Source organism: Procambarus clarkii, chromosome 5, assembly GCF_040958095.1.
Source record: "Procambarus clarkii isolate CNS0578487 chromosome 5, FALCON_Pclarkii_2.0, whole genome shotgun sequence".
Lineage (NCBI taxonomy): Eukaryota > Metazoa > Arthropoda > Malacostraca > Decapoda > Cambaridae > Procambarus > Procambarus clarkii.
In genome coordinates, this window is record NC_091154.1 from 47,660,279 (window position 1) to 47,728,861 (window position 68,583).

Consider the following 68,583-nt stretch of genomic DNA (forward strand, 5'->3'; position numbering starts at 1 on the left):
TTGAAACAAGCTTAACACAGATGCTAAAGAAATATAAGAAAATTCACTTTCGCAAATAGCGTGGTAGACGGTTGGAACAAGTTAGGTGAGAAGGTGGTGGAGGCCAAGACTGTCAGTAGTTTCAAAGCGTTATATGACAAAGAGTGCTGGGAAGACGGTCTCATCCTGTAACTACACTTAGGTATTTACACACTATATATATATATATATATATATATATATATATATATATATATATATATATATATATATATATATATATATATATATATATATAAATATATATATATATATATATATATTATATATATATATGCATATATATATATTGCATATATATATGCATATTGTCCTGTTGCATATTGTCCTGGGGACCATTCAGGCTTGTTCGCATATATATATATATAATATATATATATTATATATATATATATAAATATATATATATATATATATATATATATATATATATATATATATATATATATATATATATATATGTCGTACCTAGTAGCCAGAATGCACTTTTCAGCCTACTATGCAAGGCCCGATTTGCCTAATAAGCCAAGTTTTCATTAATTAATATATTTTCTCTATTTTTTTTCTTATGAAATGATAAAGCTATCCATTTCATTATGTATGAGGTCAATTCTTTTTTTATTGGAGTTAAAATTAATATAGATATATGACCAAACCTAACCAACCCTACCTAAACTATCTTTATAGGTTAGGTTAGGTAGCTGAAAATGTTAGGTTAGGTAGTCGAAAAAACATTAATTCATGAAAACTTGGCTTATTCGGCAAATCGGGCCTTGTATAGTAGGCTGAGATGTGCGTTCTGGCTACTAGGTACGACACACACACACACACATATATATATATATATATATATATATATATATATATATATATATATATATATATATATATATATATATATATATATATATATATATATATATATATATATATGTCGTACCTAGTAGCCAGAACTCACTTCTCAGCCTACTATGCAAGGCCCGATTTGCCTAATAAGCCAAGTTTTCATGAATTAATTGTTTTTCGACTACCTAACCTACCTAACCTAACCTAACCTAACTTTCTCTACTACCTAACCTAACCTAACCTATAAAGATAGGTTAGGTTAGGTTAGGTAGGGTTGGTTAGGTTCGGTCATATATCTACGTTAATTTTAACTCCAATAAAAAAACATTGACCTCATACATAATGAAATGGGTAGCTTTATCATTTCATAAGACAAAAATTATAGAAAATATATTAATTCAGGAAAACTTGGCTTATTAGGCAAATTTGGCCTTGCATAGTAGGCTGAGAAGTGCGTTCTGGCTACTAGGTACGACATATATATATATATATATATATGTCATGTAGCCAGAACTCACTTCTCAGCCTACTATTCAAGGCCCGATTTGCCTAATAAGCCAAGTTTTCCTGAATTAATTTATTTACTATAATTTTTTTCTTATGAAATGATAAAGCTACCCTTTTCACTATGTATGAGGTCAATTTTTTTTTATTGGAGTTAAAATTAACGTAGATATATGACCGAACCTAACCAACCCTACCTAACCTAACCTAACCTATATATATATTTAAGGTTAGGTTAGGTAGCCAAAAAAAGCTAGGTTAGGTTAGGTTAGGTAGGTTAGGTAGACGAAAAAACATTAATTCATGAAAACTTGGCTTATTAGGCAAATCGGGCCTTGCATAGTAGGCTGAGAAGTGAGTTCTGGCTACTAGGTACGACATATATATATATATATATATATATATATATATATATATATATATATATATATATATATATATATGTCGTACCTAATAGCCAGAACGCACTTCTCAGCCTACTATGCAAGGCCCGATTTGCCTAATAAGCCAAGTTTTCATGAATTAATATATTTTCTCTAATTTTTTTCTTATGAAATGATAAAGCTACCCATTTCATTATGTATGAGGTCAAGTTTTTTTATTGGAGTTAAAATTAACGTAGATATATGACCGAACCTAACCAACCCTACCTAACCTAACCTAACCTATCTTTATAGGTTAGGTTCGGTTAGGTAGCCGAAAAAGTTAGGTTAGGTTAGGTTAGGTTGGTTAGGTAGTCGAAAAACCATTAATTCATGAAAACTTGGCTTATTAGGCAAATCGGGCCTTGGATATTAGGCTGAGAATTGCATTCTGGCTACTAGGTACGACATATATATATATATATATATATATATATATATATATATATATATATATATATATATATATATATATATATATATATATATATATATATATATATATATATATATATCGGACAATTAGGAAAAAAAAAAAAATTTTAATTATTTTACCTTGTACCTAGATCCACCAGGCCTGTTTGGTCTATATTTCAGTACTTGAGAAATCTGGAAGGTCACATCCTCTTCCTCAACTTGTGGATGTGCGTTGATAGATGATTCTGTAAAATTAAAAGTAATTTATACATCAATCAGATAAAACTCTCCAGAGATGGTGATACACAACATATAAAGGACAAGCTTCAGAACAAAATATGCATTTAGGAATAAGGTTTTGTACATGTAGGTAGCACATGAGAAAATAAGTGGAAGGTGATCAAGTTTATATTAACATGTTAATGGCTTTGTTAAGGCTTTGCAAGAATGAAAAAATATTAATAATATAATATCACCTACCAATTAATTGTACATCATTTATAAGTCAATTATTTGCATTATTATTATTCAATACTCATGATATAAAAATGCATTTTGTAATCTACTATTTATGCAAGTATTAAGCACAGGATCATGAAATAAACTGCACAATACTGTAATGGATAAACCAATTAAGTTTACATTTTCCTATAGCTAAGTCAGTCAGTTCTATTAGCAGCAGAGAACAATTATGCCCAACCTCTATTAAATGAAACAATCTTAAGAGCAAGTGATAGAAATATAATCATTTATGCTTGGGAAAATATTATGGAATGGTTCCAAATATGAAAAATATTAAGTTTTTTGGTTAAAATTTTTTAATTTAAAATTTAAATTTTTAAGTGAATTTTAAACTTTAAAAAAATTATTTAATTTTTTGGTTACTTACTTAAAATAACATTATATAGTTCTTGTTTTTGTAGAAATGCCAATTTCTTCTTTTGCCCTTCCAGACTGTATAGTGACCACAGGCCGTTTGTTCATATCTTCATTATTCGTCGAACCATGGTTGCACAATCAGACCCACGTACACTGGTTAAAAGCATCACCTAAAAGCAACAACAAAAATGTAGTACACTGACGAATTTTGAATATATATATATATATATATATATATATATATATATATATATATATATATATATATATATATATATATATATATATATATATATATATGTCGTACCTAGTAGCCAGAACTCACTTTTTGGCCTACTATTCAAGGCCCGATTTGCCTAATAAGCCAAGTTTTCCTGAATTAATATATTTTTTCTATTTTTTTTCTTATGAAATGATAAAGCTACCCATTTTATTATGTATGAGGTCAATTTTTGTTTATTGAAGTTAAAATTAACGTAGATATATGACCGAACCTAACCAACCCTACCTAACCTAACCTAACCTATCTTTATAGGTTACGTTTGGTTAGGTAGCCGAAAAAGTTAGGTTAGGTTAGGTTAGGTAGGTTAGGTAGTCGAAAAACAATTAATTCATGAAAACTTGGCTTATTAGGCAAATCGGGCCTTGCATAGTAGGCTGAGAAGTGCGTTCTGGCTACTAGGTACGACATATATATATATATATATATATATATATATATATATATATATATATATATATATATATATATATATATATATATATATATATATATATATATATATATATATATATGTGTATGCCATATACATATATATGCTATGTTGTATGCTACAACTTGGCTGATAATAAAGCCATTCATAACTGCAGGCCTAATAAAAAAAGGAGGTGGCATAGCAATATCTTACAAAGATACCTTCATCTGCAATAGTGTCATTAGTAATAGAGACGACTATTGTGAATATACCTTTGCCAAGTTCTCCAGTAAATCCCTTAAATCCTCCTTGAACAAGAGGGTTTTTACTTGATCGAACCATATTCTTAACCTGCTGCAGGTAATTTTCAAATGGAAATGCTGAACATCTGTCCAAACTACCAAACTCTTTGGCATCAGAGGATATGTGTGTTAGGCAGTGTACATTGTACACTAAAAAATCCTTACCATACAGCTCATGAGCCTTTAACACAAAGTACAGCAAAAGATCATGTGCATATTGGCTGTAATTTAACTGAATCAATTTAGGTGATACAAGAATAGAAATGGCTACACTCAGAGTCAGGAAATGGTCATACAATTCTTTGGGTAAGATTCCCTTCAGTACAATCTTACCGGTGTAGAGAAGGAGTTGCCTGTATTCAGTCGCTTTCCATCTATCAACCTCTGAAAGACTTCGAGGTTTACCTGTTCTTTTAGGCGTCGCTTTTTGGCCCGTGACATACGCTGCCATCTTGTGTGGTATTCTCTTCTTCTTTCTATAATGTGTGCATACATTCTGAAGGAGAAAGGCCAAGTGCTACATTACCAATTACTATTACAAGATTATTAGTAAAGTATTGTACTGCAAAAAGCAAATAAAATGGGGTAAACTAAACTTTGAAAACAAATAATAATTAAAACAGGTAAATTAGTAAAGTAACAAAGGCTTAAGCAGACATGACTCTGCTTAAGCCATGTAAAGCAGACAGATAAGATGGCAATATATAAGGGGAAAAAATTAAAAAGCTAGGATATAAAACTAATTGAGATCAAAAGCATAAATTACTAAAGTAGGGGAAAAAATAACAAATGACTTCATAAAAAAATTATCCAATTGCCAACAGCAACTTGGTAGTACGAGTCTAAGTCTAAGAAACAAAAAAAATTTAAATGCTGTTATCTGCAATGAAACAATACATACTATTGCACGTACCGAAACATTGATGAATGTAAAAAATAGAGAACTATTTGCTGAATGTCCCATAAATGGATTTAAACTATTTTGCACTACTTGTGTAGTGTAGAGAGGAAGTACACTACTTGTGTAGTGTAGAGAAGTAGAGAGAGGAACCCTAACCCGTGTTACAATCGATCTCGAACCCATTTATGATGTGACGACTTATAGTGAATTTTGTAACTCGCTCATCAAGATTGTAACTTGCTTAGCTAAATGAATTGTGGGGTTCGGTCCATTTATTTTCTTTCTTTATTATGCACCCCATAATACCCATCCCGTGGGCGGTGGTGTAAAGGGTTACAGAGGCACATGGTTCAGGAACTGAACCCTCTAGTTCGTTTAGCTAAGCAAATAACAATCTTTTGACGCAAGTTACAAAATTATTAATGTACACATACTTATGCATACATGTACATATACATACGTATATATACACATACATATTTAATCACCTACACAAATACACACATCAGTAATCTTTGTGTCACAAGTGATCAGCATGAGGCTCACAACAGTCACTATACAAGGCACTTTACATTTATGAGGAGTCGCACAGTTACAAGTCTTGCTCCACACCCACCCAACTGGGCGGCAGTTTTACAGTCATGTGCTGCATACTTACCCAACTGGGCGGCAGCTTTACAGTCATGTGCTCCACACCCACCCAACTCCATGGGCGGCAGCTTTACAGTCATGTGCTCCACACCCACCCAACTGGGCGGCAGCTTTACAGTCATGTGCTCCCACACCCACCCAACTGGGCGGCAGCTTTACAGTCATGTGTATGCATTACCTACAGTAAGCCAATTTTGGATACTTCGCTAAGATTTCGGGCAACACATCATTATGAATGACGTACTTACACATTTCATGGACACTATTGATGTTGTTATCTTTAAATTCCGCGATTTTTTCACATTCCATTATATAATGACACAAAGTATGCGAATAGTTCTGCTGACAGAGTTTACATTTAGTCAAATCTACATCATCAGATGTTACAAATTTCCAGAGGTACTTGTAGCTGAGCCTAAACCTAGCAGTGGTAACATCTAGAAGTCTGCTAACATTATTGGATGACCCATAGACGAGCGATTCATCAAAGTTTATACAATATTGTGAAATTGAGAGTCAGTGTAGTAACATAAATTGGTAAATCATAAATATTGTAAGTTAAGAATCTAATGCATGTGTGTGTGTTGGGGGGGGGGGGTTATACCCTTGGTAAGCGAGAGTGGAAAGTAACCTTAGACATTCTGCGGTCAATGTGGGGGGGGGGGGGGAGGGAGGGTGGGAGGGTCAAATCCACCCTTCAACATCTGGGCATAGTACCAGCAGCCTCCACAACACTCCATCAGCCTCCAGCTGGTGCTTGTAGATGCCTCATCTAACCTCACTTATGTCACACATTAACCTACAGTTCCTGTGATATTTAAACTTCTCATCACAGTGGCGTCTCACCAATATAAACTGTATTGGATTTTGTCCCGAAATAGCTATATGCTGACTGGACGTGTATGTATGTATGTATGTATGTATGTATGTATGTATGTATGTATGTATGTATGTATGTATGTATGTATGTATGTATGTATGTATGTATGTATGTATGTATGTATGTATGTATGCATGTATGTATGTATGTATGTATGTATGTATGTATGTATGTATGTATGTATGTATGTATGTATGCATGTATGTATGTATGTATGTATGTATGTATGTATGTATGTATGTATGTATGTATGTATGTATGTATGTATGTATGTATGTGTGTATGTATGTATGTATGCATGTATGTATGTATGCATGTATGCATGTATGCATGTATGTATGTATGTATGTATGTATGTATGTATGTATGTATGTATGTATGTATGTATGTATGTATGTATGTATGTATGTATGTGTGTATGTACGCATGCATGTATGTATGTATGTATGTATGTATGTATGTATGTATGTATGTATGTATGTATGTATGTATGTATGTATGTATGTACGCATGCATGTATGTATGTATGTATGTATGTATGTATGTATGTATGTATGTATGTATGTATGTATGTATGTATGTATGTATGTATGTATGTATGTGTGTATGTATGTATGTATGTGTGTATGTATGTATGTATGTATGTATGTATGTATGTATGTATGTATGTATGTATGTATGTATGTATGTATGTATGTATGTATGTATGTATGTATGTATGTATGTATATGTATGTATGTATGTATGTATGTATGTATGTATGTATGTATGTATGTATGTATGTATGTATGTATGTATGTATGTATGTATGTATGTATGTATGTATGTATGTATGTACGCATGCATGTATGTATGTATGTGTGTATGTATGTATTCCCAATCACGTTAAAAACTCCCCCTCTATCATCCAATTAAAGAGAAAAACAACTATGTACTAAATAATCAACTCCTTGTAACTTTAATTATGCTGACCTTCCTGTCTGTATTCAGACTGAGCCTACCATCATTATAGGTGATTATAACACTAGGCATAGGAATATTGGTAATTCGCAGTTCAGTAATCGTAACGGCAACCAACTGTTGTCACTATTAGGTAGCCACGATGATGCACAGATTGTGGGCGACCTTGAACCGACGCATATCTACGGAGGTATTCTTGATCTATGTCTCGGTGTCAACGTCTCCCACACCGTGTGCGCCTCGTCAATAGTGCCAGATATGGCGTCTGATCATCTGGCCATATTAGCCACTGGAAACATTGGCAGCTCTATCCTCCCCGGCGGAGTGTTCAAGCGGAAGAGGCTGGCTGTGCCCATCCATCAACGAGACAATCTTGTTGCTCATGTGTCAGAATGGTGCAGTTCATCTGAGCCTTCATCAGTTGAAGATTTTAACAATGAGCTCACAGGTACTATCGAGCAGTTTATAGAATCACTTGATCCATCGTCCAGGCCACGTAACCCAAATTACACTGGTCATAGCAATTATGCTTATTATAATGATTCTAAATTGCATGCACTAAAACGCACTGCCAGAATAATTGGACTAGCTTATAGAAGGACCCGCACCGCTGAAATGCTTCGGCTCTTTAAAGCGGCTCTGGCTAAGGCCAGGGAACGTATGGTGGAGCTGAGGCAGACAGACTGGGAAACTTTTGTCAGTGGTCTCAATTCTCACACGCCACTAAGTCGGGCATGGAAGGATATCAACAAGATCAAAGGGAAAAATGCTGCAGAGATCTCGTACCCTAATCCTCTGCACAGAGCAAATGAGCTTGTTGATGCTTGGGCCATTTCACCTCTTACTTAAACTCCAGCATTATGGAATCCGAGGCCTTGCCCTTGACTACATCCGATCCTATCTTAGTGACAGACACCAATATGTAACCATCAATGATACAACTTCTTCCACTCTACCAATTACCGTTGGAATGCCACAGGGCAGCATCTTAGGACCTCTTCTATTTCTTATATATATAAACGATCTGCCTAATGTCTCTAATATTCTCAAACCTATATTGTTTGCTGACGATACTACCCTTATCTATTCAAACCTCAACCCACATACACTAAATAATGTTGTGAATAATGAATTAAAAAAAGTCCACTTATGGATGTCAACGAACAAACTAACATTAAACATCGAAAAGACTTACTACATCTTATTTGGAAGCAAATCATCAAATGCAATTCAGCTACAGGTCAGTTCAGTTCAGCTCTGGAGAGAGTCACACGTGGTGTCCGTAGTGTCCGCGAATAACATCAATTATCTCGAGACATTGAAGGGTCACCGAGACAAGAAACATAGTTTTTTGTCACAGAAGTGTACGCAAACGCAGTGATCAAGTGTATAGTGAGCTCCTACAGCGGTAGAGCAATTAAGAAACAAAAATAAGGCCGAGTGGCAAGATCAGTGTGTACCGTTGGGTCAGCCTAGCCACCCAGCCTAGCAGGACCTACGTTTTGTTTGCCGAGTAATGTGTTGTGAAGCGGTTTGTAGCATACTTAGTGATTGATCCCCCGAAGTGTGTGCACCGTTTAGGATCGTATGCTAAGTGCACATAGTGGTGACGACCAGTGAGGAAGATAGGAACGAATGTTACCAGGAGCACGTGGAGACAACAGTAGCACGTGGAGACAACATTGATACCAGAGAGAGGAGAGGGCAAGCGACCAACCCCGTCATAAGGACATCTCTTCAAACTCACCTAGGCGTGCTTGCTCGGGGTGAGCTGACGGTAGGTACCCCTCTCTAGGTCATCAATAAGGTGTACAGAGTGACTTAAAATACCTAATTTAAAGTAGGTCTCAATATCTCAAATATACAACTCCGTGGCTCACTTGGGTGGGGCTTGACACATGATACCCTGGTGACCGCTCACCATCTCACCCCACACCTTCCCACGCCTTACACTGCCCCAAGACACCCCCCTACCCCTTCCCCTATACACAAACACCCCCGCACCCAACACACACACACACACACGCACACGCACACACACACGCACACACGCACACGCACACACGCACACGCGCACACACGCACACGCACACACACACACACACACACACACACACACACACACACACACACACACACACACACACACACACACACACGCATGCACACAAAGACACACACGGACACACACACACGCACACACACACGCACATACAGACACACACACAGACACACACACACACACACACACACACACACACACACACACACACACACACACACACACACACACACACACACACACAGGTCAAGCGGGATGGTAAGACAACAGAATGAAGCTGGAGGAGAGGGACTGGACGAGTCATTCATGGAGATGATTGCTAAGGCATGGAAGGAAGTCAGTGGGGAATTGAAGGACCTGAGGGAAACTATATGTAAGCTGCAGATAGAACTAAGTGCAGCACAAGAGGAGATAAAAAGCCTAAAAACAGGCCCTCCTCAGACTCTGGCCCAGGGAACCAACCCCCAGGTGCCAGGAGATGTAGTTATGGCAGGGACCCCTACAATTGGCCCAACCTTTGCTGAAATGCTCAAGAGCCCAGGAGCAATGTCCACAGTCAAGGATGTTGTAATGAAAGCAGTAACCTCACAGGAGGCAGCTAGATGCACAAGCCAGCTAATGGAAAGGAAAAGAGCTGTAGTAGTGGTAGGTGTCGAGGAACAAGAGGGCTCCACAAGGGAGGAAACGAGGACTAAAGACAAAGCTGCAGTGGCAGGGATATTAAAGGAGATAGGAATGGAAGGGGCTGAACGAGACATAGAACAGTTTTTCCGGATTGGCCAGTACAACAGAGACAAAAAAAGATTGATCAAGGTAGTATTCAAGAGCGAGGACATCAAAAAGGACATTCTAGTAAGGAAGAACAAACTGAGGCATGCAAGGAACTACAAAGAGGTATATGTTCAGAGGAACATGACCAGAGACGAGATAGTAAGGGCAGCAGATGCAAGGAAAAGGCGCAAGGAGAGGGAAGAGAGCCAGGGAACCTCAGCCTCCAACCCAGCAATCCCAGAGGGGAGTGGGGAACCCCAATCCAGCAACCCAGGAACCCCAGGGGGGAATGCAACACCCCAGTCCACCACCCAATAGGGCCCTCTCTACCCCCCAGCACAAACCCTTCCTTGCCCCTGCATAATGCCCATCATGAAACCCAAATCCTCCCCCTCCCCTTACCCCAAGTAGCCCCTGCTTTCCCAACCCCTGGTCTTCTCCCTGCCCCAAGCAGGCCTGAGCAAGACCAAAGCCCTCTATCCCCCACTCCACCTCCCTCCAAACCCCTGTCAACTACACCGCAGGAGGGCGTGCCCTCTCCCCAAGCAATCCCTGCTCCCTCACCCCCAGGACTTCTTCCTGACCCAAGCAGGCCTGAGGAAGACCTAAGCCCTCCACCCCCCACCCCACCTCCCCCTGAACCCCTGGCAACTACCTCACAGGAGGAGGAGCCTACCCAAGTAGCAAGGACCATAGAACAACCTCCTACACTTGTAGGGAGTGTGGGTGAAATTGGATATAAGAAAGTGAGCTTCAAGGTAATGTACTCAAACATTGATGGGATTACCAATAAAGCAAGTGAACTGGCAGAAAGGGTGCAAGAAGAAAACCCTGATGTAATAGGACTAACGGAAACAAAATTGTCAGGAGTCATAACAGATGCTGTGTTTCCAAAGGACTACTATATAGTAAGGAAAGAGAGGGAAGGGAGAGGAGGTGGAGGAGTGGCCCTGCTGATAAGGAAGGACTGGAGTTTTGATGAGATGGAAATTCCGGGCTGTGACGGATTCAGAGATTACATAACAGGAACTATAACAATGGGTGGACCTAAGATAATAGTGAGTCATTTACAACCCTCCCCTAAATGACAGAAGACCTAGACAGGAGTTTGATAGGAACAACATGGCAACCATTAATATAATAGAGAGAGCAGTTTCAGTTGCCTGCAGGAATGGCTCAAGACTCTTAATCATGGGTGATTTCAACCATGGAAAGATAGACTGGGAGAATGGGGACCCACATGGTGGTGCAGATACGTGGCGAGCTAAACTCTTGGAAGTGGCAACAAGGAATTTTCTGAGCCAGCATGTCAAGGAACCCACAAGAATGAGAGGCAATGATGAACCAGCTAGACTCGACTTAATATTCACCCTAAATGAGTCAGAAATAAGGGAAGTCAAAGTTGAAGCCCCCATAGGAATGAGTGACCACAGTGTACTGACCTTTGAGTACTTGGTGCAGGTAGGGATAACCTATCCAAGGATGGGAGTGGAGGGGAAAAGACTGAATTACCGAAGAGGAAAATATGACGAGATGAGGAACTTCCTAATGGGAATACCATGGGAAACAGAACTTAGAGACAAGAATGTGCAGGCCAGGAAGCTGCAGACAGGTTTATCCCCATCCAAAAGGAGAAAAACGAAAAACAACAGAAAAACCCATGGTTCAACCAGGAATGTAAGGTAGCGAAACAACTGAGTAAAAGAACATGGAGAAACTACAGAAATAACAGAACACCAGAGAGCAGGGAGAGGTACCAGAGGGCCAGAAATGAGTACATCAGAGTGAGGAGGGAAGCAGAGAGACAGTTTGAAAATGATATCGCGAGTAAAGCCAAGACCCAACCAAAGCTGCTCCACAGCCATATCAGGAGGAAAACAGCAGTGAAGGAACAAGTGATGAAGCTGCGGAAAGGGGAGAACAGATACACAGAGAATGACAAGGAGGTGTGTGAAGAACTCAACAAGAGATTCCAGGAGGTCTTCACAATAGAACAAGGAGAAGCCCCTGCACTAAATGAGGAGGCGGCAACCTTGGAAACCTTGGAGGAATTTGACCTCACCAGTGATGAGGTCAAAAGGTGTCTGCTGGAGCTAGATGTGACAAAGGCTGTTGGGCCTGATAGAATCTCACCATGGATACTAAAGGAAGGTGCAGAAGCACTAAGTGTGCCACTCTCTATGGTGTATAACAGGTCACTGGAAACAGGAGACTTACCAGAAAGTTGGAAGACAGCTAACGTGGTCCCAATATACAAAAAGGGTGACAGGCAAGAGGCACTGAATTACAGGCCAGTTTCCTTAACTTGTATACCATGCAAGGTGCTGGAGAAGATCGTGAGGAAAAGGCTCGTAGAGCATCTGGAGGGAAATAACTTTGTAACGCACCACCAACATGGGTTCAGAGATGGTAAATCGTGCCTCACAGGGTTAATAGAATTTTATGACCAGGCAACGAAAATTAGGCAGGAAAGAGAAGGGTGGGCCGACTGCATTTTCCTGGATTGCCAAAAAGCCTTCGACACAGTACCCCATAAAAGGCTGTTAAAAAAGTTGGAGCAACAGGCAGGAGTAAAAGGGAAGGTGCTCCAGTGGATAAGGGAGTACTTAAGCAACAGGAAACAGCGAGTAACGGTGAGGGGGAAGACATCAGAGTGGCGAGATGTCACCACCGGAGTCCCACAGGGCTCAGTACTTGGACCCATCCTGTTTCTAATATATGTGAACGATCTTCCAGAGGGTATAGACTCATTCCTCTCGATGTTTGCTGATGATGCAAAAATTATGAGAAGAATCAAGACGGATGAAGATAGACAGAGACTACAGGATGACCTGGATAAACTGGAGGAATGGTCTAGAAAATGGCTGCTGAAGTTCAACTCTGGAAAGTGTAAGGTGATGAAATTAGGCGAAGGGAGCAGGAGGCTGAACACAAGGTATCATCTGGGAGGGGAAATCCTGCAAGAATCAAATAGAGAGAAGGATCTGGGGGTTGATATCACACCGAACCTGTCCCCAGAGGCCCACATCAAAAGAATATCATCAGCGGCATATGCTAGACTGGCCAACATAAGAACTGCCTTCAGAAACTTGTGTAAGGAATCTTTCAGAACCCTGTATACCACTTATGTAAGACCAATCCTGGAGTATGCAGCTCCAGCCTGGAGTCCATACCTAGTTAAACACAAGACAAAGTTAGAGAAGATTCAGCGGTATGCTACCAGGCTCGTCCCGGAACTGAGAGGATTGAGCTACGAGGAAAGGCTAAAGGAGCTGAACCTCACATCCCTGGAAAACAGAAGAGTAAGGGGAGACATGATAACCACCTACAAAATTCTCAGGGGAATTGACAGGGTGGACAAAGACAAACTCTTCAGCACGGGTGGGACACGAACAAGGGGACACAGGTGGAAACTTAGTACCCAGATGAGCCACAGAGACGTTAGAAAGAATTTTTTCAGTGTCAGAGTAGTTAATAAATGGAATGCACTAGGAAGTGATGTGGTGGAGGCTGACTCCATACACAGTTTCAAATGTAGGTATGATAGAGCCCAGTAGGCTCAGGAATCTGTACACCAGTTGATTGATAGTTGAGAGGCGGGACCAAAGAGCCAAAGCTCAACCCCCGCAAGCACAATTAGGTGAGTACAATTAGGTGAGTACAGATAGACAACATTAACATCAGTAATAAAAATGATGGCAAGTTTCTTGGCCTATTCCTAGACAAGAGACTCAACTTCAGCACCCACATTCAACACATAACTAAGAAAGTCTCTAAGACAGTTGGTATACTCTCCAAAATCAGATATTATGTTCCTAACTCTGCTCTCCTTTCACTATATTATGCACTAATCTACCCCTATCTTAATTATGGTATCTGTGCATGGGGGTCTACCACTGCAAACCACCTTAAGCCCATCATCACACAGCAAAAATCTGCTATCAGAATAATAACTAACTCTGCTTTCAGACAACACTCAGCTCCCTTGTTTAAATCCCTAAACCTGCTAAATATTAACTCCCTCCACACATTCTCTTGTGTCAACTACATTTACAAAACCCTGTTCTTAAATGCAAACCATGCTCTGAAACTCTCCCTGGACAGATGTAATAGAACCCATTATCACCACACCAGAAATAAATATCTCTTTGATATCCCCAGGGTCAAACTTAATCTGTGTAAACACTCTATGCAAATTAAGGGACCTAGTCTATGGAACTCACTCCCTAGTGAATTGAAAAACTAAAACTTTTGCCTTATTTAAAAGCAAAACCAAAAAGTACCTAATTTCATCTTCTTAGTTCCCTACACTGAGCTTGAAATTTGCTCTGTACCTAGTGTTACCCAATCTCCTAATTTTTATGTAATATCAAACAACCTTATCATTGTGTTCATTGCTGTCTTCTTTTATGTGCTAGCTATATGCAGTATTGTGACTACCAATTTTTGTCAACTACCATTCAAGCTGTCATTGCAATCAATCTTATATTGTTTCTGCTGTATTGTGCCTACCAATTTGTTGTCAACTACCATTCAAGCTGTCATTGCAATCAATCTTATATTGTTTCTGCTGTATTGTGCCTACCAATTTTTGTCAACTACCATTCAAGCTGTCATTGCAATCAATCTTAGCTACCTATGTGCTTTAATATACTGTACCTACAATTTTCTCTCATCTTTTTTTTCATTTCATGTAACTGTTATCATTTTTTTGTCTATAAATTTTGCAAGTATTTACCTCCTTAAAATTTTCTTAGATTAAGGACCTGCCCGAAACGCTGCGCGTGCTAGTGGCTTTACAAGACTGTAATTACCATATTTGTATCCTCACATTCCTTATGTACATTCTTGTATATGCATAAATAAATAAATAAAATAAAATAAATGACTTCCAGCTTTGACAGTTTTCCTCTACCCTCACAGAATGAGTTAAATAATATATATACTGATAGGGAAAGGCTCCTTGACTTCATGCTTCATCAAGAGGATGACTGTGACATGCTTTTTACTGAATACAAACTAGATTCTGCTCTACATAAAGGCAAAGCTACATCACCCGGGGAGGATGGAGTTACTTACGGCATACTGAATATGCTTCTGTTAGTTCCAGGGAATCCCTTGCTTCAATTGTATAATATGAGCTATGTAACTGGAGAGCTTCCTAAGTCATGGACCAACAGTGTTATTGGTGGAAGGGGTGGATGTGACCCCCATACCCATCCTGCGGGTGATATTGGACCCCTTACCCACCTAACAGGTGGTATTGGACCCTATACCCATCCAATATTTTACCAGTCTCCGTGGTGTAGTGGTAAGACACTCGCCTGGCGTTCCGCGAGCGCTATGTCATGGGTTCGTATCCTGGCCGGGGAGGATTTACTGGGCGCAATTCCTTAACTGTAGCCTCTGTTTAACGCAACAGTAAAATGTGTACTTAGATGAAAAAACGATTCTTCGCGGCAGGGGATCGTATTCCAGGAACCTGCCCGAAACGCTACGCGTACTAGTGGCTGTAAAAGAATGTAACAACGCTTGTATATATCTCAATATTTGGTATAGTAGACACCATACCATGCTGTTTGCAGTAGTTTACCCCATAAACATTCCAACATAACATTGTTTTCTGTTAGCGTTCCTACAAAACATTCTTTACAGATTTTTTAAGCACAAACTATGGTATAAAATATTGATTGGTGAAGCACTGTTATTCTATGTAATAATTTATAGTGCTTATTATAATTTACTAAGAACAACTAATATTTCTCAAAACAAAACTACGAGCCTTCAATAGAATATAGCTGATCTGTAATATTATAAGAGCATGGACAATAGTAGGTAAATTTCACAACCCATGTGGGACCTGAAAACTACAATTTTCATTATAATTGAACCAATCACGACTATTCTGCTATCTACGTTGATGGACGGGTACTGTGAGGCGTAAATTGGTACGTGAGGAAGAGTTTGGGCCTTGGTATAAAAGGTATCTGGGAATATATCACATATTTATATGTTTTATATTCTGTTTGGTAATAAATCCTCTAATCAGATAAATCTCAAAATAAACAATACCCAAATTTGTAACAAATTAGATGGCAAATTCCTTGGCGTTCTCATCGACCACAAGCTGAATTTCCAGGGTCACATTCTAAATATATGAAAAAAGTTTCAAAAACTGTTGGCATTCTTTCTAAGATCAGATATTATGTACCCCGCCCTGCCCTGGTTACTCTCTATTACTCCCTCATCTATCCATATCTCAACTATGGTATTTGTGCTTGGGGTTCTACTACCCAAAATTATTTACGTCCTCTAATTACTCAACACAAAGCTGCTATTAGGACAATATCCAACTCTGGCCCCAGACATCACTCGGTACCCTTACTCAAATCTCTGAATATGTTAGATATTAAGTCACTGCACATTCTCTCTTGTGTATTATACATATATATAAAACGCTGAACTGTAATGCTAATCCTGACCTCAAAAGCTTCATTGAAGGTTGTAACAGAATCCATGAGCACCACACCAGAAATAAATACAGTTTTGATATTCCTAGAGTACGACTTAATCAAACTAGAAATGCTCTACAAATCAAGGGACCCAGAATGTGGAATGACCTTCCCAACCATGTTAAAGACTGTACCTCTCTCAACCAGTTTAAGATAAAAACTAAACACTACCTAATAAATTCCCTGTAACCTACCTCACTCCTCTATATTCAACCCATATGTCTGTTATTTTTTGTTTTTTTGTTTTTTTTTTGTTTTTTAATCAACACTGTTTGTCAACCTATTGTATTTGTGCTGCTTTTTCAGTCATGTTCCCCCTTTTTTTTATCTTTATTTGTATTTGTTCTCAACACTTTTTATTCTTTATGCTCAATTAGTATTAAGTTCTAGATATTAATGTTTTTCTTGCCCGAAACGCATTGCGTAATAGTGGCTTTAGGCATTGTATATACTAGCTCTATCTATATATCAATCCATTAATGTAACATCACTTGCATGTATGTACCTTACCTGAATAAACATATTTATTTATTATATTTATATGTACTAAATCACATTCAACATATTGACTTTACGCATTAAGTCATATATGTGCTGTCTTGTGTGAGAACGGGTTGCGCCCTGCCCCCTTCAGGCATGTTGTCGCTTCTGCCTCCTTAAGGCATGTTGTCGCTTCTGCCTCCTTCAGGCATGTTGTCGCCCCTGCCCACTTCAGGCATGTTGTCATCCCAGCCCCCTTCAGGCATGTTGTCACTCCTGCCCCTCTTCAGGCATGTTGTCGCCCATGCCCTCTTCAGGCATGTTGTCGCTCCTGCCCCCTTCAGGCATGTAGTCGCTCCTGCCCCTCTTCAGGCATGTTGTCGCCCCTGCCCTCTTCAGGCATGTTGTCGCTCCTGCCCTCTTCAGGCATGTTGTCGCCCCTGCCCTCTTCAGGCATGTTGTCACTCCAGCCCCCTTCAGGCATATTGTCGCTCCTGCCCTCTTCAGGCATGTTGTCGCTCCTGCCCTCTTCAGGCATGTTGTCGCCCCTGCCCTCTTCAGGCATGTTGTCACTCCTGCCCCCTTCAGGCATGTTGTCGCCCCTGCCCTCTTCAGGCATGTTGTCACTCCTGCCCCCTTCAGGCATATTGTCGCTCCTGCCCCCTAGAAGTATGTTGAAGCTCCTGCCCCCTTCAGGCATGTTGTCGCTCCTGCCCCTTAGAAGCATGTTGAAGCTCCTGCCCCCTTCAGGCATGTTGTCGCTCCTGCCTCCTTCAGGCATGTTGTCGCTCCGTCTAGCTGCCCCCTTCAAGCATGTTGTCGTCCCAGCCCCCTTCAGGCATGTTGTCGCTCTTGCCCCCTTCAGGCATGTTGTCGCTCCTGCCCCCTTCAGGCATGTTGTCGACCCTGCCCCCTTCAGGCATGTTGTCGCCCGTGCCCTCTTCAAGCATGTTGTCGTCCCAGCCCCCCTTCAAGCATGTTGTCGGTCCTGCCCCCTTCAAGCATGTTGTCGGTCCTGCACCCCTTCAAGCATATTGTCGCCACTGCCCCCTTAAGGCATGTTGTCGCTCTTGCCCCCTTCAGGCATGTTGTCGCTCTTGCCCCCTTCAGGCATGTTGTCGCTCTTGCCCCCTTCAGGCATGTTGTCGCCCCTGCAACCTTGAAGCATGTTGTCGACCCTGCCCCCTTCAGGCATGTTGTCGCTCATGCCCCCTTCAGGCATGTTGTCGACCCTGCCCTCTTCAGGCATGTTGTCGCTCCTGCTCTCTTCAGGCATGTTGTCGCTTTTGCTCTCTTCAGGAATGTTGTCGCCTCTGCCCCCTTCAGGCATGTTGTCGCTCCTGCCCTCTTCAAGCATGTTGTCGTCCCAGCCCCCTTCAGGCATGTTGTCGGTCCTGCACCCCCTTCAGGCATGTTGTCGCCACTGCCCCCTTAAGGCATGTTGTCGCCCGTGCCCCCTTCAGGCATGTTGTCGACCCTGCCCTCTTCAGGCATGTTGTCGCTCCTGCTCTCTTCAGGCATGTTGCCGCTTTTGCTCTCTTCAGGCATGTTGTCGCCTCTGCCCCCTTCAGGCATGTTGTCGCCTCTGCCCCCTTCAGGCATGTTGTCATCCCAGCCCCCTTCAGCATGTTGTCGCCCATGCCCTCTTCAGGCATGTTGTCGCTCCTGCCCCCTTCAGGCATGTAGTCGCTCCTGCCCTCGTCACGCATGTTGTCACTCCTGCTCCCTTCAGGCATGTTGTCACTTCTGCCTCCTTCAGGCATCTTGTCGCTCTGGCTAGCTGCCCCCTTAAAGCATGTTGTCGTCCCAGCCCCCTTCAGGCATGTTGTCGCTCCTGCCCCCTTCAGGAATGTTGTCGCTACTGCCCCCTTAAGGCATGTTGTCGTCCCTGCCCCCTTCAGGCAAGTTGTCGCCCCTGCCCCCTTCAAGCATGTTGTCGACCCTGCCCCCTTCAAGCATGTTGTCGCCCCTGCTCCCATCAAGCATGTTGTCGCCCCTGCCCCCATCAAGCATGTTGTGGCCCTTGCCCCTTTCAAGCATGTTGTCTTTCTTGCCCCCTTTAGGTATGTTGTCGCCCCTGTCCCCTCTAGGCATGTTGTCGCTCCTACCCCCTTCAGGTATGTTGTTGCTCCTGCCCCCTTCAGGCATGTTGTCGCTTCTGCCTCCTTCAAGCATGTTGTCGCTTCTGCCTCCTTCAAGCATGTTGTCGCTCCTGCTCTCTTCAGACATGTGGTCGCCCCTGCCCCCTTCAGACATGTCGTCACAGCCCCCTTCAGGCATGTTGTCGCCCCTGCCCTCTTTAGGCATGTTGATGCTCCTGCTCTCTTCAGGCATGTTGTCGCTCCTGCTCTCTTTAGGCATGTTGTCGTCCCTGCCCTCTTCAGGCATGTTGTCGCCCCTGCCCTCATCAGGCATGTTGATGCTCATGCTCTCTTCAGGCATGTTGTCGCACCTGCTCTCTTCAGGCATGTTGTCGCCCCTGCCCTCTTCAGGCATGTTGTCGCTCCTGCCCCCTTTAAGCATGTTGTCGCCCCTGCCCCCTCCAAGCATGTTGTCGCTCCTGCCCCCTTCAGGTACGTTGTTGCTTCTGCCCCCTTCAGGCATGTTGTCGCCCTGCCCACTTCAGGCATGTTGTCGCTTCTGACTCCTTCAGGCATGTTGTCGCTCCTGCGCTCTTTATGCATGTTGTCGCCCATGCCCTCTTCAGGCATGTTGTCGCTCCTGCCCCCTTCAGGCATGTAGTCGCTCCTGCTCCTCTTCAGGCATGTTGTCGCCCCCGCCCTCTTCAGGCATGTTGTCACTCCTGCCCCCTTCAGGCATATTGTCGCTCCTGCCCCCTAGAAGCATGTTGAAGCTCCTGCCCCCTTCAGGCATGTTGTCGCTCCGGCTAGCTGCCCCCTTCAAGTATGTTGTCGTTCCAGCCCCCTTCAGGCATGTTGTCGCTCTTGCCCCCTTCAGGCATGTGGTCGCTCCTGCCCCCTTAAGGCATGTTGTCGCCCCTGCCACCTTGAAGCATGTTGTCGACCCTGCCCCCTTCAGGCATGTTGTCGCCCCTGCCCCCTTCAGGCATGTTGTCGCTCCTGCCCCCTAGAAGCATGTTGAAGCTCCTGCCCCCTTCAAGCATGTTGTCGACTTTGCCCCCTTCAGGCATGTTGTCGCCCCTGCCCCCTTCAGGCATGTTGTCGTCCCAGCCTCCTTCAGGCAAGTTGTTGCTCCTGCCCCCTTCAAGCATGTTGTCGACCCTGCCCCCTTCAAGCATGTTGTCGCCCCTGCCATCTTCAAGCATGTTGTCGCCCCTGTCGCCTTCAGGCATGTTGTCGCTCCTGCCCTCTTCAGGCATGTTGTTGCCCCTGCCCCCTTCAGGCATGTTGTCGCCACTGCCCCCTTCAGGCATGTTGTCGCCCCTGCCCTCTTCAGGAATGTTGTCGCTCCTGCGCTCTTCACGCATGTTGTCGCCCCTGCCCCCTTCAGGCATGTTGTCGTCCCAGCCCCCTTCAGGCATGTTGTCGCCCCTGCCCACTTCAGGCATGTTGATGCTCCTGCTCTCTTCAGGCATGTTGTCGCCCCTGCCCCCTTCATGCATGTTGTCGCCCTTGCCCTCTTCAGGCATGTTGTCGCCCCTGTCCTCTTCAGGCATGTTGTCGTCCTAGCCCCCTTCAGGCATGTTGTCGCCCCTGCCCTCTTCAGGCATGTTGATGCTCCTGCTCTCTTCAGGCATGTTATCGCCCCTGCCCCCTTCAGGCATGTTGTCGCCCCTGCCCTCTTCAGGCATGTTGTCGCCCCTGCCCTCTTGAGGCATGTTGTCGCTCCTGCCCACTTCAGGCATTTTGTCGCCCCTGCCCCCTTCAGGCATGTTGTCGGTCCTGCTCTCTTCAGGAATGTTGTCGCCCCTGCCCCCTTCAGGCATGTTGTCGCTCCTGCTCTCTTCAGGAATGTTGTCGCCCCTGCCCCCTTCAGGCATGTTGTCGTCCCTGCCCCCTTCAGGCATTTTGTCGCCCCTGCCCTCTTCAGGCATGTTGTCGCCCCTGCCCTCTTCAGGCATGTTGTCGCTCCTGCCCACTTCAGGCATGTTGTCACCCCTGCCCCCTTTCAGGCATGTTGTCGCTCCTGCTCTCTTCAGGCATGTTGTCGCACCTGCTCTCTTCAGGAATGTTGTCGCCCCTGCCCCCTTCAGGCATGTTGTCGCCCCTGCCCCCTTCAGGCATGTTGTCGCCCCTGCCCTCTTCGTGCATGTTGTCGCCCCTGCGCTCTTCAGGAATGTTGTCGCTCCTGCCCACTTAAGGCATGTTGTCGCCCCTGCCCACTTCAGGCATGTTGTCGCCCGTGCCCACTTCAGGCATGTTGTCGCCCGTGCCCACTTCAGGCATGTTGTCGCCCCTGCCCCCTTCAGGCATGTTGTCGCCCCTGCCCTCTTCAGCCATGTTGTCGCCCCTGCCCTCTTCAGGCATATTGTCGCTCCTGCCCACTTCAGGCATGTTGTCGCCCGTGCCCACTTCAGGCATGTTGTCGCCCATGCCCACCTAAGGCATGTTGTCGCCCCTGCCCCCTTCAGGCATGTTGGTGACCCTGACCTCTTCATGCATGTTGTCGTTCCTGCTTCCTTCAGGCATGTTTTCGCTCTTGCCCCCTTCAAGCATGTTGTCGCCCCTGCCCCCTTCAAGCATGTTGTCGCCCTTGCCCTCTTCAGGTATGTTGATGCTCCTGCTCTCTTCAGGCATGTTGTCGCCCCTGCCAATTTCAGGCATGTTGTCGACCCTAACCCTTTCAAGCATGTTGTCGCCCCTGCCCCCATCAAGCATGTTGAAGCTCCTGCCTTCTTCAGGCATGTTGTCGCCACTGCCCCTTCAGGCATGTTGTCGCCACTGCCCCTTCAGACATGTTGTCGCCACTGCCCCTTCAGGCATTTTGTCGCCCCTGCCTTCTTCAGGCATATTGTCGCTCCTGCGCTCTTCAACCATGTTGTTGCCCCTGCCCCCTTCAGACATGTTGTCGCTCCTGCCCCCTTCAGGCATGTTGTCGTCCCAGCCCCCTTCAGGCATGTTGTCGCCCCTGCCCTCTTCAGGCATGTTGATGCTCCTGCTCTCTTCAGGCATGTTGTCGCCCCTGCCCCCTTCAGGCATGTTGTCGCCCCTGCCCTCTTCAGGCATGTTGTCGCCCATGCCGTCTTCAGGCATGTTGTCGTCCCAGCCCCCTTCAGGCATGTTGTCGCCCCTGCCCTCTTCAGGCATGTTGATGCTCCTGCTCTATTCAGGCATGTTGTCGCCCCTGCCCCCTTTCAGGCATGTTGTCGCCCCTACCCTCTTCAGGCATGTTGTCGCCCCTGCCCTCTTCAGGCATGTTGTCGCTCCTGCCCACTTCAGGCATGTTGTCGCTCCTGCCCATTTCAGGCATGTTGTCGCTCCAGCTCTCTTCAGGCATGTTGTCGTTCCTGCCCCCTTCAGGCATGTTGTCGCCCCTGCCCTCTTCAGGCATGTTGTCGCTCCTGCCCACTTCAGGCATGTTGTCGCCCCTGCCCACTTCAGGCATGTTGTTGCCCCTGCCCCCTTCAGGCATGTTGTCGCTCCTGCTCTCTTCAGGCATGTTGTCGTTCCTGCCCCTTTCAGGCATGTTGTCGCCCCTGACCCCTTCAGGCATTTTGTCGCCCCTGCCCGCTTCAGGCATGTTGTTGCCCCTGCCCCCTTCAGGAATGTGTTCGCCCGTGCCCACTTCAGGCATGTTGTCGCCCGTGCCCACTTCAGGCATGTTGTCGCCCGTGCCCACTTAAAGCATGTTGTCGCCCCTGCCCCCTTCAGGCATGTTGTCGACCCTGCCCTCTTCATGCATGTTGTCATTCCTGCCCCCTTCAGGCATGTTTTCGCTCTTGCCCCCTTCAAGCATGTTGTCGCCCCTGCCCCCTTGAAGCATGTTGTCGCCCCTGCCCTCTTCAAGTATGTTGATGTTCCTGCTCTCTTCAGGCATGTTGTCGCCTTTGCCAACATCAAGCATGTTGAAGCTCCTGCCCCCTTCAGGCATGTTGTCGCCCCTGCCCCCTTCAGACATGTTGTTGCCCCTGCCCCCTTCAGACATGTTGTCGCCCCTGCCCCCTTCAGGCATGTTGTCGCCCCTGCCCTCTTCAGGCATGTTGTTGCCCCTGCCCCCTTCAGACATGTTGTCGCTCCTGCCCCCTTCAGGCATGTTGTCGCTCCTGCCCCCTTCAGGCATGTTGTCGCTCCTGCTCTCTTCAGACATGTTGTTGCCCCTGCCCCCTTCAGACATGTTGTCGCCCCTGCCCCCTTCAGGCATGTTGTCGCCCCTGCCCCCTTCAGACATGTTGTCGCCCCTGCCCCCTTCAGGCATGTTGTCGCTCCTGCTCTCTTCAGGCATGTTGTTGCCCCTGCCCCCTTCAGGCATGTTGTTGCCCCTGCCTTCTTCAGGCATATTGTCGCTCCTGCGCTCTTCAGGCATGTTGTCGCCCCTGCCCCCTTCAGACATGTTGTCGCCCCTGCCCCCTTCAATCATGTTGTCGCCCCTGCCCTCTTCAGGCATGTTGTCGCCCCTGCCCCCTTCAGACATGTTGTCGCTCCTGCCCGCTTCAGGTATGTTGTCGTTCCTGCCCCCTTCACGCATGTTGTCGCCGCTGCCCCCTTAAGGCATGTTGAAGCTGCTCCCCCTTTCAGGCATGTTGTCGCCCTTGCCCTCTTCAGGTATGTTGATGCTCCTGCTCTCTTCAGGCATGTTGTCGCCCCTGCCAATTTCAGGCATGTTGTCGACCCTAACCCTTTCAAGCATGTTGTCGCCCCTGCCCCCATCAAGCATGTTGAAGCTCCTGCCTTCTTCAGGCATGTTGTCGCCACTGCCCCTTCAGGCATGTTGTCGCCACTGCCCCTTCAGACATGTTGTCGCCACTGCCCCTTCAGGCATTTTGTCGCCCCTGCCTTCTTCAGGCATATTGTCGCTCCTGCGCTCTTCAACCATGTTGTTGCCCCTGCCCCCTTCAGACATGTTGTCGCTCCTGCCCCCTTCAGGCATGTTGTCGTCCCAGCCCCCTTCAGGCATGTTGTCGCCCCTGCCCTCTTCAGGCATGTTGATGCTCCTGCTCTCTTCAGGCATGTTGTCGCCCCTGCCCCCTTCAGGCATGTTGTCGCCCCTGCCCTCTTCAGGCATGTTGTCGCCCATGCCGTCTTCAGGCATGTTGTCGTCCCAGCCCCCTTCAGGCATGTTGTCGCCCCTGCCCTCTTCAGGCATGTTGATGCTCCTGCTCTATTCAGGCATGTTGTCGCCCCTGCCCCCTTTCAGGCATGTTGTCGCCCCTACCCTCTTCAGGCATGTTGTCGCCCCTGCCCTCTTCAGGCATGTTGTCGCTCCTGCCCACTTCAGGCATGTTGTCGCTCCTGCCCATTTCAGGCATGTTGTCGCTCCAGCTCTCTTCAGGCATGTTGTCGTTCCTGCCCCCTTCAGGCATGTTGTCGCCCCTGCCCTCTTCAGGCATGTTGTCGCTCCTGCCCACTTCAGGCATGTTGTCGCCCCTGCCCACTTCAGGCATGTTGTTGCCCCTGCCCCCTTCAGGCATGTTGTCGCTCCTGCTCTCTTCAGGCATGTTGTCGTTCCTGCCCCTTTCAGGCATGTTGTCGCCCCTGACCCCTTCAGGCATTTTGTCGCCCCTGCCCGCTTCAGGCATGTTGTTGCCCCTGCCCCCTTCAGGAATGTGTTCGCCCGTGCCCACTTCAGGCATGTTGTCGCCCGTGCCCACTTCAGGCATGTTGTCGCCCGTGCCCACTTAAAGCATGTTGTCGCCCCTGCCCCCTTCAGGCATGTTGTCGACCCTGCCCTCTTCATGCATGTTGTCATTCCTGCCCCCTTCAGGCATGTTTTCGCTCTTGCCCCCTTCAAGCATGTTGTCGCCCCTGCCCCCTTGAAGCATGTTGTCGCCCCTGCCCTCTTCAAGTATGTTGATGTTCCTGCTCTCTTCAGGCATGTTGTCGCCTTTGCCAACATCAAGCATGTTGAAGCTCCTGCCCCCTTCAGGCATGTTGTCGCCCCTGCCCCCTTCAGACATGTTGTTGCCCCTGCCCCCTTCAGACATGTTGTCGCCCCTGCCCCCTTCAGGCATGTTGTCGCTCCTGCTCTCTTCAGGCATGTTGTTGCCCCTGCCCCCTTCAGACATGTTGTCGCTCCTGCCCCCTTCAGGCATGTTGTCGCTCCTGCCCCCTTCAGGCATGTTGTCGCTCCTGCTCTCTTCAGACATGTTGTTGCCCCTGCCCCCTTCAGACATGTTGTCGCCCCTGCCCCCTTCAGGCATGTTGTCGCCCCTGCCCCCTTCAGACATGTTGTCGCCCCTGCCCCCTTCAGGCATGTTGTCGCTCCTGCTCTCTTCAGGCATGTTGTTGCCCCTGCCCCCTTCAGGCATGTTGTTGCCCCTGCCTTCTTCAGGCATATTGTCGCTCCTGCGCTCTTCAGGCATGTTGTCGCCCCTGCCCCCTTCAGACATGTTGTCGCCCCTGCCCCCTTCAATCATGTTGTCGCCCCTGCCCTCTTCAGGCATGTTGTCGCCCCTGCGCTCTTCAGGAATGTTGTCGCTCCTGCCCACTTAAGGCATGTTGTCGCCCCTGCCCACTTCAGGCATGTTGTCGCCCGTGCCCACTTCAGGCATGTTGTCGCCCGTGCCCACTTCAGGCATGTTGTCGCTCCTGCCCCCTTCAGACATGTTGTCGCCCCTGCCCTCTTCAGGCATGTTGTCACCCCTGCCCTCTTCAGGCATATTGTCGCTCCTGCCCACTTCAGGCATGTTGTCGCCCGTCCCCACTTCAGGCATGTTGTCGCCCGTGCCCACTTAAGGCATGTTGTCGCCCCTGCCCCCTTCAGGCATGTTGGTGACCCTGCCCTCTTCATGCATGTTGTCGTTCCTGCCCCCTTCAGGCATGTTCTCGCTCTTGCCCCCTTCAAGCATGTTGTCGCCCCTGCCCCCTTCAAGCATGTTGTCGCCCTTGCCCTCTTCAGGTATGTTGATGCTCCTGCTCTCTTCAGGCATGTTGTCGCCCCTGCCAATTTCAGGCATGTTGTCGACCCTAACCCTTTCAAGCATGTTGTCGCCCCTGCCCCCATCAAGCATGTTGAAGCTCCTGCCTTCTTCAGGCATGTTGTCGCCACTGCCCCTTCAGGCATGTTGTCGCCACTGCCCCTTCAGGCATGTTGTCGCCACTGCCCCTTCAGGCATTTTGTCGCCCCTGCCTTCTTCAGGCATATTGTCGCTCCTGCGCTCATCAGCCATGTTGTCGCCCCTGCCCCCTTCAGACATGTTGTCGCTCCTGCCCCCTTCAGGCATGTTGTCGTCCCAGCCCCCTTCAGGCATGTTGTCGCCCCTGCCCTCTTCAGGCATGTTGATGCTCCTGCTCTCTTCAGGCATGTTGTCGCCCCTGCCCCCTTCAGGCATGTTGTCGCCCCTGCCCTCTTCAGGCATGTTGTCGCCCATGCCGTCTTCAGGCATGTTGTCGTCCCAGCCCCCTTCAGGCATGTTGTCGCCCCTGCCCTCTTCAGGCATGTTGATGCTCCTGCTCTCTTCAGGCATGTTGTCGCCCCTGCCCCCTTTCAGGCATGTTGTCGCCCCTGCCCTCTTCAGGCATGTTGTCGCCCCTGCCCTCTTCAGGCATGTTGTCGCTCCTGCCCACTTCAGGCATGTTGTCGCTCCTGCCCACTTCAGGCATGTTGTCGCTCCTGCTCTCTTCAGGCATGTTGTCGTTCCTGCCCCCTTCAGGCATGTTGTCGCCCCTGCCCTCTTCAGGCATGTTGTCGCTCCTGCCCACTTCAGGCATGTTGTCGCCCCTGCCCACTTCAGGCATGTTGTTGCCCCTGCCCCCTTCAGGCATGTTATCGCTCCTGCTCTCTTCAGGCATGTTGTCGTTCCTGCCCCCTTCAGGCATGTTGTCGCCCCTGACCCCTTCAGGCATTTTGTCGCCCCTGCCCACTTCAGGCATGTTGTTGCCTCTGCCCCCTTCAGGAATGTTGTCGCCCGTGCCCACTTCAGGCATGTTGTCGCCCGTGCCCACTTCAGGCATGTTGTCGCCCGTGCCCACTTAAGGCATTTTGTCGCCCCTGCCCCCTTCAGGCATGTTGTCGACCCTGCCCTCTTCATGCATGTTGTCGTTCCTGCCCCCTTCAGGCATGTTTTCGCTCTTGCCCCCTTCAAGCATGTTGTCGCCCCTGCCCCCTTCAAGCATGTTGTCGCCCCTGCCCTCTTCAGGTATGTTGATGTTCCTGCTCTCTTCAGGCATGTTGTCGCCCCTGCCAATTTCAGGCATGTTGTCGACCCTAACCCTTTCAAGCATGTTGTCGCCCCTGCCCCCATCAAGCATGTTGAAGCTCCTGCCTTCTTCAGGCATGTTGTCGCCACTGCCCCTTCAGGCATGTTGTCGCCACTGCCCCTTCAGGCATGTTGTCGCCACTGCCCCTTCAGGCATTTTGTCGCCCCTGCCTTCTTCAGGCATATTGTCGCTCCTGCGCTCATCAGCCATGTTGTCGCCCCTGCCCCCTTCAGACATGTTGTCGCTCCTGCCCCCTTCAGGCATGTTGTCGTCCCAGCCCCCTTCAGGCATGTTGTCGCCCCTGCCCTCTTCAGGCATGTTGATGCTCCTGCTCTCTTCAGGCATGTTGTCGCCCCTGCCCCCTTCAGGCATGTTGTCGCCCCTGCCCTCTTCAGGCATGTTGTCGCCCATGCCGTCTTCAGGCATGTTGTCGTCCCAGCCCCCTTCAGGCATGTTGTCGCCCCTGCCCTCTTCAGGCATGTTGATGCTCCTGCTCTCTTCAGGCATGTTGTCGCCCCTGCCCCCTTTCAGGCATGTTGTCGCCCCTGCCCTCTTCAGGCATGTTGTCGCCCCTGCCCTCTTCAGGCATGTTGTCGCTCCTGCCCACTTCAGGCATGTTGTCGCTCCTGCCCACTTCAGGCATGTTGTCGCTCCTGCTCTCTTCAGGCATGTTGTCGTTCCTGCCCCCTTCAGGCATGTTGTCGCCCCTGCCCTCTTCAGGCATGTTGTCGCTCCTGCCCACTTCAGGCATGTTGTCGCCCCTGCCCACTTCAGGCATGTTGTTGCCCCTGCCCCCTTCAGGCATGTTATCGCTCCTGCTCTCTTCAGGCATGTTGTCGTTCCTGCCCCCTTCAGGCATGTTGTCGCCCCTGACCCCTTCAGGCATTTTGTCGCCCCTGCCCACTTCAGGCATGTTGTTGCCTCTGCCCCCTTCAGGAATGTTGTCGCCCGTGCCCACTTCAGGCATGTTGTCGCCCGTGCCCACTTCAGGCATGTTGTCGCCCGTGCCCACTTAAGGCATTTTGTCGCCCCTGCCCCCTTCAGGCATGTTGTCGACCCTGCCCTCTTCATGCATGTTGTCGTTCCTGCCCCCTTCAGGCATGTTTTCGCTCTTGCCCCCTTCAAGCATGTTGTCGCCCCTGCCCCCTTCAAGCATGTTGTCGCCCCTGCCCTCTTCAGGTATGTTGATGTTCCTGCTCTCTTCAGGCATGTTGTTGCCCCTGCCCCCTTCAGACATGTTGTCGCCCCTGCTCTCTTCAGGCATGTTGTTGCCCCTGCGCCCTTCAGACATGTTGTCGCCCCTGCCCCCTTCAGACATGTTGTCGCCCCTGCCCCCTTCAGGCATGTTGTCGCTCCTGCTCTCTTCAGGCATGTTGTTGCCCCTGCGCCCTTCAGGCATGTTGTTGCCCCTGCCTTCTTCAGGCATATTGTCGCTCCTGCGCTCTTCAGGCATGTTGTCGCCCCTGCCCCCTTCAGACATGTTGTCGCCCCTGCCCCCTTCAAGCATGTTGTCGCCCCTGCCCTCTTCAGGCATGTTGTCGCCCCTGCCCCCTTCAGACATGTTGTCGCTCCTGCCCGCTTCAGGTATGTTGTCGTTCCTGCCCCCTTCACGCATGTTGTCGCCGCTGCCCCCTTAAGGCATGTTGAAGCTCCTCCCCCTTTCAGGCATGTTGTCGCTCCTGCCCCTTCAGGCATGTTGTCGTTCCTGCTCCCTTCAGGCATGTTGTCGCTCCTGCCCTCTTTAGGCATGTTGTCGCCCCTGCCCTTGCCAAGCATGTTGTCGCTCCTGCCCCCTTCAGGTATGTTGTTGCTTCTGCCTCCTTCAGGAATGTTGTCGCCCCTGCCCCCTTCAGACATGTTGTCGCTGCTGCCCGCTTCAGGTATGTTGTCGTTCCTGCCCCCTTCACGCATGTTGTCGCCGCTGCCCCCTTAAGGCATGTTGAAGCTCCTCCCCCTTTCAGGCATGTTGTCGCTCCGGCCCCTTCAGGCATGTTGTCGCTCCTGCTCTCTTCAGGCATGTTGTCGCTCCTGCTCTCTTCAGGAATGTTGTCGCCCCTGCCCTCTTCAGGCATGTTGTCGCTCCTGCCCACTTCAGGCATGTTGTCGGCCCTGCCCACTTCAGGCATGTTGTTGCCCCTGCCCCCTTCAGGCATGTTGTCGCTCCTGCTCTCTTCAGGCATGTTGTCGTTCCTGCCCCCTTCAGGCATGTTGTCGCCCCTGACCCCTTCAGGCATTTTGTCGCCCCTGCCCACTTCAGGCATGTTGTTGCCCCTGCCCCCTTCAGGCATGTTGTCGCTCCTGCTCTCTTCAGGCATGTTGTTGTTCCTGCGCTCTTCAGGAATGTTGTCGCCCCTGCCCCCTTCAGACATGTTGTCGCTGCTGCCCGCTTCAGGTATGTTGTCGTTCCTGCCCCCTTCACGCATGTTGTCGCCGCTGCCCCCTTAAGGCATGTTGAAGCTCCTCCCCCTTTCAGGCATGTTGTCGCTCCTTCCCCTTCAGGCATGTTGTCGTTCCTGCCCCCTTCAGGCATGTTGTCGCCCTGCCCCCTTCAGGCATGTTGCCGCTTCTGCCTCCTTCAGGCATGTTGTCGCTTCTGCCTCCTTCAGGCATGTTGTCGCTCCTGCTCTCTTCAGGCATGTTGTCGCTCCTGCCCACTACAGGCATATTGTCATCTCAGCCCCCTTCAGGCATGTTGTCGCCCCTGCCCTCTTCAGGCATGTTGTCGCTCCTGCCCCCTTCAGGCATGTAGTCGCTTCTGCCTCCTTCAGGCATGTTGTCGCTTTTACTCTCTTCAGGCATGTTGTCGCCTCTGCCCACTTCAGGCATATTGTCATCCCAGCCCCCTTCAGGCTTGTTGTCGCCCCTGCCCTCTTCAGGCATGTTGTCGCTCCTGCCCCCTTCAGGCATGTAGTCGCTCCTGCCCCTCTTCAGGCATGTTGTCGCCCCTGCCCTCTTCAGGCATGTTGTCACTCCTGCCCCCTTCAGGCATATTGTCGCTCCTGCCCCCTAGAAGCATGTTGAAGCTCCTGCCCCCTTCAGGCATGTTGTCGCTCCTGCCCCCTAGAAGCATGTTGAAGCTCCTGCCCCCTTCAGGCATGTTGTCGCTTCTGCTCTCTTCAGGCATGTTGTCGCACCTGCTTTCTTCAGGAATGTTGTCGCCCCTGCCCCCTTCAGGCATGTTGTCGCCCCTGCCCCCTTCAGGCATGTTGTCGCCCCTGCCCTCTTCAGGCATGTTGTCGCCCCTGCGCTCTTCAGGAATGTTGTCGCTCCTGCCCACTTACGGCATGTTGTCGCCCCTGCCCACTTCAGGCATGTTGTCGCCCGTGCCCACTTCAGGCATGTTGTCGCCCGTGCCCACTTCAGGCATGTTGTCGCCCCTTCCCCCTTCAGGCATGTTGTCGCCCCTGCCCTCTTCAGGCATGTTGTCGCCCCTGCCCTCTTCAGGCATATTGTCGCTCCTGCCCACTTCAGGCATGTTGTCGCCCGTGCCCACTTCAGGCATGTTGTCGCCCGTGCCCACTTAAGGCATGTTGTCGCCCCTGCCCCCTTCAGGCATGTTGGTGACCCTGCCCTCTTCATGCATGTTGTCGTTCCTGCCCCCTTCAGGCATGTTTTCGCTCTTGCCCCCTTCAAGCATGTTGTCGCCCCTGCCCCCTTCAAGCATGTTGTCGCCCTTGCCCTCTTCAGGTATGTTGATGCTCCTGCTCTCTTCAGGCATGTTGTCGCCCCTGCCAATTTCAGGCATGTTGTCGACCCTAACCCTTTCAAGCATGTTGTCACCCCTGCCCCCATCAAGCATGTTAAAGCTCCTGCCTTCTTCAGGCATGTTGTCGCCACTGCCCCTTCAGGCATGTTGTCGCCACTGCCCCTTCAGGCATGTTGTCGCCACTGCCCCTTCAGGCATTTTGTCGCCCCTGCCTTCTTCAGGCATATTGTCGCTCCTGCGCTCTTCAGCAATGTTGTCGCCCCTGCCCCCTTCAGACATGTTGTCGCTCCTGCCCCCTTCAGGCATGTTGTTGTCCCAGCCCCCTTCAGGCATGTTGTCGCCCCTGCCCTTTTCAGGCATGTTGATGCTCCTGCTCTCTTCAGGCATGTTGTCGCCCCTGCCCCCTTCAGGCATGTTGTCGCCCCTGCCCTCTTCAGGCATGTTGTCGCCCATGCCGTCTTCAGGCATGTTGTCGTCCCAGCCCCCTTCAGGCATGTTGTCGCACCTGCCCTCTTCAGGCATGTTGATGCTCCTGCTCTCTTCAGGCATGTTGTCGCCCCTGCCCCCTTTCAGGCATGTTGTCGCCCCTGCCCTCTTCAGGCATGTTGTCGCCCCTGCCCTCTTCAGGCATGTTGTCGCTCCTGCCCACTTCAGGCATGTTGTCGCTCCTGCCCACTTCAGGCATGTTGTCGCTCCTGCTCTCTTCAGGCATGTTGTCGTTCCTGCCCCCTTCAGGCATGTTGTCGCCCCTGCCCTCTTCAGGCGTGTTGTCGCTCCTGCCCACTTCAGGCATGTTGTCGCCCCTGCCCACTTCAGGCATGTTGTTGCCCCTGCCCCCTTCAGACATGATGTCGCTCCTGCTCTCTTCAGGCATGTTGTCGTTCCTGCCCCCTTCAGGCATGTTGTCGCCCCTGACCCCTTCAGGCATTTTGTCGCCCCTGCCCACTTCAGGCATGTTGTTGCCCCTGCCCCCTTCAGGAATGTTGTCGCCCGTGCCCACTTGAGGCATGTTGTCGCCCGTGCCCACTTCAGGCATGTTGTCGCCCGTGCCCACTTAAGGCATGTTGTCGCCCCTGCCCCCTTCAGGCATGTTGTCGACCCTGCCCTCTTCATGCATGTTGTCGTTCCTGCCCCCTTCAGGCATGTTGTCGCTCCTGCCCTCTTTAGGCATGTTGTCGCCCCTGCCCTTTCCAAGCATATTGTCGCTCCTGCCCCCTTCAGGTATGTTGTTGCTTCTGCCTCCTTCAGGAATGTTGTCGCCCCTGCCCCCTTCAGACATGTTGTCGCTCCTGCCCGCTTCAGGTATGTTGTCGTTCCTGCCCCCTTCACGCATGTTGTCGCCGCTGCCCCCTTAAGGCATGTTGAAGCTCCTCCCCCTTTCAGGCATGTTGTCGCTCCTGCCCCTTCAGGCATGTTGTCGTTCCTGCCCCCTTCAGGCATGTTGTCGCCCTGCCCCCTACAGGCATGTTGTCGCTTCTGCCTCCTTCAGGCATGTTGTCGCTTCTGCCTCCATAGGCATGTTGTCGCTCCTGCTCTCTTCAGGCATGTTGTCGCTTTTGCTCTCTTCAGGCATGTTGTCGCCTCTGCCCACTTCAGGCATGTTGTCATCCCAGCCCCCTTCAGGCATGTTGTCGCCCCTGCCCTCTTCAGGCATGTTGTCGCTCCTGCCCCCTTCAGGCATGTAGTCGCTCCTGCCCCTCTTCAGGCATGTTGTCGCCCCTGCCCTCTTCAGGCATGTTGTCACTCCTGCCCCCTTCAGGCATATTGTCGCTCCTGCCCCCTAGAAGCATGTTGAAGCTCCTGCCCCCTTCAGGCATGTTGTCGCTTCTGCCTCCTTCAGGCATGTTGTCGCTCCGGCTAGCTGCCCCCTTCAAGCATGTTGTTGTCCCAGCCCCCTTCAGGCATGTTGTCGCTCTTGCCCCCTTCAGGCATGTTGTCGCTCCTGCCCCCTTAAGGCATGTTGTCGCCCCTGCCACCTTGAAGCATGTTGTCGCCCGTGCCCCCTTCAGGCAAGTTGTCGCCCCTGCCCTCTTCAAGCATGTTGTCGTCTCAGCCCCCTTCAAGCATGTTGTCGCCACTGCCCCCTTAAGGCATGTTGTCGCCCGTGCCCCCTTCAGGCAAGTTGTCGCCACTGCCCCCTTCAGGCATGTTGTCGCTTCTGCCTCCTTCAGGCATGTTGTCGCTTCTGCCTCCTTCAGGCATGTTGTCGCTCCTGCCCCCTAGAAGCATGTTGAAGCTCCTGCCCCCTTCAGGCATGTTGTCGCTTCTGCCTCCTTCAGGCATGTTGTCGCTCCGGCTAGCTGCCCCCTTCAAGCATGTTGTTGTCCCAGCCCCCTTCAGGCATGTTGTCGCTCTTGCCCCCTTCAGGCATGTTGTCGCTCCTGCCCCTTTAAGGCATGTTGTCCCCCCTGCCACCTTGAAGCATGTTGTCGACCCTGCCCCCTTCAGGCATGTTGTCGCCCCTGCCCTCTTCAAGCATGTTGTCGTCCCAGCCCCCTTCAAGCATGTTGTCGGTCCTGCACCCCTTCAGGCATGTTGTCGGTCCTGCACCCCTTCAGGCATGTTGTCGCCACTGCCCCCTTAAGGCATGTTGTCGCCCGTGCCCCCTTCAGGCAAGTGTTCGCTCCTGCCCCCTTCAAGCATGTTGTCGACCCTGCCCCCTTCAAGCATGTTGTCGCCCCTGCCATCTTCAAGCATGTTGTCGCCCCTGCCCCCTTCAAGCATGTTGTCGACCCTGCACCCTTCAAGAATGTTGTCGACCATGCCCTCTTCAGGCATGTTGTCGTCCCAGTCCCCTTCAGGCATGTGGTCGCCCCTGCCCTCTTCAGGCATGTTGTCGCTCCTGCCCCCTTCAGGCATGTTGTCGCCACTGCCCCCTTAAGGCATATTGTCGTCTCAGCCCCCTTCAGGCATGTTGTCGCCCCTGCCCTCTTTAGGCATGTTGATGCTCCTGCTCTCTTCAGGCATGTTGTCGCCCCTGCCCCCTTCAGGCATGTTGTCGCCCCTGCCCTCTTCAGGCATGTTGTCGCCCCTGCCCTCTTCAGGCATGTTGTCGCTCCTGCCCTCTTCAGACATGTTGTTGCCCCTGCTCTCTTCAGGCATGTTGTCGGCACTGCCCCCTTCAGGCATGTTGTCGCCCCTGCCCTCTTCAGGCATGTTGTCGCTCCTGCCCCCTTCAGGCATGTTGTCGTCCCAGCCCAGTTCAGGCATGTTGTCGGTCCTGCCCTCTTCAGGCATGTTGATGCTCCTGCTCTCTTCAGGCATGTTGTCGCCCCTACCCCCTTCAGGCATGTTGTCGCCCCTGCCCTCTTCAGGCATGTTGTCGCCCCTGCCCTCTTCAGGCATGTTGTCGCTCCTGCCCACTTCAGGCATGTTGTCGTCCCAGCCCTCTTCAGACATGTTGTTGCCCCTGCCCTCTTAAGACATGTTGTTGCCCCTGCCCTCTTCAGACATGTTGTTGCCCCTGACCTCTTCGGACATGTTGTTGCCTCTGCCCTCTTCAGACATGTTGTTGCCCCTGCCCCCTTCAGGCATGTTTTCGCCACTGCCCTCTTCAGGCATGTTGTCGCCCCTGCCCTCTTCAGGCATGTTGTCCTCCCCTGCCCTCTTCAGGCATGTTGATGATCCTTCTCTCTTCAGGCATGGTGTCGCCCCTGCTCTCTTCGGGCATGTTGATGATCCTGCTCTCTTCAGGCATGTTGTCGCCCCTGCTCTCTTCAGGCATGTTGTCGCCACTGCCCCCTTCAGGCATGTTGTCGCTCCTGCGCTCTTCACGCATGTTGTCGCCCCTGCCCCCTTCAGGCATGTTGTCGTCCCAGCCCCCTTCAGGCATGTTGTCGCCCCTGCCCTCTTCAGGCATGTTGATGATCCTGCTCTCTTCAGGCATGGTGTCGCCCCTGCCCTCTTCAGGCATGGTGTCGCCCCTGCCCTCTTCAGGCATGTTGATGATCCTGCTCTCTTCAGGCATCTTGTCGCCCCTGCCCCCTTCAGGCATGTTGTCGCCCCTGCCCTCTTCAGGCATGTTGTCGCCCCTGCCCTCTTCAGGCATGTTGTCGCTCCTGCCCACTTCAGGCATGTTGTTGCCCCTGCCCTCTTCAGGCATGTTGTCGCTCCTGCGCTCTTCACTCATGTTGTCGCCCCTGCCCCCTTCAGGCATGTTGTCGTCCCAGCCCAGTTCAGGCATGTTGTCGGTCCTGCCCTCTTCAGGCATGCTGATGCTCCTGCTCTCTTCAGGAATGTTGTCGCCCTTGCCCCCTTCAGGCATGTTGTCGCCCCTGCCCCCTTCAGACATGCTGTCGCCCCTGCCACCTTCAGGCATGTTGTCGCCCCTGCCCTCTTCAGCCATGTTGTCGCTCCTGCCCGCTTCAGGTATGTTGTCGTTCCTGCCCTTTTCACGCATGTTGTCGCCGCTGCCCCCTTCAGGCATGTTGTCGCCCCTGCCCCCTTCAGACATGTTGTCGCTCCTCCCCCTTTCAGGCATGTTGTCGCTCCTGCCCCCTTCAGGCATGTTGTCGCCCCTGCCTTCTGGATATTGTCGCTCTCTGTCTCTCTCTCTCTGAGAGAGAGAAACAGACAGACAGACAGAAAGAGAGAGAGAGAGAGAGAGAGAGAGAGAGAGAGAGAGAGAGAGAGAGAGAGAGAGAGAGAGAGAGAGAGAGAGAGAGAGAGAGAGAGAGAGAGAGAGAGAGAGAGAGAGAGAGAGAGAGAGAGAGAGAGAGAGAGAGAGAGAGAGAGAGAGAGAGAGAGAGAGAGAGAGAGAGAGAGAGAGAGAGAGAGAGAGAGAGAGAGAGAGAGAGAGAGAGAGAGAGAGAGAGAGAGAGAGAGAGAGAGAGAGAGAGAGAGAGAGAGAGAGAGAGAGAGAGAGAGAGAGAGAGAGAGAGTTCACCAGTGTAGTGTAGGGGCGTCCAGCCAGGCCAGTGGTGAGTTGAACACTGTTACGACCCTGGGTTCCTCAGTGGAAACCAGAGGTCAAAATTGAGCTATTAAACTTTCCTATAGTATAGTTGGACGCATCACGAGCTGAAATTGTTTGTATCTTCCCTGCCAGATGTAAGACTATTCTTGTTTCTCAAAGAGCATTTAAAGACTGAGCTTGGGGTTGATTATTAAATAATAACATAGGCACCAACTATGTTTACTAATACTTTCTAATCATTTGTAAAGTAAACCTGAGTAAACTTGGTATAGGGCTGCGGTACGATTAGTTGAGCAGTCTGCCGGCAACGAGCCAGCTGGGGGGAAGGAGACTGAGACTCGTTCTTTTTCTGAGCTGGCGTTGGGTGGATAGGATCCTCCTACCTTTCCTCCTCGTTTCCTTATTTCTGTGTCTTGTTCAAGCTAAGTATATACTGTGTACATTATTCAATTTCTGGCATACACGTGTTCTATGTGTAGAGTAGTATACTTTGTGTGTAGTAAGTGTTTTTAGAGTTTATATTACTAGTTGTTCTAAAGGGGGTCCCAGTGGAACCACGTGGTCTCCCTACCCTAAGCTTACTCTAGCTTCAAGTGTTTCCCTAGTAGAACTTTACCCTAGCTTGTGTTCAGTGTAAAACCTTGTATCCTGCTTAAGTGGACCAAGGCTTTTAACGTAAGATAGTGTGGTAAAGTTATTATTGTTTTTGTTATTGGTGTGAATGTATATGGGGGGTTGTTAAGGGGTTAATAAATAAGTAAGTGAAGTAAGGGAGTTTCAGTTCTTTCCTGTGTAGGAGATCTTTAATCAACCTCTAGTCTGACCTTGTGTGTAGCCAAGTATTCAGCACTGCTTATAGTTTTATTTGGGGGCCGGGCCTTTTAGATCTCCCATTTTGATAACTCTTAATGCTTACTATTGCCCCTACATCCAGATAATACTAGGCCCCATAGTACAGACACTCCTTTATTTAACAAACACTCAAATCAAAAATCAAATCAAATCAAATGTTTATGCAGGTAAAGTACATACATACAAAGTGAGATACAAACATTGATGGATTTATAGATAAAGCTAGTACATACAAAGCCTAAAGACAAGTGTTTATGCAAAGTGTTTCAGGCAGGAAAAACACTTAGACTGAAACTTAATACTAATTGAGATTAAAGTATAAATTGTGTTGAAAAAAAGAGGGGGGGGGGAACATGGCAGAAAATAGCAAATTTACAATTTGGTCAACAAACAGCATTGTTTAAAAATAGTATGACATGGGTTGACATTTGAGGGTGAGGTAGGTTACATGGAGTTAATTAGGTAGGACTTAGTTTTTATCTTAAACTGGTTGGGAGAGGTACAGTCTTTAACATGATTGGGAAGGTAATTCCACATTCTGGGTCCCTTGATTTGTAGAGCATTTCTAGTTTGAATAAGTCGAACTCTTGGAATGTCAAATAGGAATTTGTTTCTGGTGTAGTGCCCAAGGGTTCTGTTACAACATTCTAGAAAGCTTTTAAGACCAGGATTGACATTACAGTTCAGCATTTTATATATATAAAATACACATGAGAGGATGTGCAGTGACTTATATCTAATATATTCAGAGATTTGAGTAAGGGTACCGAGTGATGTCTGGGGCCAGAGTTAGATATTGTTCTAATAGGAGCTTTTTGTGTTGAGTAATTAGAGAACGTAAATGATTTTGGGTACCAGAACCCCAAGCACAAATACCATAGGTAAGATAAGGATAGATGAGAGAGTAATAGAGCGTCACCAAGGCAGGGCGATGTACATATTATCTGATCTTAGAAAGAATGCCAACAGTTTTTGAATTTTTTTTTTGACATTTAGAATGTGTCCTTGGAAATTCAGCTTGTGGTCAATGAGAATGCCAAGGAATTTGCCATCTACTTTGTTACAAATTTGGGTATTGTTTATCCTGAGATTTATTTGATTTGAGGATTTATTACCAAACAAAATATAGAAAGTTTTGTCAATGTTAAGGGTGAGTTTGTTGGCAGTTTGCCGAAGATGGACTTTATTTAGTTCAGTATTCACAGTGACATTTAGAGCAAGAGGGTCAGGACTGAAGAAGATGAAAGTTGTGTCGTCAGCAAATAGAATTGGTTTGAGGTGTTGGGAGGCATTTGGTAGGTCATTAATGTAGATGAGAAAGAGGAGAGGGCCAAGTATGCTTCCCTGTGGAACACCGATGGGCCGGGCTTGGGGAGTAGAAGAACTCCCAGAACCCCATCAACCAGGTAATCAACCAGGTAGTGTCAGAGAAATGGAATTATTCACAGAAACATACTGGAGCCTGCCAGTAAGGTAGGACTAAAGGTATTGCAGGGAATGACCTCTGACTCCATTATGATGTAATTTAAGAAGAAGGTTTTGGTGGTTGACAGTGACAAAAGCCTTACGTAGGTCCACAAATAACCCAACAAGAAACTCATTTTTATCAAAAGCTGCAAGTATCAAGTTAATCATACTAATAAGTGCATCGTTAGTGCTTTTTTTTTGGATCTGAAGGCATATTGACAAGAGTATATTGTGTTTGGCTAGATAAGAGTAAAGCTGTTTGTAGATTAGTTTTTCAAATATTTTTGGACAATTTTGGCAGGATTGATATAGGTCTGAAGCTGTTGACATCAGTGAGATCACCAGTTTTATGGACTGGGGTTACTCTCGCTTATTTTTAGAAAATATCTGGAAAAGTTTGGAGTTCAAGTGACTTGTTGTAGAGCAATGCAATGGCAGGAGCTAAAGATCTGGAGGCTTTTTTGTAAATTAGAGTTGCTATCTTCGCAAGGGGCACTAGACTAGGTCTTAAGGGAAAGGATTACCTCATTTACATCAGTGGAATTAGCGGGCGTTAGGTACAGAGACTGTGGGTAGTTACCTGTAAGATAGTCCTGAACATCAGTACTGGAAGATGGAATATCATTAGCAAGGGATGACCCAATGGAAGAGAAGAACCTAATTCTTCTATAGAAGTTTCATTGTGCAGCCTAAAGCTTATCTTCCTTGTATCTAGAGGTGGTTTGTGAATGTTGGTTAGGAGAAATGTGGGGTAATGAACTGTAGTGCTATCAGTGATTATCCCTGAAGTAAGCGGAGAGGTTATGTTGGTCCAGATGTGATCAAGAGCCGTGGCAGTACTATCAGTGATTCTAGTAGGTCTAGTGATTAAGGGTATGAGGAAGCAGGAATTCATACAGTTGAGGAAGCTGGCAGCAGGAGAGTTATCAGGGTCGCAGAGGTCAACGTTAAAGTCACCAGAAATAATTAAATGGTTTTTGTTCAGTCTGTTCTCTTGTATTAGATTTCTAAGGTTAGAGTTAAATTCTGTCACATCAGTGTTAGGAACCCTGTAGACTGCTCCCACAGTCAAGACAGCCTCGCCACCCTTGACTCTGAAACAGGCAAATATATACTCTCCATAAGGGTCTCTAGTTTTAATTACTTCTAAGCAAGTCAGTTCTTGGTGGTAGTAAAGAGAAGTACCACCACCTCTTTGTAAAGGACGACAGTTGTTAAGAGCTGAGTAGTTAGGTATGTTGAAGAGTTGAGTAGTATCCTCTTTTAACCACTCAATTAGTAAACACAATAAAAGAGAATTTGTTGTCAACTGTTTGAATCAGGACATTAACATCATCAAAGTGTTTGCTTAGAGATCTTACATTCAAGTTAATTACAGTGAGTAATATGATACTGGTTGGCCAGCTTGTGGTCAACTGCTGCCTATTGCGAAGGCGCACAGTTAATTAGCCCAAAATTGGAATGCTCAACGGCCCCTGTCGGCCCTGCCGTCCCTCCACTTTTATCTGCTGCTCCCTGAGCTCTCAGCAACCTGCAAATGATGTAGCATCCCTAGAAGGCAGCTAAGTACTTCAAGTTAATTAGTCATGTTGGTAGTCTGGCTATCTTGAGATGATTTCGGGGCTGTTAGTGTCCCCGCGGCCCGGTCCTCGACCAGGCCTCCACCCCCCAGGAAGCAGTCCGTGACAGCTGACTAACACCCAGGTACCTAATTTACTGCTAGGTAACAGGAGCATAAGGTGAAAGAAACTCTGCCCATTGTTTCTCGCCGGCGCCTGGGATCGAACCCAGGACCACAGGATCACAAGTCCCGCGTGCTGTCCGCTCGGCCGACCGGCTCCAGTTGGCTAGTTGATTTATTAATCATAGGTGTGCTATCTTTCTTAGTGGCCTTACCGGACTTGGGTTTGTTACTCATGGCAGCAGGATAAATGTAGGCAGGCACAAATAGGGAAGACTTGTTGATGCAGCAGCAGAGAACGTCGGGTACACCTTCCTCCAGGGAGCAACACTAGTAAGGTACAAATGAGATTATGTGGGTTGGTCTTGATGATTGTTTCAATCACATTTGGTTCATTGAGTACTTAGCTGCCTTCTAGGGATGCTACATCATTTGCAGGTTGCTGAGAGCTCAGGGAGCAGCAGATAAAAGTGGAGGGACGGCAGGGCCGACAGGGGCCGTTGAGCATTCCAATTTTGGGCTAATTAACTGTGCGCCTTCGCAATAGGCAGCAGTTGACCACAAGCTGGCCAACCAGTATCATATTACTCACAACACCCAGCGCCTGCCTTCACACACTACCCTATAGTACTAGTCTAATGCTTATACCTATCAGTACTTTACAAACACACACATGCCAAAACACACACACACACACACACACACACACACACACACACACACACACACACACACACACACACACACACACACACACACACACACACACACACACACACACACACACATATATACGCAGGTAGCCTGATGGATAGCGCGCAGGACTCGTAATTCTGTGTCACGGGTTCAATTCCCGCACCAGGCAGAAACAAATGGGCAAAGTTTCTTTCACCCTGACTGCCCTTGTTACCTAGCAGTAAATATATATATAGGTACCTTTGAGTTAATCAGCTGTCAGGGGCTGCTTCCTGGTGTGTGTGTGTGGTGTGAAAAAAAAGTAGTTAGTAAACAGTTTATTGGCAGTTGAGAGGCGGGCCGAAAGAGCAAAGCTCAACCCCCCCTACTAGGTGAATACACACAAACACACACAGAGGTATGTGTTCAGAGGTATGCCACTAAACTAGTCCCAGAACTAAGAGGCATGAGTTACGAGGAAAGGCTGCGGGAAATGCACCTTACGACACTGGAAGACAGAAGAGTGAGGGGAGACATGATCACTACCTACAAAATCCTCAGAGAAATGGACAGGGTAGACAAGGATAAACTATTCATCACTGGTGGCACGCGAACAAGGGGGACACGGTGGAAACTAAGTACCCAAATGAACCACAGGGACGTTAGAAAGAACTTTTTCAGTGTCAGAGTAGTTAACAGGTGGAATGCATTAGGCAGAGATGTGGTGGAGGCGGATTCCATACACAGCTTTAAATGTAGATATGATAGAGCCCAATAGGCTCAGGAATCTGTACACCAGTTTATTGACAGTTGAGAGGCGGGACCAAAGAGCCAAAGCTCAACCCCCACAAGCACAATTAAGTGAGCACAATTAGGTGAACACACACACGTTATACATATTTTATACGTTTCAAAGACGACTTTAAATAAATAGTTACAGATCTGCTACCAAATAAATACGTCAGTAAACATTTTGTGTTAACTGAGTTACCGCTTTCGTTACCTTCCACTCAGCTTGAATCTGCCATCTCGTGCTTTCCTGCTGACCCGGTTTCCCTTCTTCCCTGTTCCAGGGCTCTCCCAGGTTGTCTGCAGGGTTATTAGGTGTAGCCAGCCTGCGGTTCATCCTCTTGCCCAGGACGGTCACAAATTTGCTGCTTAAGCTGCCGGTTTTCGTAATATGTTTTGGGCTAACATTCCCAAGTGTTGAGAAGTGTTCAAACGTCATCAGTGGTGAGTCATGTATAAACCTGGATTATACCTGGACCTGAATGGGGCTCTGGGGGGGTTTCTACTCCCCAAGCCAAGCCTGGGGTCAGGCTTGCCTTGTGAGAGCTTGGTCCAACAAGCTGTTGCTTGAAGCAGCCCGCAAGCTTACATATCTACCACAACCTGGTTGATCCAGCACTTCTTGAAGAAAACTATATATTTTTTCTTGAAGATGTCCACGTTTGTTCTGGCAATATTCCGTATACTTGCTGGGAGGATGCTGAACAACTGCGGACTTCTGATGTTTATACAGTTCTCTATAATTGTGCCTATGGCACCCCCTGCTCTTCACTGGTTCTATTCTGCATTTTCTTTCATGTCGTTCACTCCAGTATGTTGTTAGTTTACTGTGTAGATTTGAGACCTGGCCCTCCAGTATTTTCCAGGTGTATATTATTGGATATCTATCTCGTCTTCTTTCTAGAGAGTATATTTGGAGAGCTTTGAGACGATCCCAATAATTTAGGTGCTTTATCATATCTATGTATGCTGTATATGTTCTCTGTATTCCCTCTATTTCAGCAATCCCTCCTGCTCTGAAAGAGGGGGGGGGGGGGAGTATGTGTTCAGGGGTTCACTGAAAATAGAATCGTGCCGAAGCCTTGGTATTTCATTTGTTTCTTTATTGTCATCTGTGAAAGTTCCATCACCCTTACGCAAAGGCTGGATATGGGTTTTGTTCTAGTTTTTTCATAAAAAAAAAGTATTTCGGATTCCTCTATTTTACTTATGGCTTTTTTGCTCTCTTTGCCTCTATTGAATAGTATATGATTCCTGCAGCCTTACCCTAATCATTTCTATTTCCCTACATAGCCGTCCTTATTATTGTTAGGATAGAGTGGTCAAGTGTTTGAGTTAAGATGCTCTGCTATTTGTTTTAGTCACCTATGGTGGGAGCGCCATTCTCGTCCCAGTTCAAATCTTTTATTTTTTTCTTAGTGGTATATGTACCTGTTACATAAGTGTGTGCTCTGTTGGGTCTTTATTTAGGTAATTATTTCTCCTCTATATATATATTCCTTGTCTCCTCTCTCTCTGTTTATTTCTCTCTCTCTTTATTTTTCCTACTCTCTATCTCTTTCTCTCCTCTCTCTCCTCTTTCTCTTCTCGCTTTCTTCTCTCTCCTCTTTCTCTTCTCGCTTTCTTCTCTCTCCTCTTCTCTCTCTCTCTTATTTATATTCCCTTCCTCTCTCTTTCTCCTTATTTCTCCTTCTCTCTCTTTCTCTCCTCTCCTTATTTCTCCTTCTCTCTCTTTCTCTCCTCTCCATATTTCTCATCTCTCCTTCTTTCTCTTCTATCTAAAAATCGTATGTACCTATTCTTCAAAATACGTGTATAAACGTAATTTAAAACATGAGTAAAACAATCAAATGGCGTTTTTAGAACATTTTGAAAACGAGAAAATGTTTGTTTGGAAACTCGCCTTAACATTGACAAAAACTTTTATATTTTATTTGATAATAAATCCTCAGATCAAATTATGCTAAGAATTAACAATATCCAAATTAGTAACAAAGTAGATGGTAAATTCCTTGGTGTCCTCATAGATAACAAGCTGAATTTCCAGGGACACATTCTAAAGATAGCAAAAAAAAGGTCCTAAACAGTATTAGAAAACTACTCGAAATGCTGTGCGTACTAGTGGCTTTACAAGAATGTAAACACATCATGCTATGTACTCTTATAAACCCAATGTACCTTCTTGTATATAAATAAATAAATAAGTTGGCATTCTTTCTAAGATCAGATATTATGTACCTCGCCCTGCCCTGGTGACGCTCTATCACTCTTTCATCTATCCTTATCTCTATTATGGTGTTTGTGCTTGGGGTTCTACTACCCCAAATCATCTACGTTCTCTAATTACTCAACACAAAGCTGCTATTAGAACAATATCAAAATCTGGCCCCAGACAGCATTCGGTACTCTTACTTAAATCATTGAATATGTTAGATATTAAGTCACTGCACATCCTCTCATGTGTACTCTTATATATTTTAAAATCTGAACTGTGATGTCAATCCTGACCTTAAAAGCTTCCTAGAAGGTTGTAACAGAATCCATGAGCAACACACCAGAAACAAAGGCCTTTTTGATATTCCAGGAGTACGACGTCACCAAACTAGAAATGCTCTACAAATCAAGGAACCCAGACTGTGGAATGACCTTCCCAATCATATCAAAGACAGTACCTCTCTCAACCAGTTTAGGAGAAAATCTAAGTACTTCCTAATAAACTCCATGTAACCTACCTTTCCCCCTAAATGTCAACCTATGTCTTGCTATTTTCAAACAATACTGTTTGTTGACGAACTTGATAAACTGCTGATACCCGACATGCATAAACTTATAGAAAATTGTAGTCCTCAGTTCATTTAGTTAAAATTACTTCTGTTGTTCTATCCATCATGTAATTAATATCGTTCTTTTTTCCCTTTTCAATTCAATTTATGCTTTGATCTCAATTAGTTTTAAATTTTAGTCTGTGTTTTCCCCCCACACCCCCACACCTTGCCCGAAACGCTGTGCGTACTAGTGGCTTTAGGCCTAGCATGTACTAGCTCTATCTAGAAATCCAACATTATGTTTGTAACTCATCTTGTATGTATTTTTACCTGAATAAACGTTTGACTTTAATTTGCGTGTTTTTACTCCTTAATCTATAGATATTTTAACAAATAGATTCTATTAGATATATCATATCTAATTATATATAGAAATAGAAATTATATATATAGAAATCTATAGAAATTAGATATATCATATCTAATATTATATATAACTAAGCTACTACTGAGTACCGTGTTTGAGCCAACTGTCACCCACAGGTGGGGATAACTTAGTTAAACAACATATAAATGATCCACACTTATTGACTTAAGCTATGCTGTACTGTTGTCCAGCTGCCAGTCATCTTTGCATCTTTTTAAATTTTTACAGATATTATGGGAGATTTATAGATTGATTGATTGATGAAGATTAAGCCACCCAAAAGGTGGCACGGGCATGAATAGCCCGTAAGTGGTGGCCCTTTTTAAGCCATTACCAGTATCAAGAGCTGATACTGGAGATCTGTGGAGGTGCGAATGCACCCTGCATGACGGGAGATGTCTCCCTTATGAATGTGTTAAGATGAAGATGAAGCCACCCAAAAGGTGGCACAGGCATGAATAGCTCGTAAGTGTTGGCCCTTTTGAGCCATCTCCAGTATCAATAGATGATACTGGAGATCTGTGGAGGTGCGACTGCACCCTGCGTGACGGGAGATGTCTCCTGGACCAAATGGTGAGATTTATAGCTTAAATGCTTTAAAAATATTAAAAGAGAAAAGTATTATATTTAAACAATGTTAAATTAGTCTACTGAAAAGTTTTATAATATGTAATTTATTTAATATTTTAAAATTATTCTAAGATTTTTATATAAATATTTTAAGAAATTTCTAAAAAAAATTAATTTTTTATATATCATCAGTTTGCTTATTAATTTGTTTTTTAAATATATTTTTAACACTAATAATTAAACATTTAGTTTCTTCTTGTTTTTAAAGAAATATTTTTATGTTTACTTTCTTCTGTACAGAAATTTCAAATCATCTGTGGCTTTCATTTTCTATGTTGCTTTACAGGGGTAACTTCTCTGTTTGCAAAATATCTACCAACGAATCTTAATTCAAGTTTTAAAAGCTTAAAGCTTACAACTACTGAATAGACTTATTTTGGGAAAACATTTAAAATAAAATTGGATGATGTGACTTTCATAGACTAAATACATTGCATAATAATGGTTTTAGGCATTGTATGTACAATGCTATCTATCTATAAATTCATCATTGTTTGTATCACACCTTGTATGTATGTACTTTACCTGAATAAACATTTGAATTTGAATTTTAATCTTAATTTTAATAACATTTATGATTTACAAGAAACTTGGGATCGGTAGTACAGTTGGATTCATTCCCGACTTACACTCCGGAGTCCCAAGGCGGGACAGAAATGGTTGGAGACGTTTCCTGTCACCAAACTCGTCTGTTCACCCTGCAGTAAACAAGTACCTCTGAGTTAGGCAACTTTTTATGTGTTGCCTGCTGTGGAAGCTCAGTAGTTCATCCTTAAGGGGCCGGGACACTTAAAAACATTCGAATTTAATAAAAATTACTTGAAAATGTTATACAAATGTCCAATTATTTGGCAACAGCGCCGTGAAAAATTTCATTCCAATATGTTATGAAATATATTTCATATGTATATTTGATGAAATCGTAAGAAGCTAGGCCGCCATCTGACTGAAGATAATCAGGCCCCAGAGGTGGAAAATCGGCCCCTAAGAGAAGACATTGTAGTGTATTATAAAAATACATTCAGTCAGGCTTACAAGAAGGATGAGAAGGCGATAGGAGACATAAATGACAGGAATTGCAAACCTTGCAGTAAAAACGCAAGGATGGGACCAATCATTTATTATAACAACTCTCGTACATCTTCCCTCATTATGATAAATAACATCTCGGCCTTCTCTGACAAACTGAGGTGTACCAATGTAGTGTATCATTACAAATGCAACTCTGGAGACTGGGCACTCGGAAATATAAGTTAAATTGGACACACGACGAATACATTGACCCTTCACCGTTCTCAACGAATAAGGGGGTTTAGGTGAATCGTAGAGTGAGGTGTTCCCACGCGTATATATGTATAGATTTCTCCTTGTAAGCCCACCACTTGGTCCGGGAGACATCTCCCGTCACGCAGGGTGCAGTTGCGCCTCCACAGATCTCCAGTATCATCTTTTGATACTGGTAATGGCTCGAAAGGGCCACCACTTACGGGCTATTCATGCCCGTGCCACCTCTTGGGTGGCTTAATCTTCATCAATCAATCAATCTCCTCATCAGACCATTTGGTCACCACTTGGTCCGGGAGACATCTCCCGTCGCGCAGGGTGCAGTTGCGCCTCCACAGATCTCCAGTATCATCTTTTGATACTGGTAATGGCTCGAAAGGGCCACCACTTACGGGCTATTCATGCCCGTGCCACCTCTTGGGTGGCTTAATCTTCATCAATCAATCTTGATCATGGACCATCTGGTCACCACTTGGTCCGGGAGACATCTCCCGTCACGCAGGGTGCAGTCGCGCCTCCACAGATCTCCAGTATCAGCTCTTGATACTGGTAATGGCTCAAAAGGGCCACCACTTACGGGCTATTCATGCCCGTGCCACCTCTTGGGTGGCTTAATCTTCATCAATCATCAATCAATCTTGTAAGCCCACGGGAGACATCTCCCGTCACGCAGGGTGCAGTCGCACCTCCACTGATCTCCAGTATCAGCTCTTGATACTGGTAATGGCTCAAAAGGGCCACCACTTACGGGCTATTCATGCCCGTGCCACCTTTGGGGTGGCTTAATCTTCATCAATCAATCAATCTTGTAAGCCACGGGAGACATCTCCCGTCCACGAGGCTAACCATAGCCCGTGCTTCTTGCCCCGCTCCTGTGCCAGGTAAGTTACGGGCTCACCATAGCCCGTGCTTCTTGCCCCTCTCCTGTGCCAGGTAAGTTACGGGCTCACCATAGCCCGTGCTACTTGGATCTTGTTCCAAGTAGCTGAATCTCTAACAACAACAACCTTGTAAGCCACAGAGACGGCACCACTCCCGTGCCAGGTAAGTCCACAACGGGCTCACCATAGCCCGTGCTACTTGGAACTTATTGTTCCAAGTAGCGAATCTTAAACAACAAACACCTTGTAAGCCCAATGGGGAGGCCGTGCTTCTTGCCCCGCTCCTGTGCCAGGTAAGTTACGGGCTCACCATAGCCCGTGCTACTTGGAACTTTTAGTTCCCAGTAGCTGAATCTTGAACAACAACAACAACCTTGTAAGCACCACCGGAGATGTTGTCCCGTCACACAGGGTGCAGTCGCACCTCCACAGATCTCCAGTATCAGCTCTTGATACTGGTAATGGCTCAAAAGGGCCACCACATACGGGCTATTCATGCCCGTGCCACCTTTTGGGTGGCTTAATCTTCATCAATCAATCAATCTTGTAAGCACAGCCCCCACAGCACCGCTCCTGTGCCAGGTAAGTCCACTACGGGCTCACCATAGCCCGTGCTACTTGTCCCGCTCCTGTGCCAGGTAAGTTACGGGCTCACCATAGCCCGTGCTACTTGGAACTTGTTCCGAGTAGCTGAATCTGTAACAACAACAACAACCTTGTAAGTATCACCATTTGGTCCATGGGAGACATCTCCCGTCATGCAGGGTGCAGTCGCACCTCCACAGATCTCCAGTATCAGCTCTTGATACTGGTAATGGCTCAAAAGGGCCACCACTTACGGGCTATTCATGCCCGTGCCACCTTTCGGGTGGCTTAATCTTCATCAATCAATCAATCTTGTAAGCATATACAGGCAGTCAGATCAGTGATCGACTATACCGTACGTGCACTCTCAAGTCTATCACGCCAACAGTGGAAAAAACTTGAAGTTGCCCAAAACAATGTTATGAGAGCCGCACTGGGAGCCCCCATGTGGACCAGGCTTGAAACTCTTAGACTAGAGACGGGTTTGCCCTCTCTTCAAGAAAGAATATCACAAATAACAGCTGCAATTATCAGTAAGATAATTATTTCTCCTGATCCAATCCCAGTACGGCAGGCCTTGGTCGTTGGACTTGGCCAAAACAATGGAAACTTTTGGGCTGCCAGAGCAGGAAATGTCCTAAATAGATTATATTTAAACAGCATGATTCTTGATAGAGAGGGTGATCAACCACACCCAAACTACACTTCTTCCGCACCATGGGAAGAGCCTACTTTCAAAATAGTAATAGAAAGTCTCCCAATGAAAAAGGCTGCTTATGATCCAACAATCCTCAGGCGCATTATAGAAAAGCAAATGTATAGCATTGCAGTAGCCGGAGCCACCCACATCTTCACAGACGGATCGGTGGACACAGGATAGCCAGCAGAGTGCTGGCTCTGCTCTTTGCACGCCAGCGTACAGGCATACTGGAGACTGGGAGGACTAGTATCATCAACCCAAACTGAGCTGTTTGCCATTGTAGCGAGTTAATCTTATACTCGCTCCATTATCTCATTATCTTAATAGCATAACTAATTACAGAAGCTATAATTCTATCCCTATTTACAGGTAACGGTTTTTCCACCCTCCTATTTTACTGTGAGGTGTAGTAACAATCGACCCAAGACCTACAGCTTCGACACAGAGCAGGCAGCAGACTACGACTTCATCCAGCTACAACGCTCTCCCACATAGAGCTCCGCGACTCCGGCCACACTCAGCTCTCTGCTCTGCTCCAGGCTTCGTCACAACGTCTACGACACTGCTGTATCCAGGACTACTAAATAAACTCACTAAACACTGTTGTTACGACCCTGGGTTCTTCAGTGGAAACCAGAGGTCAAAATTTAACTAAATAAGCTACTCTATAAGTTAGAGTAGTAAATCGCAACTCGATGCGTCTTTGTTTGTATCTTCCCTGCCAGACGTAAGACTATTCTTGTTTCTCAAAGAGCATTTAAAGACTGAGCTGGGGGTTGATTATTAAATAATAACATAGGCACCAACTATGTTTACTAATACTTTCTAATCATTTGTAAAGTAAACCTGAGTAAACTTGGTATAGGGCTGCGGTACGATTAGTTGAGCAGTCTGCCGGTAGCAGCCAGCTGGGGGGAAGGAGAGGGAGACTCGATCTTTTTTCTGAGCTGGAGTGGCGTGGACAAGATCCTCCTACCCTTCCTCTTCGTTTCCTTATTTCTGTGTCTTGTTCAAGATAAGTACCAACTGAGTTATTATTCCATGTCTGGCATACTCATGTTCTATGTGTAGAGTAGTATATTTTGTGTGTAGTAGGTGTTTTTAGAGTTTGTATTACTAGTTATTCTAAAGGGGCTTCCATTGGAACCACGTGGTCCCCCTACCCTAAGCTGACTCTAAATTCAAGTTATTCAATAGTAGAGCTTTACCCTAGCTTGTGTTTTATTTATTTATTTATTTATTTAATTATTTATTTATTTATTTATTTATGCATATACAAGAATGTACATAAGGAATGTGAGGATACAAATATGGTAATTACAGTCTTGTAAAGCCACTAGCACGTGCAGCGTTTCGGGCAGGTCCTTAATCTAAGAAAATTTTAAGGAGGTAAATACTTGCAAAATTTATAGACAAAAAATGATAACAGTTACATGAAATGAAAAAAAGAAGATGAGAGAAAATTGTAGGTACAGTATATTAAAGCACATAGGTAGCTAAGATTGATTGCAATGACAGCTTGAATGGTAGTTGACAAAAATCGGTAGGCACAATACAGCAGAAACAATATAAGATCAGTTGTATCCAGACCACGGTTGTGTGCGGTCGCTAGGTTGGCGCTCTTGGCGTCCGCTGATTGGTGGGAGGTGGAGGATTGCCCCACACTCTTCGTTTTTGCACGTGGTGATACAGGATATTGTGCATTTGTTCTCGATTATTGACAGCGTCGAAGAAATGGCTGAGGCGTTATGCCTAAGTGGTAGTGAGGAGGACAGACAAGATGATAATCGACCGTTTGAACTAGTAGTGAACAAAAAGAAACGGAGAAATAATAACAGACAGCGAGACAGTGAGAGTGACGATGAGATTGCAAAGAGACCAAAGAATGAGACCCTACTCAGTAAGACTCAAGACAAGCAAGACAAGACAAGAAGGAAGAGGCTGTTGTTACCTACAACATGCCAATTGAATTTCCACCAAAAGCTAGAGCGGACGGTACGTCTAGCTAAACAATGTTTGGAATACGAACCACTTTTCAAGGAGGGTCTTCACCGGTCCTACATAACAGTTGGGACTGAACAGGCCGTGGAACGCCTCACGACGGTTGGTTTTGAGAATGTAGTGATGGTTCCTCCAGAAGAAGGTATGTTGCACACAAAGATTATAGTTTTCAAGTTTCCAACTTATTTGGATCCTGACTGTCTTCTTCTTAACAATGATAATGTTGTCTGGGCAAAGAGGAACAGTGTTCGTGGTGACAAACGAAGCCAGGTTGTTGCCTTGGTAAAGGGAGAGGCGCCGGAGAAAATTTTTGTGCAAGGACTAGGCTATAGGAACGTTGCAAATTACGTTGAGGAGCCCATACTGTGCATGAAGTGTTCACGTTGGGGACATATGGCATGGAAATGCCAGTTTGACCTCAGGTGTTGGTATTGTGGGAAAAATCACGACTCGCGAGAGTGTAGAGTCAAGATTGAAAGAAGTGAAAAAATCATCCCATTTTGTTGCAACTGTCGAGGCAGCCACAATGCTGGTTCCTCTCTATGCCCCATGAAGCCTCATCTGAAAGAGACTAGAACAGGTCCTACAAGCAGGATAGATGTATCCTCGCAGCAAGGAAAAATTGTGCAAGAGGAACATGGAGGAAACAGTTGGAAGCGAACGGCAGCCCCTATGATCAATGTGTGGGAAAAAGGGACGGAGAAAGTAAAGGCGAGCTTAGGGTAAGTACATCATGCAGTGGAAAAACTGAAACCTTGTGAGGACAAGGTTCAGGACAATATGGTCACCTCTGAGGTTGGTAATCAAATTTTGGAGTATCTAAAAAAAACTAGATAAGAGGATTGAGGCATTGGAAAAATTGGCTATGGAAGATGGACGGGGTAAAGATGGTGGTGAAACAGGACGTGTAATTGAAAGTAAAACGAGACGTGAAATGGAAAGTGAAACGTGCGTAGAAGAAAGTAATGATGTGCATGAGGTAACGATGATAGAGGATAGTCAGGAGAATACACTTTCTAGTAGTGTTAGCGGTGTTCAACCTCCTGTTGTGACAAATGTTGAAAGAACGGTTAAAGTAAAACGGGTTACAGAAATAACAAAAAAATAGATATGAAAAATATTACCTTCGATGTTAGTAGTAGTTGTGAAGGTGAGGAGAAAGAAAAAATGTTACGGTGTTGGAAGGAAGTTTCTAAGGTACTATTGTATCTCATGGAATGTGATGGACAGGGCAAAGGTAGTTTTATTATTAATCATGGATGAAAGTAAATTGAGAATATTATCTTGGAACATTAATGGATTAAAAACTAGAGCGGTGGATGTACACTATTATACTCTTAGAGAGGATATTGACATAGTAGCACTCCAGGAAACTGGGGATAGGGATGGTAGCATACTGAGGCTAAATGGCTATAGAGGCTTTCACTTATATGCTGGTGGAGGAACTAGGGGGGTCTCATGTTATGTCAAAAGTACCATACCTGCCGAGATAACTGGAATCCCTCAGAGATATAGAGGTATTGAAAGTATTAGCTTGCGGATACAATTAAAGGACCGAGAGTTAAATTTCATTAATCTATACATCTCTGATAGCTCCCTTGATTTACGATACTTGCCAGATTCCTTCTTTTCTGAAGATACACTTGTGGTAGGGGATTTTAATGCCAGACATCCAGCTCTAGGATCAAGGGGTAAAGCAAATAGGAATGGTTGCAGATGGTACCAGTTTTTGCAGGAACATGAAGATGTTCAACTGCTGGGCGAGCCCTCTCCTACTCATTTGAGGGGAGGGAGATTAGATTATGCTTGTTTAATAAATGCTGAGGGCATAGAGGGGAATTGTCTTACTGTGGATGAAATGCTAAGTGATCATTTTGCATTACAAATACAGCTTAAACTAGATAAAAAGCATGCCTGCCTTCAGAGGAAAAGGTTAAAGTTTAATGAGGGAGAATTAAGGGGTCTTCTTGGCCGTATTAAGTCTTGGTATGATACTTATAAGCCGGTTTCGGCAGAAGCATTTTATGAAGATTTAATTAAGGAGGTAGATGTATTTAATGCAACATTGAACCGGAAACCATCTAGTATAAAAGGCATCCCCCCAGAAAAGAAAATTATACACATGACAAGATGCTTAAGGGGTGGACATTAACAATGAGGAGAGCTCACAGGGATTGGAATAGGAATGGTAGGACTGAGGAAGAGAAGAATGCTTTACTGGCAGTTGCTAGGCTGTGTGGGGAGAAGAGAAAGGAAATTAGGAGCAAGTATTGGCAGGAATTTGCAGAGAAAGTTGGGAGTAACAGAAACTTGAAGGAAATCTGGCAAGACGTAAATAAAATAAGGGGTAAAAAGCACAATTTTGTTGCACATCCAGACCCGCAAGGAATTGCAAATGGGCTCGTAACTAAATGGGCGGAAGCTGCCAAACTTAGTTCATTACCCGCTGTAACGAGAGAGTCATTAGATTCTTGGAAAGATCTAAGAAAGGATTTTATACTTATAACAGGTAACAGTGGTGATGTCACTTGCACAGGTATTACCAGAGAAGAACTAATAACGGCGATTAAAGTTGGGAAATCTACCGCACCTGGGGAGGATGGAGTAACTTATGAAATACTTAATGAACTTGCCACTATGACGAAAAGCCCACTTTTAGACCTCTTTAATATTAGTTATAAAGAGGGCAGTATTCCCAGTAAATGGAAAAAAGCTATGATCATCCCTATCCCTAAAGCCAATGGAGAGTATAGACCTGTGTCTTTAACCTCGTGTTTTTGTAAAATGATGGAGAGGATCATTTTAAATAGACTTTTATATATAATAGGTGATCAGCTGTCTAGTAATTTGTTCGGGTTCCTCAAAGGAAAAAGTACCTCTGATTGTATTATTAAATGTCTAGCTAATGAAAATGATTATTATAGAATTTTCATTGATTTACAAGGAGCTTTTGATAAAGCCAACAAAGAGGTTATTTTATATGAATTAGCTAGTCTTGGTGTTAAAGGGAAATTATTGCGCTGGATAGGGGATTATCTTTACGAAAGGAAGGCTCAGGTGTGGTATCAAGGTTGTATGTCAGGTGTGAGGTCTTTTGAACTCGGCACACCTCAGGGAGGAGTGTTGAGTCCCACCCTGTTTAATGTACTAATGAATAAGATAGCATCTGAGAGATACTTAAATGGGGTAACTCCGATCATATATGCCGATGATATTTTGTTTCAGGGCAAAGATATTTCAAAGGTTCAAACAGTGTTGGACAATTTCGGAAACCTGTGTCACCATATGGGATTGGTGGTTAATGAAAACAAAACTAAGTTTGAATGTAGAAGTCGGAGCCCCATTGTTTTGAAAATAAACGATAAAAATATAGAGAGAGTTAATATATATAAATATTTAGGCATATATGTTGGATATACCCATGAGAGTTTGGAAGCTGAGATGAACAGACTGTTGGGTCAATGTCGGAAGAGATTACAACCTCTGAAGGCTTTGGCATGCTGTGGAAAGGGAGTGGGAGTCCCTGTGCTACGAATGTTATACTTGAGTACTGTAAGATCTCTTATTGATTATGCTGCACCTGTCATTTCTTGTTTTGGTAAAGGTAGGATGGGCAAGTTGGAGAAGGTACAAAATGAAGCAATGAAAATTATCTTAGGATGCCCAAGAAATGCTATGAATGAGATAATGAGGATGGAGTTGAATCTGCAGAGTATTGGGGATAGAATTTCAGAGATAAATGTAGCCTCTGCCATTAGATTAATGAGAGGTGGGGGAGCTAATGAATTAATCCTCTCGGTTCAAAAGGTGGGAAGTAGTGAACAGTGTATGATGAAGAAGAGAGTATATATGAATAAATTATGTTATAATGTTATAAAGTATGATGTTATTACAGAGTGTATTGCTGTGCCCAAGAGAAAATTTACACCACCATGGGAGGATTGTAATGTAGATGTAGTAATTACTCCCTTGCATAAGAAAAAAAAGTATGTATGAAATAGGAGAGCTGAGGGCAACATATGATTGTATAATTCGACAACTGCCTACGGAAAACACTCTACATGTATATTGTGATGGGTCAGTAGCTAGGGATGGGAAGGCAGGATGTGGAGTCTTGATCAGGGAGTACACTGACATCGGCACTGTAGATACTGTTATTGGACGCCGCTTAACTGACAATGTCTCTTCAACGCAGGCTGAACTCCAAGGAGTATTAGCAGGATTACAGGAAGTAGTCAAATGTGGTAAAAATGCTTGCTTCTTTATTGACAGCAGAGGAGCGTTAGAGTCTTTAAATAGCAGACGCCCAGTATATCAGAATATTGTGATAGAGTGTAGAGAGAATGTTAAGAGACTAGAAAAAACTGGGTATGAAGTAAGATTCATGTGGATCCCTTCACATGTGGGAATACTGTTGAATGAGGTAGTTGATGACATAGCGAAGAGAGCCACTGAAAAAACTCTTGTTGATGTTGTATGTCAGTTAACCTTGAAACAAATAAAAACAAGACTCAAGGTGATTCAGGAGGGTGAAGAAATGATAAAGAGAATGGCATTGGTGGACAGTAGTAACACACTTAAGAATTATTCAATAATAAATACAAATTCGTCCTTCACTTATGGTAAAGGAAAGTCTACTTGGAAGGATTCAATTTACATGAGATTACGATTAGGATATAAATATATCTGGCAATACGGTGTCGATGTCAGTGAAAAAGATAAGGAGTGTAAATTATGTAGCATGCCGTACGCCCACACCTTAGAACATTATGTATTAGAGTGTCACCTTATTGAAAAATATAGAAATAAGGAAATAAATAGTGTACCACATCAAATTGTTTGGATGTGTGATAATGGTATGATAGACAGTATACTTAGGAGCTACAAGAATTTTGCCCCGAGAGTGTAACAATTATATGCTGTACTTACTATATAAACCTGCAATGTTAAATGGGATTCTTGTAATGTTATTTGTCTATTTGTACTCACTAAATTTGTGCGCCCCTTGAGGGACTTGAAGTAGAGGGGGGTAGAAATAGCCTAAGCTACTCTATCCCTTTGAGATGTATTTATTGCTTATCTCAATAAACATACTTGAACTTGAGATTTATAGCTTAAATGCTTTAAAAATATTAAAAGAGAGAAATAGTGTTATATCAAAACAATGTTAAATTAGATTACTGAAAAGTTTAATAATATGTAATTTATTTAATATTTTAAAATTATTCTAAGATTTTTATATAAATATATTAAGAAATTTCTAAAAAATTTTAATTTTTTATATATCATCAGTTTGCTTATTAATTTGTTTTTTTAAATATATTTTTAATGCTAATAATTAAACATTTAGTTTCTTCTTGTTTTTAAAGAAATATTTTTATGTTTACTTTCTTCTGTACAGAAATTTCAAATCATCTGTGGCTTTCATTTTCTATGGTGCTTTACAGGGGTAACTTCTCTGTTTGCAAAATATCTACCAACGAATCTTAATTCAAGTTTTAAAAGCTTAAAGCTTACAACTACTGAATAGACTTATATTGGGAAAACATTTAAAATAAAATTGGATGATGTGACTTTCATAGACTAAATACATTGCATAATAATGGTTTTAGGCATTGTATGTACAATGCTATCTATCTATAAATTCATCATTGTTTGTATCACACCTTGTATGTATGTACTTTACCTGAATAAACATTTGAATTTGAATTTTAATCTTAATTTTAATAACATTTATGATTTACAAGAAACTTGGGATCGGTAGTACAGTTGGATTCATTCCCGACTTACACTCCGGAGTCCCAAGGCGGGACAGAAATGGTTGGAGACGTTTCCTGTCACCAAACTCGTCTGTTCACCCTGCAGTAAACAAGTACCTCGGAGTTAGGCAACTTTTTATGTGTTGCCTGCTGTGGAAGCTCAGTAGTTCATCCTTAAGGGGCCGGGACACTTAAAAACATTCGAATTTAATAAAAATTACTTGAAAATGTTATACAAATGTCCAATTATTTGGCAACAGCGCCGTGAAAAATTTCATTCCAATATGTTATGAAATATATTTCATATGTATATTTGATGAAATCGTAAGAAGCTAGGCCGCCATCTGACTGAAGATAATCAGGCCCCAGAGGTGGAAAATCGGTCCCTAAGAGAAGACATTGTAGTGTATTATAAAAATACATTCAGTCAGGCTTACAAGAAGGATGAGAAGGCGATAGGAGACATAAATGACAGGAATTGCAAACCTTGCAGTAAAAACGCAAGGATGGGACCAATCATTTATTATAACAACTCTCGTACATCTTCCCTCATTATGATAAATAACATCTCGGCCTTCTCTGACAAACTGAGGTGTACCAATGTAGTGTATCATTACAAATGCAACTCTGGAGACTGGGCACTCGAAAATATAAGTTAAATTGGACACACGACGAATACATTGACCCTTCGCCGTTCTCAACGAATAAGGGGGTTTAGGTGAATCGTAGAGTGAGGTGTTCCCACGCGTATATATGTATAGATTTCTCCTTGTAAGCCTCTACTCATCCATGGGAGACATTTCCCGTCACGCAGGGTGCAGTCGCACCTCCACAGATCTCCAGTATCAGCTCTTGATACTGGTGATGGCTCAAAAGGGCCACCACTTACGGGCTATTCATGCCCGTGCCACCTTTTGCGTGGCTTCATCTTCATTTTAACATATTCTCACGGGAGACATCTCCCGTCACGCTGGGTGCAGTCGCACCTCCACAGATCTCCAGTATCAGCTCTTGATACTGGGAATGGCTTAAAACCACTTACGGGCTATTCATGCCTGTGCCACCTTTTGGGTGGCTTCATCTTCATCTTAACACATTCACAAGGGAGACATCTCCCATCATGCAGGGTGCATTCGCACCTCCACAGATCTCCAGTATCAGCTCTTGATACTGGGAATGGCTTAAAACCACTTACGGGCTATTCATGCCCGTGCCACCTTTTGGGTGGCTTAATCTTCATCAATCAATCAATCTTGTAAGCCACCATCTGGTCACCACTTGGTCCGGGAGACATCTCCCGTCACGCAGGGTGCAGTCGCGCCTCCACAGATCTCCAGTATCAGCTCTTGATACTGGTAATGGCTCAAAAGGGCCACCACTTACGAGCTATTCATGCCCGTGCCACCTTTTGGGTGGCTTCATCTTCATCTTCTTCATCTGTTTAAAACACGGGAGACATCTCCCGTCACGCAGGGTGCAGTTGCACCTCCACAGATCTCCAGTATCATCTATTGATACTGGTGATGGCTCAAAAGGGCCACCACTTACCAATTCATGCCCGTGCCACCTATTGGGTGGCTTCATCTTCATCTTAACACAAGGGAGGGATGTCAAGGGAGACATCTCCCATCATGCAGGGTGCATTCTCACCTCCACAGATCTCCAGTATCAGCTCTTGATACTGGTAATGGCTTAAAATGGCCACCACTTACGGGCTATTCATGCCCGTGCCACCTTTTGGGTGGCTTAATCTTCATCATCATCATCTTGTAAGCCGACCATCTGGTCACCACTTGGTCCGGGAGACATCTCCCGTCACGCAGGGTGCAGTCGCACCTCCACTGATCTCCAGTATCAGCTCTTGATACTGGTAATGGCTCAAAAGGGCCACCACTTACGGGCTATTCATGCCCGTGCCACCTTTTGGGTGGCTTAATCTTCATCAATCAATCAATCTTGTAAGCCACGGGAGACATCTCCCGTCCACGAGGCTAACCATAGCCCGTGCTTCTTGCCCCGCTCCTGTGCCAGGTAAGTTACGGGCTCACCATAGCCCGTGCTACTTGGATCTTGTTCCAAGTAGCTGAATCTCTAACAACAACAACCTTGTAAGCCACAGAGACGGCACCACTCCCGTGCCAGGTAAGTCCACAACGGGCTCACCATAGCCCGTGCTACTTGGAACTTATTGTTCCAAGTAGCGAATCTTAAACAACAAACACCTTGTAAGCCCAATGGGGAGGCCGTGCTTCTTGCCCCGCTCCTGTGCCAGGTAAGTTACGGGCTCACCATAGCCCGTGCTACTTGGAACTTTTAGTTCCCAGTAGCTGAATCTTGAACAACAACAACAACCTTGTAAGCACCACCGGAGATGTTGTCCCGTCACACAGGGTGCAGTCGCACCTCCACAGATCTCCAGTATCAGCTCTTGATACTGGTAATGGCTCAAAAGGGCCACCACATACGGGCTATTCATGCCCGTGCCACCTTTTGGGTGGCTTAATCTTCATCAATCAATCAATCTTGTAAGCACAGCCCCCACAGCACCGCTCCTGTGCCAGGTAAGTCCACTACGGGCTCACCATAGCTCGTGCTACTTGCCACGCTCCTGTGCCAGGTAAGTTACGGGCTCACCATAGCCCGTGCTACTTGGAACTTGTTCCGAGTAGCTGAATCTGTAACAACAACAACAACCTTGTAAGCATCACCATTTGGTCCACGGGAGACATCTCCCGTCATGCAGGGTGCAGTCGCACCTCCACAGATCTCCAGTATCAGCTCTTGATACTGGTAATGGCTCAAAAGGGCCACCACTTACGGGCTATTCATGCCCGTGCCACCTTTCGGGTGGCTTAATCTTCATCAATCAATCAATCTTGTAAGCATATACAGGCAGTCAGATCAGTGATCGACTATACCGTACGTGCACTCTCAAGTCTATCACGCCAACAGTGGAAAAAACTTGAAGTTGCCCAAAACAATGTTATGAGAGCCGCACTGGGAGCCCCCATGTGGACCAGGCTTGAAACTCTTAGACTAGAGACGGGTTTGCCCTCTCTTCAAGAAAGAATATCACAAATAACAGCTGCAATTATCAGTAAGATAATTATTTCTCCTGATCCAATCCCAGTACGGCAGGCCTTGGTGGTTGGACTTGGCCAAAACAATGGAAACTTTTGGGCTGCCAGAGCAGATAATGTCCTAAATAGATTATATTTAAACAGCATGATTCTTGATAGAGAGGGTGATCAACCACACCCAAACTACACTTCTTCCGCACCATGGGAAGAGCCTACTTTCAAAATAGTAATAGAAAGTCTCCCAATGAAAAAGGCTGCTTATGATCCAACAATCCTCAGGCGCATTATAGAAAAGCAAATGTATAGCATTGCAGTAGCCGGAGCCACCCACATCTTCACAGACGGATCGGTGGACACAGGATAGCCAGCAGAGTGCTGGCTCTGCTCTTTGCACGCCAGCGTACAGGCATACTGGAGACTGGGAGGACTAGTATCATCAACCCAAACTGAGCTGTTTGCCATTGTAGCGAGTTAATCTTATACTCGCTCCATTATCTCATTATCTTAATAGCATAACTAATTACAGAAGCTATAATTCTATCCCTATTTACAGGTAACGGTTTTTCCACCCTCCTATTTTACTGTGAGGTGTAGTAACAATCGACCCAAGACCTACAGCTTCGACACAGAGCAGGCAGCAGACTACGACTTCATCCAGCTACAACGCTCTCCCACATAGAGCTCCGCGACTCCGGCCACACTCAGCTCTCTGCTCTGCTCCAGGCTTCGTCACAACGTCTACGACACTGCTGTATCCAGGACTACTAAATAAACTCACTAAACTCTGTTGTTACGACCCTGGGTTCTTCAGTGGAAACCAGAGGTCAAAATTTAACTAAATAAGCTACGTTAGAGTAGTAAATCGCAACTCGATGCGTCTTTGTTTGTATCTTCCCTGCCAGACGTAAGACTATTCTTGTTTCTCAAAGAGCATTTAAAGACTGAGCTGGGGGTTGATTATTAAATAATAACATAGGCACCAACTATGTTTACTAATACTTTCTAATCATTTGTAAAGTAAACCTGAGTAAACTTGGTATAGGGCTGCGGTACGATTAGTTGAGCAGTCTGCCGGTAGCAGCCAGCTGGGGGGAAGGAGAGGGAGACTCGATCTTTTTTCTGAGCTGGAGTGGTGTGGACAAGATCCTCCTACCCTTCCTCTTCGTTTCCTTATTTCTGTGTCTTGTTCAAGATAAGTACCAACTGAGTTATTATTCCATGTCTGGCATACTCATGTTCTATGTGTAGAGTAGTATATTTTGTGTGTAGTAGGTGTTTTTAGAGTTTATATTACTAGTTATTCTAAAGGGGCTTCCATTGGAACCACGTGGTCCCCCTACCCTAAGCTGACTCTAAATTCAAGTTATTCAATAGTAGAGCTTTACCCTAGCTTGTGTTTTATTTATTTATTTATTTATTTATTTATTTATTTATGCATATACAAGAATGTACATAAGGAATGTGAGGATACAAATATGGTAATTACAGTCTTGTAAAGCCACTAGCACGTGCAGCGTTTCGGGCAGGTCCTTAATCTAAGAAAATTTTAAGGAGGTAAATACTTGCAAAATTTATAGACAAAAAATGATAACAGTTACATGAAATGAAAAAAAGAAGATGAGAGAAAATTGTAGGTACAGTATATTAAAGCACATAGGTAGCTAAGATTGATTGCAATGACAGCTTGAATGGTAGTTGACAAAAATCGGTAGGCACAATACAGCAGAAACAATATAAGATCAGTTGTATCCAGACCACGGTTGTGTGCGGTCGCTAGGTTGGCGCTCTTGGCGTCCGCTGATTGGTGGGAGGTGGAGGATTGCCCCACACTCTTCGTTTTTGCACGTGGTGATACAGGATATTGTGCATTTGTTCTCGATTATTGACAGCGTCGAAGAAATGGCTGAGGCGTTATGCCTAAGTGGTAGTGAGGAGGACAGACAAGATGATAATCGACCGTTTGAACTAGTAGTGAACAAAAAGAAACGGAGAAATAATAACAGACAGCGAGACAGTGAGAGTGACGATGAGATTGCAAAGAGACCAAAGAATGAGACCCTACTCAGCAAGACTCAAGACAAGCAAGACAAGACAAGAAGGAAGAGGCTGTTGTTACCTACAACATGCCAATTGAATTTCCACCAAAAGCTAGAGTGGACGGTACGTCTAGCTAAACAATGTTTGGAATACGAACCACTTTTCAAGGAGGGTCTTCACCGGTTCAGTTGGGACTGAACAGGCCGTGGAACGCCTCACGACGGTTGGTTTTGAGAATGTAGTGATGGTTCCTCCAGAAGAAGGTATGTTGCACACAAAGATCATAGTTTTCAAGTTTCCAACTTATTTGGATCCTGACTGTCTTCTTCTTAACAATGATAATGTTGTCTGGGCAAAGAGGAACAGTGTTCGTGGTGACAAACGAAGCCAGGTTGTTGCCTTGGTAAAGGGAGAGGCGCCGGAGAAAATTTTTGTGCAAGGACTAGGCTATAGGAACGTTGCAAATTACGTTGAGGAGCCCATACTGTGCATGAAGTGTTCACGTTGGGGACATATGGCATGGAAATGCCAGTTTGACCTCAGGTGTTGGTATTGTGGGAAAAATCACGACTCGCGAGAGTGTAGAGTCAAGATTGAAAGAAGTGAAAAAATCATCCCATTTTGTTGCAACTGTCGAGGCAGCCACAATGCTGGTTCCTCTCTATGCCCCATGAAGCCTCATCTGAAAGAGACTAGAACAGGTCCTACAAGCAGGATAGATGTATCCTCGCAGCAAGGAAAAATTGTGCAAGAGGAACATGGAGGAAACAGTTGGAAGCGAACGGCAGCCCCTATGATCAATGTGTGGGAAAAAGGGACGGAGAAAGTAAAGGCGAGCTTAGGGAAAGTACATCATGCAGTGGAAAAACTGAAACCTTGTGAGGACAAGGTTCAGGACAATATGGTCACCTCTGAGGTTGGTAATCAAATTTTGGAGTATCTAAAAAAACTAGATAAGAGGATTGAGGCATTGGAAAAATTGGCTATGGAAGGTGGACGGGGTAAAGATGGTGGTGAAACAGGACGTGTAATTGAAAGTAAAACGAGACGTGAAATGGAAAGTGAAACGTGCGTAGAAGAAAGTAATGATGTGCATGAGGTAACGATGATAGAGGATAGTCAGGAGAATACACTTTCTAGTAGTGTTAGCGGTGTTCAACCTCCTGTTGTGACAAATGTTGAAAGAACGGTTAAAGTAAAACGGGTTACAGAAATAACAAAAAAATAGATATGAAAAATATTACCTTCGATGTTAGTAGTAGTTGTGAAGGTGAGGAGAAAGAAAAAATGTTACGGTGTTGGAAGGAAGTTTCTAAGGTACTATTGTATCTCATGGAATGTGATGGACAGGGCAAAGGTAGTTTTATTATTAATCATGGATGAAAGTAAATTGAGAATATTATCTTGGAACATTAATGGATTAAAAACTAGAGCGGTGGATGTACACTATTATACTCTTAGAGAGGATATTGACATAGTAGCACTCCAGGAAACTGGGGATAGGGATTGAAATTGAAATAAGTTTATTGAGGTAAAATACACACAAAGGGATGAGGTAGCTCAAGCTATTCTCACCCCGTTCAGTACAACGTGTTAATATATACATAGACACACATCACAAATAAACACATTACCAAACATTCTGAGAGGTAAAAATATACATTTCCTCCCTCACAAGGAGTATGGTATCAGACGTACACACAAATACTTTTATGACCTAGGTATACTGTATAGACAATTTGCAAGACACCTGCAGATAATTCAACAAAATATTACAATCTTGGTGCAAAATTCTTATATCTCTCAAGAATATCATCAACCTTTCCGTTGTGACACATCCAGGCTATTTGTTCAGGAACAGTCCTTATCTCAGTGTTTCTATATACACTAATCAACGGACAATCAAGAATATAATGGGCAAGGGTGTGAGACCTTAACATACCACATAGTTTACACTTCGTGTCATTACCATGAACATCTATCCCATATTCCCAGTAATATTTGTACCCAAGCCTGAGCCGCATGTACACAGAGTCACTCCAAGCATTTCTCCTTTTACCATAAGTGAAATGGGTGTTTTGACTCACATACATGTAGTGTTGCATGGTTTGACTACTCTCATACATTATCTCTCTCCTCTCCACTCCCGCCTGTGCCTGAATATTTCTGATTTTGCTTCTTATTTGTCTCATTGTGAATTCACATTCAATGTCAACTTGTGGTTTTGATGTGGCACGTTTGGCCAAGTCATCCGCCACCTCGTTGAGCACTATTCCAACATGAGATGGAATCCACATGAATTTCACACTATAACCTTTCAGCTGTATCTCAGTTATTCTTCTCTTACAGTCCTCCACTATAGACATGAAGACTGGGTTTCTACTGTTTAAGGACTCCAGTGCTCCTCGGCTATCGACAAATACAAAAACATTTTTGTCGTCATGACGTACTTCCTCCAAACACGCCAGAATGGCCTGCAGTTCAGCTTGTGTGGATGATATATAATTACTAAGCCGGAGTTCAATTATCCTGTCCACAGTCCCAAACTCCGTATAATCCCTTATTAGGACACCACACCCTGCCCTGCCATCCTCCGCCACCGACCCGTCGCAATATACATGTAAACTGTTGCCTCTTGGTAACCGAGATATCATGCTTCCATACAAACACCGTAATTGTCCCGGTTCATGATGAATCTTTTTCACCTTGAGGGGTACAATTTCGACGTCTATTTTCTGTACTTTCCAGGGAGCAGACATATTACACTTTCGAGAGGGTTTACAGCAGTCAAGTACGTCGTATTCCCTGAGGTCATGAGCTAATCCTCTCGTATAGCGAGTCTCCCTCAGTTTCCTGGAAGTGTGTACGTCACTCAAGCAGGTCTGAACGCTCTCAAACAGCTTATCCCCTCCTTTTCTCCGCATGAAACGAATAGATACTCTAGTGTTAATGTCACGGACTCTATCACACACACTCTGTAAATTTAATTCCATTCTCATTATTTCAATCATTGCATTTCTTTGACATCCAAGAATAATCCTCATAGCCTCGTTCTGTATCAGCTCTATTTTTTGAATTCTGCCTTGGCCTGTGTAAGACAATACGGGTGCTGCATAGTCTATCAGGGATCGAACAGTGCTTATGTATAACATCCGCAAGATAGGTACCACAACACCTTTACCAGAAAAAGCCAGTGCTTTTAGAGGATGCAGACGGGCTTTACATAAGGTGCTGATATGATTTATTTCAGCATTTTTACTCTCACATGTGTATCCAACATACATGCCCAGATACTTGTACTTCTGTACACGGCTCAGTTCCACACCATTTAGAGTAAGTGTTATATTTCTTCGTTTCCTATACTCGTATTTGGTTTTATCTGCATTTATAACTAAGCCTAACTTGTGACAGGTTGTACCAAGTATGTTAAGAGCATCTTGAATTTTGTTCCCAGAAGTGCCTTGTATAAGAATGTCATCAGCATATATGATCGTCGTGACCCCTGGAGGATACATCTCTGATGCTAATCTGTTCATTAATACATTGAATAAGGTGGGACTTAATACTCCCCCTTGTGGGGTACCTAACTGAAACCTCCGTTCCTCAGACATGTATCCCTGGTAATACACCTGACCTTTTCTGCCTTGCAGGTAATCCCTTATCCAGTGTAGCAATCTCCCTGTTATTCCCAGATTGGCTAATTCGTATAAGATTACTTCCCCATTGGCTTTATCAAACGCTCCTTGTAGATCAACAAAAACTCTACAATTGTCATCCACATTAGACAAACACTTTAAGAGACAATCCGCAGTACTTTTGCCTTTGATAAAACCAAAGAGATCATTGGACATGTTATCACCTACAAGGTAGAGTAGCCTATTTAACAAAATCCTTTCCATCATTTTACAAAAGCAGGATATTAAGGAGACAGGTCTGTAGCCTCCGTTTGACTTAGGGATAGGAATGATGACAGCCTCTTTCCATTTTCTTGGTAACTTTCCCTCTCTATAACTCATATTAAACAAATCAAGTAAGGGATTAGGTTTCATACCGGCTAAATAATTAAGTATGTCATACGTTACTCCATCTTTTCCCGGAGCAGTGGAGCTGCCACTTTTTATAGCATCCAGTAGCTCATCGTGGGTTATCTCAGTGCATGCTATAGATCTTGTATTTAAGGCACATAAAGTTACTCCATTTCTAATATTTTCCCATGACTCAATGGTGACTCTCGTGTCTGCAGGTAAGGACTCCATACCAGCAGCACTTGCCCATTTATCTACTAACTCATTAGCAACTTTCCCTGGATCTGAGTGAGCAATGAATTTAGTCTTACAACCCCTGACTTTATTTACTGCTCTCCATATGTCTTTAAGGTTCTTAGTATTACCAATGGCCTGAGCAAAGTCTTGCCAGTATCTGTCCCGCGCCTCCTTCCTCACCTGACTGCATTCCCTAGCCACTTCCAACATTGTATTTTTCTCTTCATCCCTCATTCCATTTTTTAACCATGCTTTATGCGCACCCCGTAGCATTCTCTCCCATCCCTTGACTTGCTGATCATTGGAATATTTAAATTTCTTAGGTCCGTGCGTCTTGCTTCCCCTGCCCCCGTTATTTTCCCTCTGTACTAATTTCTCTATGTTCTCGACCATGTCCTCGTAAAAACTATCAACGCAGAGCGGCGTGTAATGTTGATACCAATCTCCCATATTTTTAATAAAATAATTTTTCATATCTTTCTTAATATTTAGCCTTTTCCTTTGAAAGTGGACTTGTTTTTTCCCCAGTGGTAATTCAACGTTCAAGGCAAAGTGGTCACTAAGTAGTTCCCGAACAACCCGAGCCTCCCCCATAATCCCCTGAGAGTTTAAAACGCAGGCATAGTCAAGCCGTCCTCCCCTGATGTGAGTTGGTTCATTGTTTCCCAATAGACAGGTATCTGGATGATCTTGTAGAAACTGTAACCACTTGACCCCATTAGTATTAATACTACCCACTGTCCCAAGGCTTGTGTGCCGAGCATTAAGGTCCCCAATGACCAGTGAAGGATTAGTATAAATGCAGTCAGGTAAATAGTTAGCGTCGAAGCAGTTCCTGGATACATACAAATTAACTACAATAAATTCCCCTTCCCTTAATGATAATTTAACACAGACACTCTCTATACCTTGCGTTTTTGATAGCGGTTCTACTAACTCTGCTGGTATGGAGTTCTTAACATAAATCGACGTGCCTCTGATGTTATTTGCAGCGAAGAGGTGAAACCCTTTATAGCCATTTAATTTCAATAATCCTTCATTCCTATCCCCTGTCTCCTGGAGAGCTACAACATCAATATCATTTCCCATCACATAACAATGAACATCTGTAACCCTGTTTCTCAAACCATTAACATTCCATGACAACACTTTCAGTCTAGGGTGATCCATTATTAATCAATTCATTGCCTAAGTCATCCCCAATAAGTTCACTAAATGATAGCCATACCTTGTATAACATCTCCCACCTCCTCCCAAGTTCACCAGTAAAAGCGACATTGCGATTCTCAAGAGATTTTTTCAGCCCTGAGATGTCCATTATTGGCCCAAATGATTCCTTCATTTTATGTGTAATTATAGGGTTCTTCCTTTCACTACGACTACCATCATTCACACACACTTCACTTTCCTTCATTTCATCACTCAATATTTCATTTTTGTCCTCAACCACTATATCCTGACTATCCTTCACCGTTTTGTGATTTTCCTTGACCTCCTGAACGTTTAATTTAGCCTCGATGGACTCGATTCTCTGCCCCAGATTTTGGAGGAACTCACCAACTTTTTTAAGTTCAGCCCACACTTCCTTGACCATATTATTATGACCCTCTCTCTGAGCCACAGTAGCCACCTCACTCACCGTTACACTGTCACTGCCGGAGTCCTGAGTGGTGGCGTGGCTGCTTGTTGCTGGAGCCTGCCTAAGTAAAGGTGACTCCTTTACCCACGCATTCGTCCGGTTCACTGGCACTGTTTGGGGCAGACTGTTTTGCTGTGCTCCCGGTGTCTGGGTAAGAGCTCTTGCTTGCTCTGTAACATTCACCGGCCGGAGAACACCCATACTCGGCCTCTTGCTACACACAGCCGAGCTCGCATTGTGAACACCTCCACAGTTGCAGCATCTGGGAACTATTTTCTCACCCAGATTCAGTCTGTTTCTACACACAGTAGAGAGGTGAGACTTTCCGCAGAAACGACATCGTGGATCATTTTGACATCTCCAGGATTTATGCCCCCATCTGCAGCATTTCAGGCATATTATGGGCTCTTCCACATACTTTGCTACATGCCTGTAGCCAGCCCCGGTGATGAACACTTTTTCGGGTACGTCACCTCTCACTAGAGCCACCACCTGACTCCTAGCTTCACCTTTAATAAGGTGACGCTTGGCCCACACAAATCGTTGGTCGTCGAGTATAAACTCGGGGTCCAGAATCTGAGGGTATTTATAGATAATTACCTTCGTCAGCTTCTCGTTCCCCTCCGGTATTTCCATAAGAATTCCATCGTATCCTTGCTGGGTAAGATACTCCACTGCCTCCATAGAACCTACCGTTAAGTAAGGTCTGTTTACACCTTCCTTCAGCAGGGGCTCGAACTTGCGGTGTTCTCTTCCGAGTTTGACGGTCCACAGCAGCTTCTGATGATAGGCCAGCGTGCATGAGGCAGGGAAGAGAAGCCTCCATCTCCGCTGATCCTCACCTTCCTGA

General features: G+C 45.6%; 16 protein-coding genes across 16 annotated transcripts; 3 read left to right on the forward strand and 13 right to left on the reverse strand.

The window, feature by feature from the left end:
* Positions 1-17,661: 17,661 nt before the first annotated feature.
* On the reverse strand, positions 17,662-18,102 carry LOC138352056 (filensin-like). The gene has a single exon (XM_069304236.1). The coding sequence runs from the start codon at positions 18,100-18,102 to the stop codon at positions 17,662-17,664; it is 441 nt and encodes a 146-aa protein (XP_069160337.1).
* A 1,088-nt stretch (positions 18,103-19,190) lies between these two features.
* On the reverse strand, positions 19,191-19,925 carry LOC138352061 (hemolysin, chromosomal-like). Its single transcript, XM_069304246.1, has one exon. The coding sequence runs from the start codon at positions 19,923-19,925 to the stop codon at positions 19,191-19,193; it is 735 nt and encodes a 244-aa protein (XP_069160347.1).
* Positions 19,926-20,301: 376 nt separating this feature from the next.
* Positions 20,302-20,958, reverse strand: LOC138352069 (exotoxin PaxA-like). Its single transcript, XM_069304253.1, has one exon. It carries the CDS (start codon positions 20,956-20,958, stop codon positions 20,302-20,304), a length of 657 nt encoding a protein of 218 aa, XP_069160354.1.
* Positions 20,959-20,967: 9 nt separating this feature from the next.
* LOC138352074 (high mobility group nucleosome-binding domain-containing protein 5-like) lies at positions 20,968-21,390 on the reverse strand. Its single transcript, XM_069304262.1, has one exon. It carries the CDS (start codon positions 21,388-21,390, stop codon positions 20,968-20,970), a length of 423 nt encoding a protein of 140 aa, XP_069160363.1.
* Positions 21,391-22,165: 775 nt separating this feature from the next.
* LOC138352075 (unconventional myosin-XVB-like) lies at positions 22,166-22,549 on the reverse strand. The gene has a single exon (XM_069304268.1). The coding sequence runs from the start codon at positions 22,547-22,549 to the stop codon at positions 22,166-22,168; it is 384 nt and encodes a 127-aa protein (XP_069160369.1).
* A 532-nt stretch (positions 22,550-23,081) lies between these two features.
* LOC138352076 (leukotoxin-like) lies at positions 23,082-23,441 on the reverse strand. Its single transcript, XM_069304274.1, has one exon. It carries the CDS (start codon positions 23,439-23,441, stop codon positions 23,082-23,084), a length of 360 nt encoding a protein of 119 aa, XP_069160375.1.
* Positions 23,442-23,466: 25 nt separating this feature from the next.
* Positions 23,467-23,949, forward strand: LOC138352077 (homeobox protein ESX1-like). Its single transcript, XM_069304284.1, has one exon. It carries the CDS (start codon positions 23,467-23,469, stop codon positions 23,947-23,949), a length of 483 nt encoding a protein of 160 aa, XP_069160385.1.
* A 212-nt stretch (positions 23,950-24,161) lies between these two features.
* On the reverse strand, positions 24,162-24,545 carry LOC138352078 (unconventional myosin-XVB-like). The gene has a single exon (XM_069304289.1). The coding sequence runs from the start codon at positions 24,543-24,545 to the stop codon at positions 24,162-24,164; it is 384 nt and encodes a 127-aa protein (XP_069160390.1).
* A 944-nt stretch (positions 24,546-25,489) lies between these two features.
* Positions 25,490-25,891, forward strand: LOC138352079 (uncharacterized). The gene has a single exon (XM_069304298.1). It carries the CDS (start codon positions 25,490-25,492, stop codon positions 25,889-25,891), a length of 402 nt encoding a protein of 133 aa, XP_069160399.1.
* A 563-nt stretch (positions 25,892-26,454) lies between these two features.
* LOC138352084 (opioid growth factor receptor-like) lies at positions 26,455-26,865 on the reverse strand. The gene has a single exon (XM_069304307.1). It carries the CDS (start codon positions 26,863-26,865, stop codon positions 26,455-26,457), a length of 411 nt encoding a protein of 136 aa, XP_069160408.1.
* An 829-nt stretch (positions 26,866-27,694) lies between these two features.
* Positions 27,695-28,105, reverse strand: LOC138352090 (opioid growth factor receptor-like). The gene has a single exon (XM_069304316.1). The coding sequence runs from the start codon at positions 28,103-28,105 to the stop codon at positions 27,695-27,697; it is 411 nt and encodes a 136-aa protein (XP_069160417.1).
* A 505-nt stretch (positions 28,106-28,610) lies between these two features.
* On the reverse strand, positions 28,611-29,213 carry LOC138352093 (high mobility group nucleosome-binding domain-containing protein 5-like). The gene has a single exon (XM_069304321.1). It carries the CDS (start codon positions 29,211-29,213, stop codon positions 28,611-28,613), a length of 603 nt encoding a protein of 200 aa, XP_069160422.1.
* A 1,318-nt stretch (positions 29,214-30,531) lies between these two features.
* Positions 30,532-31,122, forward strand: LOC138352094 (homeobox protein ESX1-like). The gene is made up of 2 exons (XM_069304325.1): positions 30,532-30,934; positions 30,989-31,122. Exons 1-2 carry the CDS (start codon positions 30,532-30,534, stop codon positions 31,120-31,122), a joined length of 537 nt encoding a protein of 178 aa, XP_069160426.1.
* A 320-nt stretch (positions 31,123-31,442) lies between these two features.
* Positions 31,443-31,853, reverse strand: LOC138352095 (opioid growth factor receptor-like). The gene has a single exon (XM_069304331.1). The coding sequence runs from the start codon at positions 31,851-31,853 to the stop codon at positions 31,443-31,445; it is 411 nt and encodes a 136-aa protein (XP_069160432.1).
* A 2,346-nt stretch (positions 31,854-34,199) lies between these two features.
* On the reverse strand, positions 34,200-34,703 carry LOC138352096 (high mobility group nucleosome-binding domain-containing protein 5-like). The gene has a single exon (XM_069304336.1). It carries the CDS (start codon positions 34,701-34,703, stop codon positions 34,200-34,202), a length of 504 nt encoding a protein of 167 aa, XP_069160437.1.
* Positions 34,704-34,884: 181 nt separating this feature from the next.
* LOC138352098 (high mobility group nucleosome-binding domain-containing protein 5-like) lies at positions 34,885-35,811 on the reverse strand. Its single transcript, XM_069304342.1, has one exon. The coding sequence runs from the start codon at positions 35,809-35,811 to the stop codon at positions 34,885-34,887; it is 927 nt and encodes a 308-aa protein (XP_069160443.1).
* Between the last annotated feature and the right edge of the window lie 32,772 nt (positions 35,812-68,583).

Bases quoted from the DNA above. Each gene is read 5' to 3' on its own strand.
- LOC138352056 (XM_069304236.1), bottom strand. From the start codon at position 18,102: ATGCCTGAAGGAGGCAGGAGCGACAACATGCCTGAAGGGGGCAGGAGC.
- LOC138352061 (XM_069304246.1), bottom strand. From the start codon at position 19,925: ATGCCTGAAGGGGGCAGAAGCAACAACGTACCTGAAGGGGGCAGGAGC.
- LOC138352069 (XM_069304253.1), bottom strand. From the start codon at position 20,958: ATGCCTGAAGAGGACAGGGGCGACAACATGCCTGAAGAGGGCAAGGGC.
- LOC138352074 (XM_069304262.1), bottom strand. From the start codon at position 21,390: ATGCCTGAAGTGGGCAGGAGCGACAACATGCCTGAAGAGGGCAGGGGC.
- LOC138352075 (XM_069304268.1), bottom strand. From the start codon at position 22,549: ATGCCTGAAGAGGGCAGGGGCGACAACATGCCTGAAGGGGGCTGGGAC.
- LOC138352076 (XM_069304274.1), bottom strand. From the start codon at position 23,441: ATGCCTGAAGAGGGCAGGGGCGACAACATGCCTGAAGGGGGCAGGGGC.
- LOC138352077 (XM_069304284.1), top strand. From the start codon at position 23,467: ATGTTGTCGCTCCTGCCCCCTTCAGGCATGTTGTCGCTCCTGCCCCCT.
- LOC138352078 (XM_069304289.1), bottom strand. From the start codon at position 24,545: ATGCCTGAAGAGGGCAGGGGCGACAACATGCCTGAAGGGGGCTGGGAC.
- LOC138352079 (XM_069304298.1), top strand. From the start codon at position 25,490: ATGTTGTCGCTCCTGCCCCCTTCAGGCATGTTGTCGCTCCTGCTCTCT.
- LOC138352084 (XM_069304307.1), bottom strand. From the start codon at position 26,865: ATGCCTGAAGAGAGCAGGAGCATCAACATGCCTGAAGAGGGCAGGGGC.
- LOC138352090 (XM_069304316.1), bottom strand. From the start codon at position 28,105: ATGCCTGAAGAGAGCAGGAGCATCAACATGCCTGAAGAGGGCAGGGGC.
- LOC138352093 (XM_069304321.1), bottom strand. From the start codon at position 29,213: ATGCGTGAAGGGGGCAGGAACGACAACATACCTGAAGCGGGCAGGAGC.
- LOC138352094 (XM_069304325.1), top strand. From the start codon at position 30,532: ATGTTGTCGCCCCTGCCCTCTTCAGGCATGTTGTCACTCCTGCCCCCT. The intron at 30,935-30,988 runs GCATGTTGTCGC...TTCCCCCTTCAG, and splicing joins GTCGCCCGTGCCCACTTCAG to GCATGTTGTCGCCCCTGCCC.
- LOC138352095 (XM_069304331.1), bottom strand. From the start codon at position 31,853: ATGCCTGAAGAGAGCAGGAGCATCAACATGCCTGAAGAGGGCAGGTGC.
- LOC138352096 (XM_069304336.1), bottom strand. From the start codon at position 34,703: ATGTCTGAAGAGGGCTGGGACGACAACATGCCTGAAGTGGGCAGGAGC.
- LOC138352098 (XM_069304342.1), bottom strand. From the start codon at position 35,811: ATGCCTGAAGGGGGCAGGAGCGACAACATGCCTGAAAGGGGGAGGAGC.